The 66,728-nt window shown below is 37.3% G+C and overlaps 4 protein-coding genes across 9 annotated transcripts in view; all 4 read left to right on the forward strand.

Annotated features, from left to right (window-relative positions):
• The window catches only part of LOC131956275 (putative ferric-chelate reductase 1), a 16,204-nt gene extending 1,988 nt beyond the window's left edge, over positions 1 to 14,216 (forward strand). The window contains exons 2-17 of the mRNA XM_059320726.1: positions 1,695 to 1,907; positions 2,844 to 2,971; positions 3,225 to 3,316; positions 3,870 to 3,976; positions 5,652 to 5,816; positions 8,859 to 9,070; positions 9,441 to 9,542; positions 9,780 to 9,918; positions 10,429 to 10,551; positions 10,845 to 10,957; positions 11,161 to 11,247; positions 11,533 to 11,607; positions 11,962 to 12,061; positions 12,429 to 12,569; positions 12,767 to 12,840; positions 13,098 to 14,216. Coding sequence (XP_059176709.1) covers positions 1,695 to 1,907; positions 2,844 to 2,971; positions 3,225 to 3,316; positions 3,870 to 3,976; positions 5,652 to 5,816; positions 8,859 to 9,070; positions 9,441 to 9,542; positions 9,780 to 9,918; positions 10,429 to 10,551; positions 10,845 to 10,957; positions 11,161 to 11,247; positions 11,533 to 11,607; positions 11,962 to 12,061; positions 12,429 to 12,569; positions 12,767 to 12,840; positions 13,098 to 13,205 — 1,979 coding nt within the window. The 3' untranslated portion in view covers positions 13,206 to 14,216. The remainder of the gene's footprint in view (positions 1 to 1,694; positions 1,908 to 2,843; positions 2,972 to 3,224; positions 3,317 to 3,869; positions 3,977 to 5,651; positions 5,817 to 8,858; positions 9,071 to 9,440; positions 9,543 to 9,779; positions 9,919 to 10,428; positions 10,552 to 10,844; positions 10,958 to 11,160; positions 11,248 to 11,532; positions 11,608 to 11,961; positions 12,062 to 12,428; positions 12,570 to 12,766; positions 12,841 to 13,097) is intronic.
• A 1,251-nt stretch (positions 14,217 to 15,467) lies between these two features.
• LOC131956276 (putative ferric-chelate reductase 1) lies at positions 15,468 to 24,961 on the forward strand. The gene is made up of 17 exons (XM_059320727.1): positions 15,468 to 15,564; positions 15,876 to 15,917; positions 16,768 to 16,980; positions 17,764 to 17,891; positions 18,772 to 18,863; positions 19,597 to 19,709; positions 20,509 to 20,720; positions 21,035 to 21,136; positions 21,492 to 21,630; positions 21,894 to 22,016; positions 22,319 to 22,431; positions 22,715 to 22,801; positions 23,122 to 23,196; positions 23,593 to 23,692; positions 24,001 to 24,141; positions 24,367 to 24,440; positions 24,564 to 24,961. Exons 3-17 carry the CDS (start codon positions 16,782 to 16,784, stop codon positions 24,669 to 24,671), a joined length of 1,806 nt encoding a protein of 601 aa, XP_059176710.1. The 5' UTR covers positions 15,468 to 15,564; positions 15,876 to 15,917; positions 16,768 to 16,781; the 3' UTR covers positions 24,672 to 24,961.
• A 10,283-nt stretch (positions 24,962 to 35,244) lies between these two features.
• Positions 35,245 to 47,392, forward strand: LOC131956279 (putative ferric-chelate reductase 1). Of its 6 annotated transcripts, none has more exons than XM_059320733.1 (17): positions 35,245 to 35,382; positions 35,542 to 35,601; positions 37,569 to 37,781; positions 38,803 to 38,930; positions 39,813 to 39,904; positions 40,705 to 40,817; positions 41,418 to 41,629; positions 42,019 to 42,120; positions 42,468 to 42,606; positions 42,850 to 42,972; positions 43,287 to 43,399; positions 43,912 to 43,989; positions 44,302 to 44,376; positions 44,621 to 44,720; positions 46,299 to 46,439; positions 46,841 to 46,914; positions 47,044 to 47,392. In XM_059320733.1, the coding sequence occupies exons 3-17, from the start codon at positions 37,583 to 37,585 to the stop codon at positions 47,149 to 47,151; spliced, it is 1,797 nt and encodes a 598-aa protein (XP_059176716.1). In that variant the 5' UTR covers positions 35,245 to 35,382; positions 35,542 to 35,601; positions 37,569 to 37,582; the 3' UTR covers positions 47,152 to 47,392. The 6 variants fall into 6 exon arrangements, with proteins under 6 accessions (XP_059176716.1, XP_059176715.1, XP_059176714.1 ...); XM_059320732.1 differs by having other exon boundaries at positions 35,542 to 35,596; XM_059320734.1 differs by having other exon boundaries at positions 35,249 to 35,315; positions 35,542 to 35,596.
• An 18,414-nt stretch (positions 47,393 to 65,806) lies between these two features.
• LOC131956277 (mucin-2) overlaps positions 65,807 to 66,728 on the forward strand; it is a 20,845-nt gene continuing 19,923 nt past the window's right edge. The window contains exons 1-2 of the mRNA XM_059320729.1: positions 65,807 to 65,919; positions 66,146 to 66,245. Coding sequence (XP_059176712.1) covers positions 66,194 to 66,245 — 52 coding nt within the window. The 5' untranslated portion in view covers positions 65,807 to 65,919; positions 66,146 to 66,193. The remainder of the gene's footprint in view (positions 65,920 to 66,145; positions 66,246 to 66,728) is intronic.

The following is a 66,728-nucleotide window of genomic DNA, read 5'->3' on the forward strand; positions in this document are numbered from 1 at the left end:
GTGTTTCTGTTTGCTTGTGAAGGGTCTATCGTTTAATGTTCTTAACAGAAATAAAAAATATAAACATTATAGATTTAACTCTATGTCTGCTAGCTATTTTTTTAAAAGCTTTCAAACATCGATCTAAAGTCGTAAAACATTCCTGCGTGTTTAACAACGTAAAGATCTATTCATGTTTTTAACACTCCCTCACGGCTCGTGTTTCCTGGGTACGACATGGGGTTGGTTTAGTAAAGAGACATTTTATAATTATTTTTTTTAAAAGCATTAGAAAGCCACACATCTAATTCTATTTTATTAGCGGCAAAGCCTGTCAGATGACAGATATAAAACAATACAGCGTTTGTTCTGTTAGATTTTCAGTTGTCTAGTTCAGTTTCCAAGCATAAAATTTCATGCTAAGAACATGCAGTGACTAATTGAACTTATATTTAGTTGAATTTCAATATAACCAATTTGATCTGTTTTAGTAGCTAAAATATCGACATCGAATTATATTTATTAATTATTTTACCACAGTACCCTCCTCTTTAAATTGACCAGTCACCCTCTTTACCTTGATATCTCAACCTTCTTTTTACCTTGCCCCACCCTGTCCTTAAATTAACTGACTCATCATTGCTGGACCACTCGATACCCGGACCCATCACCATCTTATTTACCTTGACCCATCACCTTTTACCTTGGCCTTTACATTGCTCGACAACTCCATACCTAGATCCATTACCTTTTGCTTTGGATTTATGTACACAATACCGCCTATTATAAATACTGTAACAACGCGTATTTGTAGATGAGGCAATACGGTGCTATTGTGAGTTCTTCAATGCACACGAATAACAGTTCTTTCAACTTTCAACTTTAATAAAAATCGATCCACAAGATGGTAACTCCATAGTAGAATAACGACAATCCAAGTACAATCCAGAACAACAGATTAACGTGGTGACGGCTTACCGTGTTTCTTCCAGACTTTTTTCTCCGGGGGGCACTTGACATTCTTCGAGGGGGGGGGGGGGGAGAACTACAATGCTAAAAGTATTAAAAGTATATATTTTCTATATAAATGTTATTTCGTTCGGGGGAGCGGGACGGTAGACTTTCTTCGGGGGGGGGGGGGGGGGGGGCGGAGAAGAGATGCCTGGAAGAAACTCTGACGGCTTACATACAGGCACACTTAGTCCACCTTACACTCCCCTTTTATACACTTCATTCTCTCCCCTAACGTCAGTTAGCGATCTAACAAAAAGCATGGAAAAACATGATAAGTCACTCACAGTCCTTCTGTTGGCCAGGTACTCTACTTTCATACAAGTTCATTCTAAATAAACAATACAAGAAGTACAGTCTGTTACAAATACATTCGGTTATTTCTAAGTCATTATTTTTGTAGAAAACGCCCCTCGCTCAAATACAAAACAACTAGTATAAAATCGCTATGGGATGGCGTGGTGGTAGAGCGCTAGGCTGCTAACCCGAGAGTCTCGGTTCAAAGTCAGTAGAACCCAGTTCTGATGGGTACCTAACTTATGTTAAAGAAAGTAAAGGCGGTTTGACAAAGTGCTGATCACACCTTCCCTTCGCATTACGAGATCAAGAAACATATGAACTCTACTTCATCTGCCCGATGGATCGCTAGGTTTAAAGAGGATTCATTACTTTACTTTTATAGCATCACTAATTTTATTTCACAGCCAAGTATCACATGATGTCGGTTTTGGAGAAGACACTGTTGTTTATCGTTGCTCTCTGCTTCAAGACCGGCAACTGCTTCCCTAACGGCGCGAATGTTGATTCGTCCTGTTCAAATCTTGTACCTCAGCATGGGGCATCATCACAAACCTCGACACCGCCATACAAGATCACCTTCACACCTACGTCATATACAGCTGGTCAGACGGTGTCGGGTGAGTTTTTTTCACTGATTTATTTCTTCCTCTATAACTACTATAGATATGTACCCCAACTTTTCCCGTACACGTGTCCGAGTGATAGAATCAACCCGTGAAGGAAGACGATGGCCTCACGTCAGAGCTTGCAATGAGCAGCCATTTTGGTCAAACTTCAAGCAGAAAAGTGGCTGACAACTAGACTAAATCCGACCAAAAATTTCTTGAATACGGCTGCCGACTTCTGCTTTTGATACTGAACAGTCCTAGTTGCTATGCCTAGGTAATGGGATAAAGAGCAGTGACAAAGACGCGTTGTTATGTTACAAAAGCAAAAAAATAATAATAATAATAATATAAAGTCTTGAACTGGTATGCAAAATATGTTCGTTGAAGAAAACAATTCGTTTCGTCTCCCTTGCATCTCTCATCAAACAAATACATTCTTACCCAAATGTGTCTAGGATAATCATAACCCATATTGGTCTACACTTCATATTTGAGAATCGACCTTGTCAAACAATTTTAAAACTAATAAAGGAAATAAGTTTTATCGATTAGTTAGCGATACATTGCAAAGGTGACTTTGAAACGTGTTAGCGGAAACCCAATGTTTATAAAATAAAGTTTTATTTATTGATACAAATTTATAACTATATGCTTTAATTTTGAAGACCGTAGATCATTGCGAAAGTTTTCGTACATCCCCTATCACTAGCTAGCGCCTCCCCCAGGAAATCGAGATTCCCCCCCCCCCCCCAGAAACAACGGGGCTAGTTCCTGCCAGGATTGAATATTTTAGTACTGTGGCGCCATGGTGTGTAGCCATTAGATTTGAAACACATGAAAGAAGTGAAAATGTGATGTTTAAAAAAAATAAACAAACACATTCATTCATCTATGCATATATTATGTCAAAGCAAAAATGTGTATACGTGTAATTTTGTATTTCAGTAACAATTAGTGCAAACCCCAGTTCGTTCAAAGGTTTCATGATACAAGCCAGACGGGCAGACGGCTCGTCCAGTGAACGTTTGGGCTCTTTCACACCTGTAGCTAATACTCAACAAGCCTGCAGTGGGGTCAGTATATGAGAGCTGTAACTGTTGTCGAATGTGTTTATTTTTTAAAATTATCTTGCTGTCTAACTTTTTATTAGTTGTGATGTAAAATATGAACAATAGTTCCATAATATTTTCGATAATTAAAGATCACCATTGTGGTATTAAGTATGATGCCAGTTGTTGTTTTTTTTTTAATAAAATTTGTGTTGCAAATGTTTAAAATGCAGTTGCGATTTGACCCTCATTGTTGTTTTTTTTTTTTTAATCCTAGCAAGCTCTGGTACATACAAATAGTGATTCCAAGTCTCTTTTAACCTTCAATTGGACGCCTGCATCGACATATCTCGGTAATGTTGTCTTTAGGTAAGTAAAAACTATTTTTTTCATCATGATGTAGTATGACCACATAAGACCTAAAAAAAAAAACTGCTCAAAATGTAATATGTGACTTCTGTTGAAAACAGTTTTTAAACACATCATCTAGATATCTAGCACGTGTTAAACATTGGTTCAGTTTGAATGTGATTGTTGCGTTATTTGTTAGGCCTAGTTATTGTTACGTCCCCTGTATTACACCTACAGTGAGTGTGTAGTCGATGTGTAGACTTGCGGCAGTGACTGTACAAGGCATAGTGCTATGACGTGTGGTCAGAGACTGTTATCTGCACGCTAAATAAGGTGTTGAAGTGAACTTGATGGTGTGGTAACCAAAGGCGTAGCGACGGGGAAGGGGGTGGTACATATGGCCCCGGGCGCCGATCCTAGGGGCGCCAAAATAAGCTAATTTTAGCTGCTATTTTGAATTATAAATATAAAAAAAATATATGGGGGGGGGGGGAGGGGCAAATTGAAAGGGGTCACTACGCCTCTGGTGGTAACTACATTCTGTTGCATCATTTTTACTTCATTTCCACAGGGTTACCTATGTGCAGGCTGAGAGAACCTTCTGGGCGAATATCGCATCCAGTACATTAACTTTTGTTGGAAGTACTAGCGGCCCGGCCACACAAGCGCCCACATCTAGTAAGTTAACACTGGGTGACACGGGGCAAAACTAACATCCTAATTTTAAAACATGCATGATTATATATATATATATATATATATATATATATATATATATATATATATATATATATATATATATATATATATATATATATATATATATATATATATATATATATATATATATATATATATATATATATATATATATATATTTTAATATTAAATAGCATGTAAATGTATTTCTGACAAGGTATCAGGCAAAGAGAAACTTGTGGGCAAATATTGCATCAAATACGTTAACTTTTGTTAATGTACATCAAATCAATCCCCCCCCCCCCCCCCCCTCCCCATCAACCGAGCGAAAAAGACATTTTTAACAATTCAAATAGAAAATATATACTTCAATGCAAAATGTCAACATAAAAAGGTTGAAAGGTCCATCTAAAAGGGTTAGGAAATCGCTAAGTAAAAAGACCTCTTAGATTATGTTTACTCGACACTGTAAATGTCATTACATTTTGCTAAAACACAAATCGGGAGACATTGTAAGTCCCTCTTGTGCCCAGTTTTTTTCAGCTAGAGCTTGTAATCGAGTTTTTTCCCCTAGATTTTTTTATCGAGACACTTTTGTCTGCAGAACTATTCCCCCCCCCCTCCCTTGCTTTTTTTTTCTTTACAAAATGCAATGCTTTAATTTATATTTCTTTTAAATTAATTTTTAATCCACGTTTTCTTAAAACGTGAATCGTGCCGTTATGGTACACGGTTTTCATGCCATTTTTTTCCTCTTTGTACTGACATGGGGGTTTACAATTCAACTCTAGGAAAAGTGATACCTTTCATTCCCCTCACAGTAATGGTGGGAAGACGTATGCACGATAGCTTGTCAAGTTTCCGATGGCTTGTCAAGTTTTCTGATAGCTTGTCCAGTTTTCCGATAGCTTGTCCAGTTTTCCGATAGCTTGTCCAGTTTTCCGATAGCTTGTCCAGTTTTCCGATAGCTTGTCCAGTTTTCCGATAGCTTGTCCAGTTTTCCGATAGCTTGTCCAGTTTTCCGATAGCTTGTCCAGTTCTCCGATAGTTTGTCCAGTTCTCCGATAGCTTGTCCAGTTCTCAACACACGCAGGGTATACTTATACGTATAATTTAGAAATTGTCATTCTGGTAATAAAAAAAAATGTAAAAAATAAAAACCCTTATCAATATTGACAGTTTTGCGTGCGACGTCTATGCTTACTCGAAGCGCTAAAGAAATGGTCATTGAATAAAAGAAACAATTCTGTTGTATCGACTTAGGTTTTAAATTTTTTTTTTTTTTTGTTGGCGTCTACCCCAGATAGTCAGTTTAAATTTCTTTGTCTCCCCTTTTTGTTTATTCCCCTTTTTTTGTTAATCTCCATTTTTTTTTTGCTAGTCTCCCCTTTTTGTAAGTGTCTCGTTTTTTGTGACCTATTCATTTGATGCATCTTACAATATTGATTTAAAAAAAAAAATTCTTCCTTTGGTGCCCAAATCAAAGAACTAACCAACTACGACAAATATTTCAGAGCTTGTGGAAGAAAATGTAATGTTTTCATCAATTCTTTTGTTATTAATACAATCTTAAAGGTGGTTTATTTTTTCTATAAGTAGTAAGTAGGCTACAAATATTATCATATCAACAAACTTTTCATTTTCAACATCACAGCTTCTACAGCTCCTGTATATCTAACATCTACAGCTCCATCAATACCAACAGCAGTAACATCTACAGCTTCAGCAGCTGTAACAAATACAGCTGCTCCAGTATCTGTAACATCTACGGCTCCTGTAATAACTACCAGTACAGCATTTCTAACTGTTGCTACTACAGGTCTGTTTTTGTGTAATTCAGTAGAATTTCTTTGATGGTAGAATTTCTTTGATGGTAGAATTTCTTTGATGGTAGAATTTCTTTGATGGTAGAATTTCTTTGCTGCTAGAATTTCTTTGATGGTAGAATTTCTTTGATGGTAGAATTTCTTTGCTGCTAGAATTTCTTTGATGGTAGAATTTCTTTGCTGGTAGAATTTCTTTGATGGTAGAATTTCTTTGCTGATAGAATTTCTTTGCTGGTAGAATTTCTTTGCTGGTAGAATTTCTTTGATGGTAGAATTTCTTTGCTGGTAGAATTTCTTTGATGGAAGAATTTCTTTGCAGAGAAAATTTTGTTGCTGTGGCTAAAAGGGCTCTTATTTCTATGGTTTACTAATATTCTGGGCTAAAGATTTCAATATTACAGTTTTCTTAAAGGCAAATAAAAAGAATACACATCAAAACTAACAATTGTGCTAACATTTGTGAACTGTGTGTTATACTATGTTGTAACAATAAAAAAGAAACCTGAAAAATATTTGAATCAACGTTATTCAAACACTCAGAAAATCTTGAAATATTTGTTGTATTCAACATTCAACAAGAAAAATTATTTGGGTGCTGCTTTTCACAAATAATTGAGATTGTATAGTTTGATTATTAGTCTCTTATTAATATCAAAACTTATCTGAATATATAGTTTTTTTAATAATACATTTCATAATAATGTAATTGAATTTTTTATAGTGTACACAGACACATGCACAAATACACATCATCTTAAAGCATTCCTTCATAAGCCTAATAGCCTATAATGCCTAATCATAAAGCAAGCTTATAAGTGCATTCCATTTATAACAGCTATCTTTATTGCTGCCTTAATAAACTTCACAAGAGCCAGCAGTAAACACAGCACCTGTTTCTCACTAAACAGTTTAATATGATAGGCGTACTATTAGCTAGAGAAAACACCCCATAGTCGATCCAACATTCTAAGAAATTAATTATTACTAACGCTTTAGCTATTCTTTAACATCTGCCTTAACTCCTGTACAGCTTTTAACTAAAAACAAAACTCAGTTATACCCTAACCTTTTCCAAAATGATTCACCCCATGACTCATAACCCATAACTCTTGTATATAATTATACTTTACAAAAACAGAAAAGAATATTAATAAATGGTGATAGATTAAGCTACACTCAAAATCACACATTTTTAAAAACGTTATAAAATTCATATATAAAAAAATATCAATATCAATAAAATTATAAAAAAATTATGTTCTAAAATTCACCTAAATCTAACACCTACATTAAACTCTATTAGCAATTTTTAAAAACAATTTAAAATAAATTAATTTGGCCTAGCCACATTTATAAAAATGAGGTGTATATCATTAAAATTTTACAACAGCGTATTGATAACAGTTATTCTTGTTAATAGTTTACATATATGGTCTAACAGCTTCAACCACAAAAGCTGGCATCACAAATCCTACAGCTGCAACAGGTGGGGCTACCTCACCTCCCATAACTTCTACAGCTGCAAACGTTGCATCTTCTACAGGTCGGTCTGTCCAATGATATATTCACTGATTTTTTTTTAGTCTACAAACTTCCCCTAATTTTCAACAAGCTTCTTAACTTTTTTTTTGTTTTAATTTTCAATGAAAATAAATTGTAGAATAATTTTTCTAGAATGGCAAACAATGGCATTGATGTTGATCCCCCCCCCTTTACCTTCAAAACACAGCAATCTAATAATAGACTACAGCTATATGTGATGGTGTGCTCGTATCACACTAAGTCTACAATTTTAAAAATTATGAATTTCAAAAAACCACTATTGGACATTCTTTAAAATTATTATACAAATAAATATATTTATAGACAATATACATATATCTAGGGTTTTGAACACCCCCCCCCCCCCTGGCCTGTTACCATATGACATCCACATTAACATTTTTTCCATATAATTGTCTCTTTCTGCCATCACATTAACATTTTTCAAAATAAATATATCTTTCTGCCATTACATTAACATTTTTCAAAATAAATATATCTTTCTGCCATTACATTAATATTTTTCTATATAAATATATATTTATGCTATGACATTAACATTCTTCTATATAAATATATATTACTGTCATCACATTAACATTTTTCTATCTAGTTATATCTTTTTGCCATCACATTAACATTGGTCCACATAATTATATTTTTCAGGAAGATACAACTAAATATATATATATATATATATATATATATATATATATATATATATATATATATATATATATATATATATATATATATATATATATATATATATATATATATTGTCCGCAACTTTAGTTGCTTTATATTTTAAGTTTACTTTTGAGGCATTTGTGATTGTATGCTGTTGTTGAATGGTGGAGCCATTAACCATTAACATAGCCTCCCCTTTTGATGGTTATTATGACTAATAAAAAGTTTGTTGTTATGTTTTTATCACATATGCCTACAGACAGGTGACTTGCCTAAAAAAGGTCACATAAGTCTTTAAGTTAGCACACACATGGGGTTACAGTATAAATCTTTAGATTTCCAATTAATTAAAATGTTCTTCTGTGCTGATCCAAAACAAGCTAATACCCTAATTAAACACCCATACAAAACATACAAAGTATCTTATAGCAAAATGTATACACACAAACAAATTTGATAGAAAAAAAAATGCAAGAAGAAAAACTTATATTTTTAGTAGTCTAAATTTGAAACTTAACTCTATGCCTCATAAAAACAAAGCATGTAGGCTACTAATACTATAATAAATAATTTACTTAATTAGAATTTTAACTGAAGGTATAGTGTAGGCCTATCTATTTTAAGAATCAATTGCCTCTGCCTATAGGACCATGATAAAGCCAAGCAGTTCACACATTTTGTATGGCTAGAACGAAAACTAATACAAGAGATTACCTAGGAAAATTACAAGGGAAATCACTCTCCATAATTCTGATTTACATTACAACAACATAATTTTGTATTGACACTCATATTTGTTTCAGTTCCCACTGCCCAGAGTTTGGGAACTGTTTCTGCTGATCCTACCTGTGAAGGTTCAACTAAAGGATGTTTCACATCTTGTACTGGCAACACCTGCAAGTTTATTGTGAGCTGGAAGGAGGATGGAACTGATGTTGTCTACAATTTTACAGCTGCTGTTGAGTTTTCTGACGGCTCATATGTAGCTCTTGGACTTTCTAGTGACTCCAGCATGGCAAGTATTTTACCTGATTTTTTAAGCATCAATGATTATTTTCAGTGAAGTTAGTTCGTGATAACTTTTATTTTATTTAAATTGAATATAAGTATTGTTGATAAAACAATTTTTTTTTAAAGTTTAAAATAAACAATTTTTTTTAATAGTTTATTTTTTCAAACTTAGATCATTTATTTTGGAATCATTTGTAATAAAATTTTGTATCAAACAAAGCAAATTTTCTAATTATTTTATTTGCTGAAAACTTCTGAATAAAACTATCTGTAAGGGTTTTGTATAATATTGTGTTTGAGGATTTAATTGGTATAATTTTGGTAAAATTCATATCTCAGATTTATTAAAAACCAATTTTCTTTTATTTCTTTAGGGTAATGATAGTGTGATTGGTTGTGCCTTTGGTACAGATGGTCTTGTTGTGTCCTTCACTGCTGCAAATGTTGGTAAAAGTTCAGCTTCCTTCCCAGACAGTGTAAGTAATAAAAAAAATCTCAATTTTAAAACCAAATTGTCTGGTAGAAAATGTTGACATTGATTATAGTTTAAATAAATTTGATGACACTGTTATAATTTATTTTTAAATAATGAAAGTTATAGTAAATGGTCTTAGCTGAGATTGATTATTTTTTTAACAATCAGAAAATTGTATTTTTGAAGAATATTTTTCTAGCTTTATTTTAATCAGACCTACTGGTTTAAAATATTCTAGAGTGTGAGGCTATTATCTGGCAGTTATAAAAATGGTATCCTGACATGCTCAGTTCATCGACCTATTGCAGGACTAGGGAAGCGTTATGATGTCAGCAAACCATGGACACTGTTGTTTGCAAGCGGAGTAGCCTACGTAGGTAAGTAATCATTGTGTATTTTTTACTAGGATCCCCCTTGTTACTAAATATTACATCGAGATCAATCAAGTATAGAACTAAATATTATAGCTGTCATTAAAATATATGTCATTATAATGTAGTAAAATAAATCACTGTTGGGCCTGAAGTAGTTTCATTGTTTTCTTTATTGAATATTTTTTATGTAAACTTCTACTTTAAAAACTGATCCTAGCCAACATGCTAAATTTACATTATATAAAAAACACAATCCATAATTAATTAAAAATCAATTACTTTAGATTCTACTGCACAAGAAATTTAATTGTTGAGTGTTAAATTTTTCTTTTGAGTTAATTATCATAAAAAATAACTTTTTTCAAAGAGTATTCTTTAGCAGTACTAGAAATTCTAATTAAAATAAGAATGATTAAGATTTTATGTTGAAAAATAAAATAGATAGTTAAGTAGCCTATATATTTTTATTCATAATACATCTTAACTTAATAATTAAAAAAAATAATTCTACAGATTCGGTTGTTTCTTTAACAAACCATTACAGCAATAATTACATCTCGGCAATAGCTGTGACTTCTAAGTACGTAGGCAATGTTAATGTGCAGGAGCAGGATAACCCCATGTATAAAGCTCATGGTAAACAATTATTTTATACTTTGCAGTCATGTTAAGACTCATTTTTGAAGGGCTGCCATTAAGATAGAATAAATTATTTTTAACTAGGTAATGCAATATTTTTAAATAACTACACAGCTAGATCATTTCTGCATTGGTGATTTCAGATATAGTATGGAAATCAAGTTCATAATTTTTTTTTAAATTACTCAAAAATATTTTTTTTACATTTTAAATATTGTTTATTTATCAATAAAATCAATGTCTATATTTTTTAACTAACAGTACGAATCATTGTTGATTGTTTATTACAGGCTGTTTGATGGTAGCTGCATGGATGTTCTTTTCAAGTATTGGGATCATCACTGCCAGATTTTACAAGCCAGTGTGGAAAAACACAATTTTATCTCTCAAAGTTTGGTTCCAGGTTAGTAAATATCACTTAGACAATGACAACACAGCTACATATTTTCTTCTGTAAGTCATAAAAGAAAATATGGAACTACATTGTTTTTTTTTCAATATTTTGGAAATTTTCATCCATATTGCATGTTGTGATGAGTATATTTAATGTAAAATGTTACAATCTTGTATAGTTAAATGCTAAATAGAAGTTTTTATTATGTTCAGATTCACAGACTGTGTATGGTGCTTGTGTTCTGTTTAACTGCCATTGGATTCATCATTATCTTTGTTGAGGAGAAGGATTGGAGTAAAGTAAGTCGTTAACATAGAAATGTAAAAACATATTACTTGAATGTAAAGATTTTTATCAGGCAATTTATATCGTGTGACATACAGTCATCAGGTGCTAGAATGCTTGCTATATGTTTATTATTTTCTAAAAGCTAGCACAGCTTGTAAACATATGAGAGAGTTATGTTTGCCTACTTGTAAGTTTTGTGTAGTGTTTTTTTTCTTGTTGTCAATCCTAAATTAAATTAAAAGTCTTTTAATGTCAGATTTATGATAAAAACTCAAATGATTACTTTTATTTTTCAGGTAGAAAATGAGGCAGTGTATTTATCTGGTCACCCCATCATAGGTGTCATTGTCATGATCCTGACAGTCCTTAATGTGAGTCTTGTCATTTCTTTCACTTTCAAAATCAGTAGCAATAAGCTAATTATTTAAATGTAGTTTTTATTTTTTATATTTAATTATTTAAATATTCAAACGTAGCTTTTAAAATTTGGTGGCTCTTAAGATTAGTGTTTTATAAATAAAGTGATGTAACCAAATATGTAATATAAACATATTATAATATTTAAAAATTACTAATTTTTAAAACATATTCTAAAAATGATATTTTTTAAAGAAGATATTTCCTTCTGAATTTTATAATCAAACAAAAAGTGAGTACTTTTTCCTTTGTTTTCTTTAACACTTTAAACACCATTGTAAATAATCAACTGTTGAATGTGTTGACAGCCAGTCATGTCTTTGTTTCGTTGTGACCCTGGCACACCCAAGCGACCTCTCTTTAACTGGGCCCATTTCATTGTGGGAGTATCTGCTCATATTTTGGCTGGTAAGTTGACATTTAAAAAATTCACCTTTGTTTTATTGTGGCAGTATCTGCTCATATATTGGCTGGTAAGTTGATTCATCTAAGCTTCCCTGATGAGCTTAATAAAATATTCTAGCTAGTTCTTTAGAAAACTGTTAGTGTCTATTTTGTAGAGAAACAATAATAATAATAAAATAATGTCACCATCTTGATATCTGTTTATTTTAATTGAAATGTTAAATGTGTTTTCTTCGATGAGCTTAATAAAAAATTCTAGCTGATTGTTTAGAAATAAATATTAGTTTCTATTTAGTTGATAAGCTTACAAATGATAAAATATTGACCCACTATATTAATTGAAATGATAAATATATTTTGTCTATTTCAGTGATCGCCATTTTCTTTGGTGTGCGCCTCAAAGGTGCTGCCACACCTTACTACACTGTCTATATCTTAGGGGCATATGTGGCCTGGATCCTGTTTGTGGAGATTTTACTGGAGCTGATCAACTGCTGTGACAAAAGAATAGGTGAGAAAAACTTGACAATTTAGGTGTTAAAGGGATAGGTAGGAAAAATGTGACATTATACAAGAGAATAAAAAGGTAACAAAATATTTAACTGGCAAGTTATTGAATAAGCACAGATCTAACAGCTTTAAATTTCATGTTAAAATAAATAACATTGGCTGGTTGGCTTTAATTTTTTTTTTTGTTGCTTGACGCAGTTAAACAAGAAGTCTATGAAATGGGGAGCTCAGATAACCCTAAATTCAAACCACCAGGTACACAAAGTAAAAAGGTTGGTTCCATTTTTTTAAAAACTTTGATTGCGATCAAATGTTTTTGAATGTATAAATTATTTTATTATAATTAATATAATAATGTATATTTATATTAATATATGGGCACAGATTAAGGGAGCAGTCTAAAACTGAGTCTGCTGGAAATGTGTAGTTGTAGCCCTTTGCTCCCCAGGGGCCACAAAGGAATGATGATGATGATGATATTAATATAAATTAATTATTTCAAAATGTAAACAAATTCAACTTTTTCCAGACAATCTTGATCAAGCGCGTCATTCTTGTAGTCCACTGTGTTGTGGTGGCGTCTTTGGCTGCTGCTGTCATGGCCATCATTGGTGTTGGAGAGGGATCTGATTCATAAGGGGCCATCTATTCATGACACAGGAGAATCTAGACCACACAGTTAAAGACATTTGTTGTAATTCATCTATGTTAATGAGTTTTGGACCAGAATGAAATTTTTAAATTGTATGTTGTACGTTTGAATGAAAACTATTTGTTAGATTTGATATAAATTACATGTAAGTAAAATAGAGGTGTAACTATGTAATTGTACAAATTGTTTTACCAGTTATTGATGCTTTTCCTAATTGTTCTTGTAATTCATTTGAATAATTTTATGTATTTTTTCTTATAATTTATGTAAATATTTTTATGCTATTACTTTAAAATTTATTGTAATCAAATCTAGTTTTCTTGGCAACAGATAATTTCATACATTTTTTTCCTATTTAGATAAGTGTTTTATTCCTGGCACTTTCAATCCTGTTTATTATAAATCTGCACTATGTTCATTCCTATTTTTATATCACTCACACCTATAGTAACTTTTTAACTTCTCTAAATAATGCTGTGATTAAATTTGATTTTTTACAAATATTTATGTTGTATGTACTAAGCCTACAAAATATTTAATGATCATTGTAAATTTTTTCTTTCCTTTTTTAAAAAAAAATAAATGTAAAAGTTCATCTTGGCTGGCTGAAGATGTTCTTGCAAGAAGAGTTCTGTTTTAAGATCTCGAAAATTAGTTGTCCATCGTATTTGTTACAATCCCACACAGTAAATTTCTTGTCCATCATATTGTTATAAGCCTATACTACAGATTTCTTGTTCGTCATATTTGTTATAATTCCCCACACTACACATCTCTTGTCCATCATATTTGTTATAATCCCACATTACACATTTCTTTTCCAAGGTAATTGTTATAATCAAACACTACAGTTTTCTCAGTTCAACATTATAATAATAAAATATTGTTTTTATTTCACATCCTTTAATTAAGCTTTTCAAACTTACACCTAGATACCATTTATTGTAAAAGTGAATTGCTTTTTTGTTATGTTTTTAATGAATAAATCTAATATTCTATTTGACGCATTTAATTTATTTATAAGTCAATAAAATGGTAACAAGTCCAATGGAAAGTAATAGGAGATTAAATTTAATTAACTTAACGCTCTTCTTTAAATTTAAAGCGAAATTAAACGTGAATGTAGGCTACCTGTGCTTTAAATTTGTGGCAGTATTGTTTTAAAATAATATCACACAATTTTTTTAAAATTACCGAAGAAAAGTGCAAAACGGAAATTTCTGTCTGGGGTTGGGGGTCCCCGTGTTATGGCCCATATTGACAGTTGACTCTAATATCAGCCCTTTTTTCTGAGTTGTCTCTCTTAGATCTGACCGGGTTGCTGCCCCAAGCTAACGAGTCTTATGTCCCCTGATGTTGTGCTGTGTATGGAAGTATTGCTATCATAATCATTGATACTACATTTAAATAAATGCCACAAGAACAATGTACCTAAATAACCTTGCTATTTTTTGTCAAGTGAGGGGGGGGGAGCACCTTAGAATTTTACTTCCGGGTTGTCATTTACCGACTTATTTTTTCCCAATAAATGAAATAAAAGTTTCCAGCTACTTACTCAATGTTATCAAGCATCTGATGATCTAGGAAGCTACTTCGTTTCAATGTGATGGTGTGGTTGACAGTTTGAACACACGATTACTTGCCCGAGGGTTTCCATATCGGTTCACTCGCTCGAGTTTGTGGGACTAGAGTTGTCAGGCATCTCTTTGGGAAGGGGGAGGGGGGCAGTGTCACCCCGTAGCACGTCTACTCCCCCACCTCCGTTATTATTTTATAGAAAATATATAACCAGCGTCCGTAACCACCCCCCTTCCATCAAAAGTTTAAAGCCCCCCACCCCACCCCGGGATAAAACTGTCTGAAAGAAACCCTTTGTGTGACGTCTCTGAATACACAGCTCTGACGGGACCTGACCAGTGTTTCTATCAGTCCTCAGCCCCTCCCCACCCACCTGAAACACATCTAGTCAATACCAAGAACGACGAGTTTTCAAGTGTTAATTCACCACAGCGGATTATCCTATTTTACCGACTCGGATTTTTTAAATTTTTCCATTATAGTTCCAATGTCGCCTTTCCGGAATATATGTTTGAAAAACGACGATTCTTTCAACATTATTTCGCCACCGTGTGTAGATGGTGTTTTGGGTGACACAGATTTAAAATAAAAATAAAAACATCCGTAATAGGACACAGTTTCGAGCATTTACTCATCTAAAGAAAGTAGGATGTGTCTTGAGTGTGTGTTTTCCTGTGAGCGTCACAAGTGGTCTAACTCGGACAAGTCACTCAGTATCGTATTGACATTTGTTATTTTATCTGCTCACAGCTCGTACACTGGTGAGGTAAACATTTTAATTAATCTAAACTTTCCTCATTAATTTATCTTTATACAGCTCGTAAGCTGGTGAGGTAAACATACTAATTAATATAAACTTTCCTCATTAATTTATCTGGATACAGCTCGTAAGCTGGTGAGGTAAACATATTAATTAATCTAAACTTTCCTCATTAGTTTAATCTGCATAAAGATCGTACACCGGTGAGGTAGACATTTTAATTAACTTAATTAAACCTTACGCGTAATTTTATCTCGTGTTACACTAGCCTACATCATTTTGATCTAAGGACAGCCGTGTCTACTTTTCTTCCCCAGAATACTTTCCTAGTGTGTCACACTCGCTCCACACTCGACCAAGTAAGTTTTTTTAAGTAAGGTGGGTCAGTAGTTACTTCAACTACTGACAGTTTCTTCTAATTTACATAGCAGTAGCTAAGGTCACGGTTTTCAAATATTTTTATACATTTGTTTTATTTATGACATAATGGTTATTATATTCGTTTGTTAGAAGTGGCTTATTATTTAAATTACACAATCATTTGAGTCGTTTTTGGTCAAATCTTGTAACTATTCTAAAAAATAAAAGAAAAATGACGAAAACCAAAACAATTATTAATCAAGGTTCAATTGAATTAATTAGGCCTATAAGAATAATATATTTATGCTGTAATGTGTGCAAGTTACCACTGTGTTGTATAGTGACTTTGTTGGTATGTTCTACACATACATGACGCTCATGACACAAAGTTGTATACTGACTTTGTTGGTGTGTTCTACACATAGATGACGCATGTAACACAAGTGTGCTGTAATGTGTGCACGTGACCAGTAAGTTGCATAATGACTATACAAACTAGGCCGCCGTATGAATATGACGAGGAGCTCGTGGATACTATATTATATTCATGGTTTCTTTCAGACATTTGTATCGCGAGGGTGACACTTCGTTAAACAATGGTTAAAGTATATATTTTATTTATATTTTTTTCTATTTCTTACAGAGAGGGGTGGGGTTGATATGGTCCGCGAGGAGGAGGGGGGGATGACTGAAATAAACACTGGGAGTATAGTTTGCACATCCTGTAGAACGGCACACATGTTAGCTAACATAAATTTATTATATTGTATCCAGCATTGTTTTATTATGGTTTGTATGTTGCCCTTCTAAGCGTAGACCAAAGAATGTGTCACACAATTCATTTCGCAGCTGAGAATCGGACGATGGCCGTGATGTTGCAGACGCTTGGTTTGGTGCTGGTCCTCTGGGTGGGGACTGTGGTCTGTTTTCCCGACGGTACAAATGTCGACAACTCCTGCTCGGATATGGTACCACAGCACGGTGCTCCCGCCAAAACCTCGACACCTCCCTACACGATATCGTTAACACCTGCGTCATACACACCTGGCCAACAGGTGACTGGTGAGTTTTTGTTTTTGTTTTTTTGCTAGCGAAAAAAAAATGTAATAAAGAAAAAAAACCACTTGTTGGGTCTGAAAAAGTATCTTTACATGTTAAATTAACCCCAACCAACGTTCCCTCTTATGTGAAAAAATATGTGTAGCGTGTATTTTGTGTGCGTGTTGTTCTTAACATATGGATATATGTATTTTACAAAATAAATGCGCGGCAGTTGAAATCTACTGCCATTCCACCATAAACACAAACCGAAGACTAGAACTGCGAATGGGTAACTAGTAACGTATCTGCGAATTTTAGTTACGCTTTCTGACCTGACGATCTATTAGGCAGATGAATTAGAGATCAGTAGTTTGTGACCTCTACATATGACTAAGGAATAGTTACGTCAGCCTAGACGTCTTTACTTTCTTTAACAATAGTCAGGTACCCATTTAGGCTGGGTGGACTCAGGGACGTTCCACGGACTCAGGCCAGGGATACGAACTCAAAACTTTCGGCTTAGCACGCTCATCGTGCGACAATGCTAACCTGCGTGCTATGATGCATGTTCTACCCTAACAATCTGCATGGTTGAGGTTTAGCGGCAAAAAGTAGGAATCGTGTCAAGATTATAGTTGGAAGGTCTACTGTATAATCTACAAATGCGACCAGGATTTCTTTCAGACTATTTTTCTTCGGGGTTAGGGGGGGGGGGGGGGGGGGCTAAATTTTACGAGGTGATGGGCGTTAGTTTTTTAAAAAGAGCATAATTAATAAAAGTTACTTGGGACCGTCATTCCACAGTACACCTGAGAGGAAAGGGTAACACGTTCAAAGGTTTCATGATCCAAGCTAAACGGGCAGACGGCTCATCTAATGAGCTCTTGGGGTCGTTCACAGCTATAGCCGGTACTAGACAGGCTTGTAATGGGGTAAGTGAGTGTGATGTAATGGGGTGAGTAAACGTGATGTAATGGGTGGGTAAGAGTGATGTAATGGGGGGTGTAAATGTGATGTAATGGGATGGGGGTGTAAATGTGATGTAATGGGGTGGGTAAATGTGATGTTATGGGGGGGGAGTATATGTGATGTAATGGCTGGGTAAATGTGATGTAATGGGGAGGTTAAATGTGATGTAATAGGGTGGATAAATGTGATGTAATGATGTAATGGGGTGAGTAAATGTGATGTAATTGGGTGGGTAAATGCGATGTAATTGATCTACGATTTTAAAAATATAGGTTTTTCTCTATGACAATTCTTTTTTTAAACATAGGCCCTAATTATAATATATTTCGTTTACTCTTTCTATACTTCCATACTTCTATACTTATTCTATTTTGATGTTCCAGCATATACAATTCGGAAAACCCAATTGATTTAATTATGTGTTTACTTAAACATTCTAATGCGTTATGCTATCCTTTTAAAGATTTCAGTTACAGCTGAATGTATTATAAATAATCAGATGCATTTTTACAATTGGATGATTAATGCAAAATAATAACAACCTTTTAGATTGCTAACTATTATAAATAATAGGTTCTTCTTGTACTCGTAGTACAGCTCTTACCACTCATGTCATGTATTCTTTTAAATTCACCTGTATTTTTAATTTATCGATAATCACTTATCAAAATTATTTCAATAACTACTTTTTTTTCTAAGTGGTGAAATTCCGGAAATATTCACTTGAATCTCTTATTGTTTCATTATTTATTTCTGAATGAAATAAGAAAAAAATCCGATGTAAAAAAAAAAACAACTTTTTTTTTGCCTGTTACAATGAGATTTTGTTGTTTCAACTTCCAGCAAGCTCTTATCCATACAGAGAGCAGAGACAAGTCCACTAAAACTTTTATCTGGACACCTCCAGCCGAAGATGTGGGATATGTTGTCTTCAGGTGATACACAGTTTGGATCATGTCCAAATAACTATAAGCTCGTCAAAAAGTTAACCCACCGCCCAAAAACAATTATAATAATAGGATATGAAACTTGCACTTATATTTTTTAACCAAAACCCAACCCTAACCAAACCTTAGCCTACCCCTAACCGTAGCACTAGCCCTAAACCTAACCCTACAGGTCGATCGGGTGAGTTGTTTTAATTTATGGAGTAGGGGTCGGCGTGGTCGAGTCGGCAAAGCTAGGGACAGCCACTCTTCTAAGAGAGACAACTCCAAAATCAAACAACTGCTGCCTTGTAGTTTGTTTTTGGTTAGACAAAGGCTATGGGAGCAAATCCAAAAAGAAAAGCAGGCTGAAATCGGAGTCAATGGCCTCAATGGCGCATAACCAGTTGACACTTATACTTAATTATGTTGGAGGGTATCCCTTCTATACACTTAATTTTGTTGGAGGGAAACTCTTCTAACACAAACAATTAAGAACGCAGAAGAAGAAGAATCTTCGGAGTGCGTTAAAATATTCGAAGTTATAGGCATCAGAAATAGGTCAAGGTTACGTGCGCGTATTCAAATTTAAATTGGAGCTGGCAAAGAGTGGCGGAGCTTATCTGGACAAGATACCACAGTTGTAATGTTGGTTTTATTTTATTATTTTTATTATTGTTAATTTTTTTGTCATTCAACTGACCGCACTGTTTCATACATTGTTGTATTGTTTTATGGCCAGAGCTACGTTTGTGCAGAGTGAGCTCACATTTTGGACCAATGTGGCATCCCGTGCGTTTGTTTCTACAGCCAGTAACCATTCTACACTAGCCCCGAGTGGTGCCTCAACAGAAGGTAAGTTAACTTTAAAAACAAAACAAATGTTTTTTTTTCAAATTTACTTATTATATGAAAAATTCAATACATTGAATTAATTTTTGTAAGCATTTACGGTAAAATTACATTTTAGCGTATTTTATTCCCCACTACACGTTCACAGTAGCGTAGCGAGGGGTGGGGGCGGGGGGGGGGACATATGTCGACCTTAGGGGGCGCCAAAATGGGTTGGATAAATAAATTGAAAGGTTGAGGGGGGTGCAAATCGAAAGTTTGAGGGGGGGGGGGTGCAAATCGAAAACTCGAGGGGGGGGTGCAAACAAATCGAAAGTTTGAGGAGGGGGGTGCAAATCGAAAACTCGAGGGGGGTGCAAATCGTCCCGGGAAGGGTCGCTACGCCTCTGCACGTTCACCTCCTGTTTTAAAGATGTATCTTTTTATTGGATTGTTGCCCTTTATTAAAAGTTTTGGATAAACATAATGTATAATGGCATGAGATTGTAACATTTGAAAAGTTTTTAAAGTGCTTTTTAAATAAAATGTAAGTTTAGCGTATTTTAACTGTTTAAAAACAAAAGTATTAAAGTTAATTACATTATTTCGAATTGTTATAAATTGAACTCCTTTTTTTCTGGAGATTTTTTTTTAATGTAAACATTGAAGCAGTAGAAACAACTCTTCTCTATTTATTACACTTTATTTATAAAAAGTATTCAAGTTAATTGAACAAAGTTTTCTCAAACCGTATAGCAGATAACTGTATTTATTTATTTTCATCATCAATTCAATTGCAAAGTTTTAGTCTTTTAATTTTCAGTTCCCCCAGCCCAGAGTTTGGGAACTGTTCCTGCTGATCCTGAATGTGATAGTTCAACTAAAGGATGTTTCACATCTTGTACTGGCAACACCTGCAAGTTTATTGTGAGCTGGAAGGAGGATGGATCTGATGTTGTCTACAATTTTACAGCTGCTGTTGCGTTTTATGCTGGCTCCTATTTAGCTCTTGGCTTTTCTAGTGACTCCAGCATGGCAAGTTTTTTTGTACTGGTAGTTTGGATGTGCTGCTTGATTCAAATTGACGATAAATGGGATATGGACGTAGTTTTTTTAATTTTATTTTATGAAATGCTTTATCAAACTTTCCTGGGTTTAAAAAAATATGTTTTAAATATCAGAATTTAAAACTTCTGCATTGTAGATTTCCATCACTTTTAATGTATTTTTTTAATCTGCTAAAAGTTGTGGATAATATTTTGCTCTATTATTCTGTGTTTTGTTGATAGGATCCTAAGTTTAAAAACTTTATGATGAGCTGATACTAAAATTTTTTTTAAATTTTATAGGGTGGTGACAGTGTGATGGGTTGTGCCTTTGGTACAAATGGTACAGTTGTGTCCTTTACTGCTGAAAATGTGGGGAAAATTTCTTCTACCTTTGCTGATGGTGTGAGTCAAAGTTAATTTTTAATTTAGAATATTTTTAAAAATAAACATATTGCTATGTTGTTGTTTTTTTTTGTCTATTAATTTAGTTGATTAACTGATCAAGTTTACTGTAATTCACTCTACATAATGTAAAATGAACACAAAACTGCTACTACATTATTAAAAATGTCCTCTAATATTATTTAATTATTTTAAAATTTAAATAACTCAACTTTTTCAGTCAATTTAAATCCAGCCCATCAATCTTGCACTCCACTGTGTTAATGAGGCATCTATCTAATTAAGTTTGATCAAAACTTTTATTCTATAATTTTTAAAATTCTTTTTTTATATTTCAAATTGTATGAAATCTCAGAACGTCCAACTTATATCTCAATCTTATGCCGAAGATGTCCTGACGTGTTCACTCCGTCGACCTATAGCTGGTTCAGGAAAACGTTTTGATGTTAGCCAGCCCTGGATCCTGTTGTTTGCCAGAGGTAGAGCCTTTGTGGGTGAGTTAATAAATACCATGTATTGCAGGCTACTCACATATACATATTCATGTATATGGTATTAAAAAAATGATGAAATTCATATGATGTTTCACTCATGGGAACATGTTCATGTGCATACAAATATAATGTTATAAATATTGAATGCATATGTTTCATATTCACATCATTTACATACAAAAAGTATTTCCACTAAAAAGAATATTTGAACATCTTTATTTTAATTTACTTCTTTGACTAAGTACCTTTGATTTGTTTCGCAGGTTCACAAGTAATTTTAACCAACCATTTAAATGAAAACTACATCTCTGTAGCAGCTGTTACCTCAAAGTATTCAGGAAATGTTGATGTGCAACAGCAAGATAATCTTTTGTATAAAGTCCATGGTAAATTGTATTAACCTCAAATAGTTGGGGGTTTTTGGTTTTTTTTTAAATTAATTATTGGCAGGCAACTACAAAGTCAAAAATATATGTAATATGTTTATGATGTTCCCTTTTTTTTTTGCAATTTGTTTTCTTCTTTAGTGCCTCAACTAAAAGGAACTTTTCTTTATTAACTTATTTTCATTACTATTTCCATTCACCTAGAAAATTTAGAAGTAAATAATTAAGTAAATAATATAAATAATGTGTGTGTGTAGGCTATCTTTCTAAATGTTTTTAATTAATTAATCATTGCACTATAGCCTGTTTGATGGTTGCTGCTTGGTTGATCTTTTCAAGTATTGGGATCATCACTGCCAGATTTTACAAGCCAGTGTGGAAAAATACAATTTTATCTCTCAAAGTTTGGTTCCAGGTTGGTGTTTGTCATTGATTAAAGTTCTCAAAATTTTTAATTTTTAAACTTTTACTTTATGTTACTATATGACCTACTGAAATTTGGAAACCTACTGTTATACAATAGTTAATTAGTTAGTCCTAACTTAATATTGATCACACTAATGAAAGCAAAAACAAAATTCTTAATGCAAAACAGTTTTGAATCATTAGCTTTATCATATCATACAATTATTTTAGATTTCATATGCAAACTGTAGTATGTTCTTTAAATAGCAGCTTTGGTGTCTTTATGTTTGCAGATACACAGATTATGTATGGTGCTTGTGTTTTCTTTAACTGCCATTGCCTTCATTATTATCTTTGTTGAGGAAAAGGAATGGAGCAATGTAAGTCACCTACAAATGCTTTGAAAGTTTTTATTGCTTACCAAATTGAAGAATTCAACCTTGGGCTTAAAGGAATTTTAATCAAGAAATCAAGCAGATAAATTATGAGTCAACTTGTAAAGAGTTAGCTTCATTGGCTGGCCTATAACGTACTCAGCCAAAGAGTAAAAAACTGCTTAGAATTAAAAAGTGACTTTTCATGTTTAATTTTATTACTTTCTTGGTTAATAAAAGCTATGTTATTGTTTCCTTAATAAATTCAGTCATCAAATAAACTCAAATCTATCATCATAACTCGAATGAATACATTCATATTCCAGGTAGAAAATGAGGCAGAGTATATATCTGGTCACCCTATCATAGGTGTCATTGTTATGATCCTGACAGTCATTAATGTGAGTCTTTTCAATGGTTGGTCTACTCTTGTACAAAAACTACTCACACTTTTCATTCTTTTGTGTTTTTTTTTTACATTTGTGAACAGAGTTTCTTCCAGGCATCCAAAATTTTTTTACCCCCCCCCCCCCGAACGAAATGAAATTTATATTTTAACAGTGTCCGCCACCCCCTCCCGAAGAAAGTCTACCGCCCCCCCCCCCCCCCCCCCCGAATATTTCAAGCCCCCCCCCCCCCCTCCCCGAAGAAAAAAGTCTGGAAAAAACACTGTTTGTGAACAAATACAATTCTTGTATTTAAGTTGTAGTTGGAGAGTCTGAAAGCTGGATGTGCATTAAACTGTGTTTACATATTTTTTATTGTTGTAAATAATCAACTGTTGAATGTGTTGGCAGCCAGTCATGTCCTTGTTTCGTTGTGACCCTGGTACACCCAAGCGACCTCTCTTTAACTGGGCCCATTTCTTTGTGGGAGTATCTGCTCATATATTGGCTGGTAAGTTGATTCATCTAAACTTCCATGATGAGCTTAATAAAGTATTCTAGCTAGTTCTTTAGAAAACTGTTAGTGTCTATTTTGTAGATAAACAATAATAATAAATTTAAAAAATAGTGTCACCATCTTAACATCAGTTTATATTAATTTGAAATGTTAAATGTGTTTTCTTTCATGAGCTTAATAAAATATTATAGCTAATTGTTTAGAAATAAATGTTAGTCTCTATTTAGATGATAAGCATGCACATGATATAATAGTGACTCACTACATTAATTGAAATGTTAAATGTATTTTGTCTATTTCAGTGATCGCCATTTTCTTTGGTGTCCGCCTCAAAGGTGCTGCCACACCTTACTACACTGTCTATATCTTAGGGGCATATGTGGCCTGGATCTTGTTTGTGGAGATTTTACTGGAGCTGATCAACTGCTATGACAAGAAAATAGGTGAGAAAAACTTGACATTTTAGGTGATGGAAAGGTAAAATAAAAAACGTGACATTTTGGGTAGAAATGAGAGGTAGAAAAAACTTAACAATGGGAAGTAAAAATGTGAAATATTACAGGTCAGACTGCTTTTTTCCCCTTAGTTGCTTGGTTCATTTACGTATAAAGTCACCTGTTAAAACAAATCCTATTGCCGGTTAACTGCCAATGTTTTTCGATTATCAGTCACATATGAAGTCTATGAAATGGGCAACTCAGACAACACCAAACTCAACCCTCCAGGCACGGAGAGAAAAAAGGTTTGTTCCACTTTTTTTTCAAATTTTTATTGTGATCAAACTTTGTAACCTAGGTTTCGAGATATTATTTTGAACCAATAAAATCTTTTCAAAATCTAAATTAATGAATTTTATTGTTTCCAGACCATCTTAATCAAGCGCGTCATTCTTGTAGTCCACTGTGTTGTGGTGGCGTCTTTGGCTGCTGCTGTCATGGCCATCATTGGTGTTGGAGAGGGATCTGATTCATAAGGGGTCATCTATTCATGACACAGGAGAATCTAGACCACACAGATAAAGACATTTGTTGTAATTCATCTATGTTAATGAGTTTTGGACCAGAATGAAATTTTTTAAATGTATGTTGTAAGTTTAAATGAAAACTATTTGTTAGATTTGATATAAATTACATGTAAGTAAAATAGAGGTGTAACTATGTAATTGTACAAATTATTTTACCAGTTATTGATGCTTTTGCTAATTGTTCTTGTAATTCATTTGAATAATTTTATGTATTTATTCTTATTATTTATGTAAATATTTTTATAGTTTACTTTAGAACTTATTTAATCAAATCTAGTTTTCTTGGCATCAGATAATTTCATAATTTTTTTTCCTATTTAGATAAGTGTTTTATTCCTGGCACTTTCAATCCTGTTTATTATAAATCTGCACTATGTTCATTCCTATTTTTATATCACTCACACCTATATTAACTTTTAACTTCTCTAAATAATGCTGTGATCAAAATTGATTTTTTACAAATATCTATGTTGTAGGCCTATGTACTAAGCCTACAAAATATTTAATGATCATTGTAAAAATTTTCTTTCCTTTTAAAAAAAAATGTAAAAGTTCATCTTGGCTGGCTGAAGATGTTCTTCCAAGAAGAGTTCTATTTTAAGATCTTGAAAATTAGTTGCCCATCATATTTGTTACAATCCCACACAGTAAATTTCTTGTCCATCATATTTGTTATAATCCCCCACACTACACATCTTTTGTCCATCATTACACATTTCTTTTCCAACGTATTTGTTATAATCAAACACTACAGTTTTCTCAGTTCAACAATATAATAATAAAATGTTTTTATTTCACATTCTTTAAGCTTTTCAAACTTACACCTAGTTGTCATTTATTGTAAACATAATTTTTTTTTAATGTTTTTAATGAATAAATCTAATATTCTATTTGACACATTTTTTTTTTTGGTGATAGCGAAGGCTGAGTTGGAAAAAATTAAAATGGAGGATGAGAAGAAAAGAGTTAACATGGAGGCTGAGAAAGAAAACGTTGAAAGGGAGGCTGATAGGGAACTAGATCTAGCAGAAGTTAAAATGGAGGCCGAAGACAAAGACAAACAGAGACAGCATGAGTTAGAGTTAGAAAAAAGTAAAAGTAACCAATCTCTCTCAAGTACTATTCACAAACGGAGAGACTAAACATGAGTCAACAGGTTTTTCTCCTTTTGAACTGACATATGGGGTAAAGCCAAGAGACCCATTAACTTTATTGAAACACAAATTATTAAATAAACAAGAAGAGGAATTTGATCCTTATGAACTAGTAAACCAGACTAGAGAGAGAATAGTTTATGGTGTCCAGACAGCCCAAGAGAATGCACAAGTAGCCAGTGAAAGGAACAGAAATATAAAAAACAAACATAGATATTTAAGAACTTTTGAAAGAGGAGATTTAGTTTTTGTCAAACTGCCAGACAGAGAAAACATAGAAGCATTTCAAGGACCTTTTGAAGTAACCAAGAAACTATCTGATGTAAATTATGAAATAAACATAAAGGGAAATAACACTCCTATACACATAGACAGAATGAAGAAATTATATGTAGAGCCAGAGAAACTGATAGAAGAGGAACATATGGCCTGTACTATAATAAGTGAAAACTGTAATACACAAGAAATTAAGACTTATCATATCCCAGTGAATGAGAAAAACATAATGGACAAAATAATAAGTAAGTACAAAGATGTGATTACAATAGAAATGGGTTTTACTGAAACAATTCAACACAAAATAAAATTGACTGATTATAGTGCTATGAAAGGGAAGCATTACCAAGTACCAGTTGCTTATAGAGAAGCTGTTGAAGCAGAACTGGATTTTCTACTTGAGTCTTGCTTATAGAGAAGCTGTTGAAGCAGAACTGGATTTTCTACTTGAGTCTGGGCAAATAGAAAGAACAAAATCAGCATATTCATCACCCATGGTAATAGTAAGAAAAAAGAACAACAAAGTAAGGATATGTTTTGGCTATCGAGAGTTGAATAAAGGGACTAAGATAGATGCTGAACCCATGAATGATCCTAAAGACATTTTGGAAACTATCAGTAAATCCTCAATTTTCACCACTTGTGATTTGAACAGAGGCTTCTGGCAAATAGGACTGGAAAAGGAGTCAAGACAATACACTGCCTTTACATCAAGCAAGGGTCTATGTCAATGGAAGGTGATGCCATTCAGACTTGTGAACAGTACTGTCACATTCCAAAAATTCATGAATAAAATGACAGAGGGAATGAAAAACCTGGTCTTCTTTGTTGATGATATATGCATACACAATAACACATGGGCAGAACACATAGAAACACTAAAAGAAATACTAGAAAGACTTAGAAAACTTGTGTTTACCATAGCACCAGAGAAACTGCATGTGGGAGTGGATACAATGGAATTCTTAGGATTTAATTTTGGAAATAAAGAAAATAGACCTACTGAAGGAAATAAGGACAAAATACAAAATATCAAAACCCCTACTACGAAGAAAGAAGTGAAATCATTGTTGGGACTATGCAAATTTTATAATATTTTTGTGGATAAATATGCTGAACTTACTACTCCTTTAAGAGAATTGCTATCCAAAGACAAAGTTAAACTAGTGTGGACACAGGAATGTGAAAGTGCCTTGAATAAAATAAAGGCTGAATTCATGAGTGAAAAGGTACTAATGTCACCAGATTTTAGTAAGCATTTCACTCTTTTTACTGATGCATCAAATGTAGCATTAGGAGCCTGCTTAATGCAAGAAAAGGGTAATAAACTATACCCAGTACAATACCTCAGCAGGGCATTATCACCAACAGAACAAAGATATGCAGTGATTGAGAAAGAGTGCTTAGCAATTGTATGGGCATTGAGTAAATTACAGAAGTATTTATTGTGAAGACACTTTACTCTCAGAATAGATCACAAGCCATTGATCACAATCAATAAGAAAATGATAATGAATAGCAAAATAAATAGATGGGCACTGATTTTACTAGATTTCAAGTTTGAGATAAAAACAGTAAAGGGACAGCACAATACACTAGCTGATTTTTTATCAAGTCAGATTGAAGATGAAAAAACAAACATGGAACTGACTAAAGAAAATAATGACCTGAGACATATCAGCCAATTCTTATAAGGAAATTTTGAATAATGTAGTATGTGATGTGTACTTCCAGAGAACATTAACATTTTAAAAATGTGAGCAAGATAGGAATAAGTCATAAAATGACTTGTATAAATATGTTTTACCACTATTTTAATTTAGTAATGAAAATGAACATACATTTTGTTGTATTTTTATGATTTGTATGTATACTGTATATCTTGTTAAGTAATGAGCATGATTATGGCAGTATGACCTGACAGAAGTGGTAATTTACATATATTATGATGAGGAATTTACCTCAGCCAGTGAAGTAGGGAAATCAAGGATATGATTTACCCATGGTAGCTATTGCATAGCTATAATTTTGTTCTACTAAAATAGAGTTTTCCTCAGTTAGATTTATTTGAGATACACTAAGAGGCAATATTCCTTAGTGAGGTTGAATTATTTCTTTTTTTGTTACACTAAGAGGAGATGTTCCTTAGTTAGAGTCATTTGTTCTTACCAAACTAAGAAGGTTTACCTAAGTTACAATTTTTCTTAATGGCGATACTTATAAGATAAGTGACGCTTTACACTTTGCCATGTATTGACTATAAGTAATTTGTTACTTTGTTAGTGCTAGGTTTAGGAACTCTTTGGTTTATTGGATATGATGTCAATTGAGGATATATTTTCTGATTTGGTTGTTGGACCCAGTATTTTCCCTGTTTCCCTTGTAGAGTAGTTGTATTGTCGTAGTCACCCATTCATGCTGGATGCTGTCTGGTTGATACGTAACGTAGTTATTTGAGGGATATTGATTATGGTTATTTGGATCTCGATGGTTTGCCGAGATATTTTGTTTGTCCCGGGGTCATGGAAAATTGTCCTCCATTGGATATTATATTTGTATACTAATAGTTGGTTGGGCGTCGTCATGCACCATTAGTTGATATAGCAAGTGAAATATGTGATTAAGTTATATCGTTATATCTAATGTACAATGTGCTAAATTATTATACCCTAAGAGGTTTGATTTTCTTGGTTGGATAATGAACCCATTAGCTTAGTGTTGTTTTGGAGATAATTGATCTTCATCGCTAGATAGTTGATTTTGTTTTGCGAGACTGAGGATGCAGTCCGTTTTATTTTTTGGTATCTCGAGGTTGTACCGAGTACCTGGTTGTGGTTATAGGGGTTCATGGGAAATACTCCTCTATGGGACATAGTATTGGCTTATTGATAGTTCTGATTTAGTTCATTAGTGTACTCCATTGTATAGATTGACTATAATATCTTTGGGTAGTAATTGTTTTACTGACATTTACCTAGACTGTTGATTTCCTAATTGTTGGATAGTAGTTTTTTATGCTTAAGGATCAATTGATCTATATAATATATGGCCAAATCGTATTGATTTTAAATATTAGTTGTGATTTAATTTTTACATTTTAGAAGCCATGTATTTTATGAATATCATTGTTTTAATTCAAAAAGTGTACATATAAAATAATCTAGGATGTTCATAAGCAAGTTTCTTTTTCAACATGATTTTCATTTCACTGTTACATGTATAATGAAAATTTTATAGTGAATGTGATCTATATAACAAAAAAAATTAATTAATTAATTTTTTTAAACGGGAGAAAGGGCGTATAACAGTGAAATGTTGGTAGATTGTATCTTGGGAGTGTGTGAGATTGCATCAGGGAGACGGGGGCTGTGCGCATGCGCATAAGGAACAAGCGAGAGAGGAAGGCAAGAACATGGCGTAGCTTGGCTGAACACGCTGTCTATGTGAAGACAAAATAAATATGAAAAACTGTAAAAGTAGGCTTGTCTTGTGATTTCGTATGTGTAAGATAAAAGGTAGGAGGAAGGCCTGTCGCAAGTTTATATCGTGAACCCAGTCACACACAAAAAAGCCTGTGACAACTGTACTATAATATGATTGGTCAAGCGTATCAATGAATCTCTTCCCATTCATAAATTTTACGCGCATGCCCTTATATGGAGTTTGATATAAAATTTTACTTTGTAGAAAACAACTTCTATCCCACTTATTTTTAGAACAAAAGAAAAGGTCACTACACCAGCAGGTGCACGAGTGCTTGGCCCTTAGATTGCTGTAAAGTATATGGTGCCTCGCGGGCAATAAAGGATGTAATACCCGCTCGAAGATAGCCGCTGTCCGCGTAGTAGTGTGAAAACTTGCCGGGGGGTACCATGTTTCACATCACAATAAACGGATAATCGTAAGCTGTAGAAGTCCGAAATGTTCGGGTTAGATAGATAAAAGGTATTAGTATCGAATTAAGAAATAAAAATTTTGGGGAGCAAAATTAAAATTTTATCAAAAACATGGGTATCTTGTTCCCTTAATTTAAAAAAAATTACAATACAGACACAAATACAACTGATGTGGCACCTCTATTTAAATTTACTTATGGGCAAACTGCGTAGTGGTGAGGAAATTTTGACAAGGTCAACAACGTCATCACGATAAAGTAGTAGTATTACGACAGTTTGGGCGAAAGTGATTACGATTACAAATTATATGAAACAGTTACAACCCCTCCCCTCCCCCCATGGACCCCTCTGTAAAAACATAGTGTCATAATACCACTGCTACTTATTTAAATCTATTTCTCAATCAGTATAAATGTGTAATTGAATATGTATGTTTAGATCAGTCATCTAAAAACTGACGCTATGTTCACTCTGTTCACCACACACACACACAATTGTGTAGAGTGACATTAATGTCACACCTAGGTATACACTGGGTTGGATAATTGACCGGACAGTGGTGAACGAAGTTGCCCCCCCCCCTCCCAACCCACCCCGAACTGATCTGTTAAGTACCTTTGGGAAAACGCGTAATGCTTTACCAAAGTACCATGCTGCCAGAATCATAGCTTTTGAATCAGGTAAAACTCTGTGAATATTGTTTTTGCAATTACCAGTAAAAAGGTGTGTGATCAATACAGTAATCTAACCCATACCTGATCACTATGTTTAAAAATGATCTTTAAAGAACACAAAAAGCAGTAGTTAATTAAAAGATGTATGGTTTGAAATAAAAGACTGATAATTTAGTACAATGTAAGTTATTATTCCGGATGTTTTTCTACCAACTCTGATTTTAAAAACTTTCATTATGCTGTAATACTTTAGCATTTATGATGACGATATATTTAATTCTGATTGTAGACAAAAAAAATATTTGAAAACACGAATACTGTTCAGTCGAACGTGCCAACCAAGATGTTCAAAACATGATGATGACGTCCTCTATAATAGAAATGTATTTGTCTTTTGATCCATGTCGCCTTGCATATAGAATGCTATACAAACAAGTGCTAAACAATACCTTCCTTAAAATGAAACCGCACCCAGAATAATGAAAACGCGATCAAAACTTAGTCTAGATAGAACATTGGCCAGGACATCCCGGCCAGTGCGCGCATTGGCCGGCCAATGTACAAAATACGCTGTCAAGCTTAAGCGCTTCGGACCTTGGCCAAGATAGCCGGCCATTGTGCATTGGCCGGCCAATCCGCGCTTTGGCCGCACTTCGGGCTTTGACCGTAACATATATATATATATATATATATATATATATATATATATATATATATATATATATATATATATATATATATATATATATATATATATATATATATATACAACAACCAAAAACAATAAACGCAACACAATCTATTTTGTCATTCTTGTAAAAACAATTTTTTACAAAATAATTCCTGGGACATTAATTAAGACAAGCGAAATGGGGGAAATAATCACGATCTTTATTTAAATATGTATATATCTACATATTTAATTATAAATGTCAAAACAAAACAATAATTACTTAAGAATGTAATATAGTAGTTTAACAGTATTCGTGTTTTCAAGCTATTTCTGAACTAAAGAACATGTGGCCTGAACTTAAACTAGTTCACGGAAAACCAAGGCATAGCCAAAGCCAAGGTTCAGTCAAATACAAAATTTAAAGATGCTGAAGTGGGTAACAATGTACGCATCCGTGTTCAAGATGTTAACAGAGGTCGCGGTGATCCCCGAAGCGTGATTGCAATTGTCATGAGCGTCGAGGGCGGTTTCTACAAATTAGGAACGGAACATGCTGTTCTGAAACAACTGTATGCTAGAAGTGAGTTTTCAATTCTTCACGAAAAACTGCTCTTATTGTCGTCAGTTGGCACTTAGGAAAAAATCACTACGAACCATCGCATCTTCACAATCATTGACTGGGGGCCAAGGCTACACTCGCTGCAATTGCCCAACCAAGTGCACAACAAATCGCTGCAAGTGTAAAAATAACAAGCTACTATGTAATTCTAAATGCCATAAAAGTTCAACTTGTTGTAACAAATAATAATATTGATTGATTTTTTTGAATGTTTCTGTCATTTACTTTAATTAATAATCAATAAAAACTTAATTTCATGATCCTTACGGCATAAAAAAAAACAAAATCTGCTCATGATCTTCTAATTCGGACTTTGGCCGGTCGTCCCTAGCCAGATGATATTTTAATTAAGACTTTGGCCGGTCTATTATGGCCAGTCCGCGGATTGGCCGGCCAAAGGCCGAAATCAAGCAAAGTTTCGGACTTTGACCGGACAATGAGAAGCGATATTGGCCAATCCGCGCATTGGCCGCCTTCGGGCTTTGACCGTAACACACATATATATATATATATATATATATATATATATATATATATATATATATATATATATATATATATATATATATATATATATATATATATATATATATATATATATATATATATATGTTACGGTCAAAGCCCGAAGTGCGGCCAAACCCCGGATTGGCCGGCTCTCTTGGCCAAAGCCCGAAGAACTTAGAACTAAGATCGTATTTCGTACATTGGCCGGCCAATGCGCGCACTGACCGGGACGTACTGGCCAAAGTCCGAAGTGCTTAAACTTAACACCGTATTTTGTACATTGACCGGCCAATGCGCGCATTGGCCGGGATGTCCTGGCCAATGTTCTATCTAGACTAAGTTGTGATCGCGTTTTCATTATTCTGGGTGCGGTTTTATTGTGAGTAACGTATTGTTTAGCTCTTGTTTGTATAGCATTCTATATGCAAGGCGACATGGATCAAAATGGCCGTCAGACCATGAGACAGACATAGCAGATACAACAAGACGGAACGTTTAAAAGACTTTGCCGCGTTCCTTGTAAGTTGAACAATAGTGTCCAAGCTACTTGAGATGGCGTAGGCGTCAGAAACCATATTTCCCCAACATGAACTAAAGAACATGTGGCCTGAACTTAAACTAGTTTACGGAAAACCAAGGCATAGCCAAAGCTAAGGTTCAGTCGAACGTGCCACTAAGATGTTCAAAACATGATGATGACATGGATGCAAACAAATGAATCAGCTCATTGGGCCGAGAGTCTCAAATTCATTCAATTTATGAAAAGTCGTTCTTTTCATCAAGGAATCCAACAATCACCATACGAAGCCTTGTTTGGATGCAAAGCAAAAGTGGGACTTAGCACTTCAAATCTACCAAGAGAGGCTCTCAATAAAATAGTTACTGAGGAAGATCTTGAGAACATTGAACAAGAAATGGAGGTTGCCATAAATGCAACTACATCCTCAGCTAACACATCTGCTGCCGTGGCGGAACGTCCAGACCAGTTGCGTGACAATAATGTGGCCAACAGATTCTGTATAGTTTGTGAAAAACATTGTAGTGCAGCTCATTCTTGTGGATCCTGTGGCAAAGATGTCCATGCTATTTGTGGAGTACCCAATGAAGCAGACGAAGGGTACGGAGGGAACATTACCTGCAGATTGTGTCACAACAAACAAGACATCATGGAGCATAGGTCAGCAGCTCATACCAGCTTGCAAAATCAAGGTGCTAAGATGCTTAAAACATCAAATACAAAATTTAAAGATGGTGAAGTGGGTGACAATGTACGCATCCGTGTTCCAGATGTTTACAGAGGTCGCGGTGATCCCCAAAGCGTGATTGCAGTTGTCATGAGCGTCGATGGCGGTTTCTACAAATTAGGAACGGAACATGGTGTTCTAAAACAACTGTATGCTAGAAATGAGTTTTCAATTCTTCACGAAAAACTGCTCTTATTGTCGTCAGGTGGCACTGACGAAAAATCACTACGAACCATCGCATCTTCACAATCATTGACTGGGGGCCAAGGCTACACTCGCTGCAATTGCACAACCAAGTGCACAACAAATCGCTGCAAGTGTAAAAATAACAAGCTGCTATGTAATTCTAAATGCCATAAAAGTTCAACTTGTTGTAACAAATGATAATATTGATTGATTGAGACTATAGCACAATAAAACATTTGAATGTTTCTGTCATTTACTTTAATTAATAATCAATAAAGACTTAATTTCATGATCCTCACGGCAATAAAAAAAACCAAAATCTGCTCTGATGATCTTCTAATTAAGACTTTGGCCGGTCCACCATGGCCAGTCCGCGGACTGGCCAGCCAAAGGCCGAAATCAAGCAAAGTTTCGGACTTTGACCGGACAATGAGAAGCGATATTGGACAATGCGCGGATTGGCCGACTTCGGGCTTTGACTGTAACATATATATATATATATATATATATATATATATATATATATATATATATAGTACATGTTAAAAATTTGGCCCCTTTTTTGCTCATTTCGCTCCCCCTACTGAAAAAACCTGGATACGCCTCTGCTAAATAACCTTGCTATTTTTTGTCAAGTGAGGGGGGGGGCACCTTAGAATTTTACTTCCGGGTTGTCATTTACCGACTTATTTTTGCCCAATAAATGAAATAAAAGTTTCCAGCTACTTACTCAATGTTATGAAGCATCTGATGTTCGAATATGTTTCAACACGATGGTGTGGTTGACAGTTTGAACATACGATTACTTGCCTGAGGGCTTCCATATCGGTTCACTCGCTCGAGTTTGTGGGACTAGAGTTGTCAGGCATCTCTTTCTTCGACAGTGTTTCTTCCACACTTTTTTCTCCGAGGGGGGGGGGGCACTTGAAATACTTGAAATTTTCGGGGGGTGGGGGGCTAAAATTTCCGGGAGGTGGGCGGACACTGTTAAAACTATATATTTTCTATATAAATCCATTTCGTTCGGGGGAAGAAATACTGCTCTTCGGGAAATGGAGGATGGCGGGCAATGTCACCCCGGAGCACGTCTACTCTCCCACTCCCGGTATTGTTTTATAGAAAATATCTAACCAGCGTCCGACCTCCCTACTCCCCCCCCCCCCCCCGTCCACCAAAATTTTAAAGCCCCCCCCCCCCCTCTACACACACACATAGTTTCAAACATTTACTCATCTAAAGAAAGTAGGATGTGTCTTGAGTGTGTGTTTTCCTGTGAGCGTCACAAGAGGTCTAACTCGGACAAGTCACTCAGTATCGTATTGCCATTTGTTATTTTATCTGCTCACAGCTCGTACATTGGTGAGGTAAAGATTTTAATTAGTCTAAACTTTCCTCAATAATTTATCTGGATACTGCTCGTACACTGGTGAGGTAAACATTTTAATTAATCTAAACTTTCCTAATGATCATACACTGGTGAGGTAGACATTTTAATTAACTTAATTCAACTTTACACGTAATTTTATCTCGTGTTACACTAGCCTACATCATTTAGATCTAAGGACAGCCGTGTCTAATTTTCCTCCCCAGAACACTTTCCTAGTGTGTCACACTCGCTCCACAATCGACCAAGTAATCTTCTAAAGTAAGGTGGGTCAGCAGTTACTTCAACTACTGACATTTTCTTCTAATTTACAGAGCAGTAGCTGAAGACACAGAATTCAAATGTGTTTTATACATATGTTTATTTATGAAATTATGGTTATGGTATTCGTTTGTTAGAAGTGGCTTATTATTTAAGACACACAATCATTTGGGTCGTTTTTGGTCAAATCTTGTAATTTTTCCAAAAAAATAAAAGAAAAATGACGAAAACCAAATCAATTATTAATCAACGTTAAATTGAATTTAATAGGCATATAACAAAAATATTTTACGGATATAAATAAAAAGAAATTGATAAAGTATGAATTTTGAAAAACTGCGATAGTATGGAATGAAGTTACAGCAATAACCCTACTCCGATGAAGTACAATAATTTGGTGAACAAAAACTTAACATGTTTTTGCAACATCCCCTTCTGGTGGTGCTAAGACGAGGCTATGGGTGAGACAAATGTGTCCAAGGTCAAGGAGCGTGTGGTGACAACTGAGTTGTATACTGACTTAGTTGGTGTCTTCTACACATACATGACGCACATGACACGAAGTTGTATATTGACTTAGTTTTTGGTGTCTTCTACACATACATGACGCACGTGACACGAAGTTGTATATTGACTTAGTTTTTGGTGTCTTCTACACATACATGACGCACGTGACACGAAGTTGTATATTGACGTAGTTGTTGGTGTGTTCTACACATACATGACGCACATGACACGAAGTTGTATATTGACTTAGTTTTTGGTGTCTTCTACACATACATGACGCACGTGACACGAAGTTGTATATTGACTTAGTTTTTGGTGTCTTCTACACATACATGACGCACGTGACACGAAGTTGTATATTGACGTAGTTGTTGGTGTGTTCTACACATACATGACGCACATGACACGAAGTTGTATACTGACTTAGTTGGTGTCTTCTACACATACATGACGCACATGACACGAAGTTGTATATTGACTTAGTTGGTGTGTTCTACACATACTTGACGCACATGACACGAAGTTGTATATTGACTTAGTTGGTGTGTTCTACACATACTTGACGCACATGACACGAAGTTGTATATTGACTTAGTTGGTGTGTTCTACACATACTTGACGCACGTGACACGAAGTTGTATATTGACTTAGTTGGTGTCTTCTACACATACATCACGCACATGACACGAAGTTGTATATTGACGTAGTTGGTGTGTTCTACACATACTTGACGCACGTGACACGAAGTTGTATATTGACTTAGTTGGTGTGTTCTACACATACATGACGCACATGACACGAAGTTGTATATTGACGTAGTTGGTGTGTTCTACACATACTTGACGCACGTGACACGAAGTTGTATATTGACTTAGTTGGTGTGTTCTAAACATACTTGACGCACGTGACACGAAGTTGTATATTGACTTAGTTGGTGTGTTCTACACATACTTGACGCACGTGACACGAAGTTGTATATCGACTTAGTTGGTGTGTTCTACACATACTTGACGCACGTGACACGAAGTTGTATATTGACTTAGTTGGTGTGTTCTACTCATACTTGACGCACGTGACACAAGTGCACTGTAATGTGTGCACGTGACCACTGTGTTGTATACTGACTATACGAACTAGGCCGCCGTGTTGAATATGACGAGGTGCTCCTGGATATTAAGGGTTTCTTTCACACATTTTTTATTGGGAGGGTGACGCTTCGTTAAATAATGGTTAAAGTATATATTTTATTTATACATTTTTTTTCTATTTCGTCCAAGAGGGGCGGGGAGGAGGTGGGAGATACCTGAAATAAACACTGAGAGTGTTATTCGCCCATCCTGTAGAACGGCACACATGTTAGCTAACATAAATTTACAAATATTGTATCCAGCATTGTTTTATTATTATTTTTATGTTGCCATACTAGGCATAAACCAAAGAATGTATCACACAATTCATTTCGCAGCTGAGAATCGGACGATGGCCGTGATGTTGCAGGCGATTGGTTTGGTGCTGGTTCTCTGGGTGGGGACTGTGGTCTGTTTTCCCGACGGTGCAAACGTAGACAACTCCTGCTCGGATATGGTACCACAGCACGGTGCTCCCGCCAAAACCTCGACACCTCCCTACACGATATCGTTCACACCTACGTCATACACACCTGGCCAACAGGTGACTGGTGAGTTGTTGTTTTTTGTTAGCAAAAATAAATTTAATAAAGAAAAACACCACTAGTTGGGTCTGAAAAAGTATCTTTACATGTTAAATTAGCCCTATCCAACGTTCCCTCTTAGGAGGAAAAATATTAAGTTAAAAGTGTATTTTGTGTGCGTGTTGTTCTGAACATATGGATATAGGTATTCTGCAAAATAAATGCGCGGCAGTTGAAACCTAATGCCATTCCACCATCAGTGTTTCTTCCAGACTTTTTTCTCCGGGAGAGGGGGGGGGGCTCTTAAAATTTTCTGGGGGGGGGGGGGGGGCGGACTAAAATTTTCGATGGGAGGGAGGTCACTGTTAAAAGTATATATTTTCTGTAAAAATTCCATTTCGTTCGGGGGGGGGGGGGGGGGGAGGGGGGGGGGGGCGGTAAATGTTTTTCGACCCCCATTCCCCATTCCCTACCCCGAAGAGATGCCTGGAAGAAACTCTGGTTTATGGTGGTCCACCATAAACATAAAGCGAAGACAAGAACTGCGAATGGGTAACTAGTAACGTACCTGCAAATTTTAGTTACGCTTTCTGACCTGACGATCCATTAGGCAGATGATTTAGAAATCATCGGTTTTTGTGACCTCTACATATGACTAAGGAATAGTTAGGTCAACCTAGACCTCTTTACTTTCCCTAACTTTAGCTATGTACCCATTTAGGCTGGGTGGACTCAGTGACGTTCCACGGACTCAGGTCAGGGATACGAACTCAAAACTTTCGGCTTAGCACGCTAACCTGCGTGCTATGGTGCATATTCTACCCTAACGATGTGCATGGTTGAGGTTTAGCGGCAAAAATTAGCAACCGTGTCTAGATTATAGATGGAAGGTCTAACTTTAGTCTGTATAATCTACAAATGCGACCAGTATTTCTTTCAGACAGTTTTTCTTCGGGGTTAGGGGGAGGGGACTAAATTTTACGGGGTTATGAGGGTTAAATTTAAAAAAGAACAAAATTATAAGTTACTTGGGACCGTCATTCCACAGTACATCTGAGAGGAAATGGTAACACGTTCAAAGGTTTCATGATCCAAGCTAAACGGGCAGACGGCTCATCTAATGAGCTCTTGGGGTCGTTCACAGCTATAGCCGGTACTAGACAGGCGTGTAATGGGGTGAGTAAATGTGATGTAATGGGGTGTGCAAATGTGATGTAATGGGGTGATGTATTGGGGTGTGTAAATGTGATGTAATGGGGTGATGTATTGGGGTGTGTAAATGTGATGTAATGGGGTGATGTAATGGGATGAGTAAATGTGATGTAATGGGGTGATGTATTGGGGTGTGTAAATGTGATGTAATGGGGTGATGTAATGGGATGAGTAAATGTGATGTAATGGGGTGTGCAAATGTGATGTAATGTTTGGGTAATAGTGATGTAATGGGGTGTGTAAATGTGATTAATGGGATGGGGGGTGTAAATGTGATGTAATGGGGTGGGTAAATGTGATGTAATGGGGTGGGTAAATGTGATGTAATGGGGTGAGTAAATGTGTGATGTAATGGGGTGGATAAATGTGATGTAATGGGGTGAGTAAATGTGATATAATGGGGGGTGTAAATTTTATGTAATGGGGTGAGTAAATGTGTGATGTAATGAGGTGAGTAAATGTGATGTAATGGGGTGAGTAAATGTGTGATGTAATGGGGTGTGTAAATGTGTGATGTAATGGGGTAAGTAAATGTGATGTAATGGGGTGGGTAAACGTGATATAATGGGGGTGTAAATTTTATGTAATGGGGTGATGTAATGTGGTGAGTAAATGTGATGTAATGGGGTGATGTAATGTGGTGAGTAAATGTGATGTAATGGGGTGATGTAATGGGGTGAGTAAATGTGTAAAACTATTCTTTTTTTTTTAAGTGGTAAGTGACATTTCGGAAATATTCACTTGATTCTCTTTTTGTTTTCTGAATAAGATAAAGAAAAATCCGATGTAAAAAAAAAACTTTTTTTTTTGCCTGTTACAATGAGATTTCGTTGTTTCAACTTCCAGCAAGCTCTGATCCATACAGAGAGCAGAGACAAGTCCAGTAAAACTTTTATCTGGTCACCTCCAGCAGAAGATGTGGGATATGTTGTCTTCAGGTAACAAACAATTTGGATCATGGCCAAATAACTATAAGATCGCCAAAAAGTTAACCCACCGCCCAAAAACAATTATAATAGTAGGATATGAAACTTGCACTTATATTTTTTAACCAAAACCCAACCCTAACCAAACCGTATCCATAACCTTAGCCTACCCCTAACCGTAGCACTAGCCCTAAACCTAACCCTACAGGTCGATCGGGTGAGTTGTTTTAATTTATGGAGTAGGGGTCGGCGTGGTCGAGTCGGTAAAGCTAGGGACAGCCACTCTTCTAAGAGAGACAACTCCATAATCAAACAACTGCTGCCTTGTAGTTTGTTCTTGGTTGGACAAATGCCATGGAAGCAAATCCAAAAAGAAAAGCAGGCTGAAATCGGAGTCAATGGCCTCAATGGCGCATAACCAGTTGACACTTATACTTAATTATGTTGGAGGGTATCCCTTCTATACACTTAATTTGGTTGGAGAGAAACTCTTCTAACACAAACAGTTAAGAACGCAGAAGAAGACGAATTTACGGAGTGAGTTAAAACATTCGACTGTCTATGCTTAAAAAATAGGTCAAGGTTGCGTGCGCGCATTAAAATTTAAATTAGAGCTGAAAAAAAGTGGCGAGGCTTATCTTTTCGCCCGAGCGCGTTTTGCTTTAGTGGCGGGGGGGGGGGGGGGGGGCTTATCTGGACAAGATACCACAGTTGTAATGTTGGTTTTATTTTATTATTTTTATTATTGTTAATTTTTTTGTCATTCAGCTGACCGCACTGTTTCCTACATTGTTGTATTGTTTTATGGCCAGAGCTACGTTTGTGCAGAGTGAGCTCACATTTTGGACCAATGTGGCATCCCGTGCGTTTGTTTCTACAGCCAGTAACCATTCTACACTAGCCCCGAGTGGTGCCTCAACAGAAGGTAAGTTAACTTTAAAAAAAAATAAAAGCTTGTAACAAAACAAAACAAAACGTTGTTTTTTTTTCAAATTATTATTGTCATAAAAATTCAATATGTTGAATTAAGTTTTGTAAGAGATACCTGGAAGAAACTCTTAACACAACTAGTTTTAGAATAATTTAGATTTAAAGATAAAAATAATAAAATATATATCTTTTATTGGATTGTTGCCCTTTATTACAAGTTTTGGATAAACATAAGGTATAACAGTATGAAATTGTTACATTTTAAATGTTTTTTAAGTGTTATTTAAATAAAATGTAAATTTAGCGTATTTTAAATGTTAAAAACTAATGTATTAAAGTGAATTACTTTATTTCGAAATTACAAATTCAAATCCATTGTTTCTGGAGATGTTTTTCATGTGAACATTTTTGTCTGATTTGCAATATTTAAAACCCCGAAGCAGGAGAAACAACTCTTCTCTATTTATTATACTTTATTTATAAAAAAAATATTCAAGCTAATTGAACAAAGTTTTCACAAACTCTATAGCAGATTAGTGTATTATTTTTTTTCACCATCAATTCATTTGCAAAGTTATAATCTTTTAATTTTCAGTTCCCCCAGCCCAGAGTTTGGGAACTGTTCCTGCTGATCCTAAATGTGATGGTAAAACTAAAGGATGTTTCACATCTTGTACTGGCAACACTTGCAAGTTTATTGTGAGCTGGAAGGAGGATGGAACTGATGTTGTCTACAATTTTACAGCTGCTGTTGGGTTTTTTGATGGCTCCTATGTAGCTCTTGGCTTTTCTAGTGGCTCCAGCATGGCAAGTATTTTTGTGCTGGTAGTTTGGATATGCCGCTTGATTTACACTGACGATAAATGGGATATGGCCCAAGTTTTTTTTATTTTATTTTATGTAATGCTCTATAAACCTTTCGTGAGTTTAAAAAAAAATGTTTTAAATATCACAATTTAAAAACTTCTGTATTTTAGATTTTCATAACTTTTAAAGTATTTTTTAATTTGCTAAAAGTTGTGCATAATATTATGCTGTATTATTCTGTTTTGTTGATAAGCCCCTAACTTTAAAAACTTTATGTTAAGCTGATACTAACATTTTTTTAAAAATTTCTATTATTCTGTGTTTTGTTGATAAGCTTCTAAGTTTAAAAACTTAATGATGAAGTGATACTAACATTAAAATTTCTATAGGGTGGTGACAGTGTGATGGGTTGTGCCTTTGGTACAAATGGTACAGTTGTGTCCTTCACTGCTGAAAATCTGGGGAAAACTTCTTCTACCTTTGCTGATGATGTGAGTTAATTTTTTATTAAAAATATTTTTAAAAATAAACATATTGCTATGTTGTTGTTTTTTTTTTTTGTTCATTAATTTAGTAGATTAACTGATCTGGTTTACTGTAATTCACTCTACATAATGTAAAATTAACACAAAACTGCTACTGCTTTATAAAAAATGTCCTCTAATATTATTTAATATTTTAAAATTTAAATTACTCAACTTTTTCCAGACAATTTTAATCAAGCCCAGCGTTCTTGCACTCCACTGTGTTAATGTGGCATCTATCTTATAAAAATGTAATCAAAATTTTTATTCTTCAAGTTAAAATTATTTTTATATATTTCAAATTGAAATCTCAGAATGTCAAACTGATATCTCAATCTTATGACGATGATGTCCTGACGTGTTCGACCCGTCGACCTATAGCTGGTTCAGGAAAACGTTTTGATGTTAGCCAGAACTGGACCCTGTTGTTTGCCAGGGGTAGAGCCTTTGTGGGTGAGTTAATGAATACCATGTATTGTAGGCTACTCACCTATACGTATTCATGTATACAGTATTTAAAAATGATGAAATTCATGTTTCACTCACGGGACCATGATCATGTGCATACAAACATAATGTTATAAATATTGAATGCCAATGTTTCATACTCACATCATGTATATGCAAAAATTATTTCCATTTGAAATAATATTTTTCAAAATCTTATTTAATTTACTTCTTTGATTTGTTTTGCAGGTTCACAAGTTATTTTAACCAACCATTTAAATGAAAAATACATCTCTATAGCAGCTGTTACCTCAAAGTATTCAGAAAATGTTGATGCGAAACAACAAAATAATGATATTTATAAATTCCATGGTAATCAATAAATTGTATAGTTTGCCTTTTTATAATTTGGATTGTTTTTTAATTAATTTTTTGTAGGCAGCTACAAAGCCAAAAATATATGTAGTGTAGTCTTTGGCTTATGATGTTCACTACTTTTTTCTGGAATTTGTTTTCTGCTTTAATGACTCAAATAAAAGGAAATGTTTTATTGCCTTTTTCTCATTACTTTTTTCCAGTGCCCTCAAACATTTTGCAGTAAATTATTAAGTTCAAAGTTACAAATGTTAAAAATATTTGCATTGTCTTTCTAAATATTTTAAATTAATCATTGCATTGCACTATAGGCTGTTTGATGGTAGCCTCTTGGTTGATCTTTTCAAGTATTGGGATCATCACTGCCAGATTTTACACGCCAGGGAGGAAAAATACAATTTTATCTCTCAAAGTTTGGTTCCTGGTTGGTGTTTTCTCATTGATTAAAGTTCTTTTTAATGTTTTAAACTTTTACTTAATGTTACTATATTGCCTACTGAAATTTGGAAACCTACAGTTGTACATTAGTTAATTAGTTAGTCCTAACTTAATATTGATCACACTAATGAAAGCAAAAATGAATTTCTTAATGCTAAACAGTTTTGAATCATTAGCTTCATCATATCTTAAAATTATTTTAGATTTCACATGCAAACTGTAAAATACAATTTTACCTCTCGGTGTTTGGGACACGGTTGGTGTTTCTCATTGATAGAAGTTCTCAAACTTTTTAATGTTTTAAACTTGTAGTTTATGTTACTATATGACCTACTGAAACTTGAAAACCTACAATATTTAATTAGTTAGTCCTAACTTAATAACGATCACACTAATGAAAGCAAAACAGCTTTGAATTATTAGCTTCATCATATCTTAAAATTATTTTAGATTTCATATGCAAACTGCAGTATGTTCTTGGTATCTTCATGTTTGCAGATAATATCTTCTTGTTTCCTTGCGGTGTGTATTTTAACTGCCGTTTTCTCCATTGTTCTGAAAAAAGCATGGAGCAATGTAAGTCACCTACAAATGCTTTGAAATTTTTTATTGCTTACCAAATTTAAAAATTTAATCTCGGACGTAAAGGTATTTTAACCAAGAAATCAAGCAGACAAAATAATGAGTCAACTTGTAAAGAGTTGGCCTATAACCTATTCAGCCAAATGTTAAAAAACTGCTTAATTATAATTAAAAAGGGACTTTTCATGTTTAGTTTTATTACTTTCTTGATTAATAATAGCTATGCTATTGTTTCCTTAATGAATTCAGGCATCAAATAAATTCAAATCTATCATCATAATTTGAATGAATACATTCATATTCCAGCTAGAAAATGAGGCAGAGTATGTGTCAAGCCACCCTATAATAGGCGCCATTGTCATGATCCTGACAGTCATTACTGTGAGTCTTTTCGGTGGTTGATCTATTTTTGTACAAAAACTACTCACACTTTTGATTCATTTGTGTTATCTTACATTTGTGAACAAACACAATTCTTGCATTTAAGTTGTAGTTGGAGAGTCTGGAAGCAGGATGTGTCATGCCATTAAAAAATATTAAATTAAAATAACTATTTTGTCAACCTGTGTTTAAACAGGTTAATTTTTAATTGTTATAAATAATCAACTGTTGAATGTGTTGACAGCTAGTCATGTTCATGTTTCGTGATTACAATGACACACCCAAGCGACCTCTCGTTAACCGGGCCCATTTCATTGTGGGAGTATCTGCTCATATATTGGCTGGTAAGTTGATTCATCTAAGCTTCCCTGATGAGCTTAATAAAATATTCTAGCTAGTTCTTTAGAAAACTGTTAGTGTCTATTTTGTAGATAAACAATCATCATGTCATGTTTGCCTGTCGTCCCTACTGGGACATAGGCCGCTGACAAGAGCTTTCCAGACGTCTCTGTCCAGGGCTAGTCTCTCCAACTGTCCCCAGGTGTATCCAATCTTCTTGGTGTCTTCTTCCAGGTCACGTCTCCAGGTCTTTCTTGGTCTGCCTCTCTTCCTTCTGCCTTGTGGATTCCAGGTGAGGGCCTGTCTTGTTATGCTGGATACAGGCTTCCTGAGTGTGTGGCCAATCCATTTCCATTTTCTCTGGAGGATCTCTACTTCCACTGGCAGTTGATTTGTCCGTTGCCATAGAACATCATTTCTGATGGTTTTAGGCCAGCGAATTCGCAGGATCTTTCTGAGACATGCGTTTATAAATGATTGTATCTTCTTCTTATTTATAGCAGTTATTCTCCATGTCTCGGCTCCATAGAGTAAAACAGGTTTTACTAGTGTGTTGAAGATCCGGATTTTTATTCTAAGGGTTAAATCTCCCGAACCCCAAACATTTTTTAGTTGGTTGAAGACTGCTCTTGCCTTACCCATCCTTATTTTTATGACTGCTTCTGTCCCACCCTGCTTATCAACAATACTTCCAAGGTAGGTGAATCTATCCACTTCTTCTAGGGCTTCTTCTGCCAATGTTATAGGGTTGTTGTTTGATGCATTGACTTTGAGAACTTTACTTTTCCCTCTGTGGATGTTCAGACCCAGGCTTGTAGAAAAATTTGCAACCCTGTTGGTTTTATCCTGCATTTGCTGTTGTGTGTGAGAAAGGAGGGCCAGGTCGTCAGCAAAGTCCAGGTCATCCAACTGGCTCCACAATGTCCACTGTATACCGTTTCGCGTTTTCTCTGTTGACATCTTCATAACCCAGTCTATGGCCAGTAGGAACAGGAATGGTGAAAGTAGGCAACCCTGCCTTACTCCGGTCCGTACTGGGAAGGCCTCTGTAGTCTGTTGGCCATGCACTACTCTACATTTGAGACCTTCATATGAAGACATGATAATGTTGACTATTTTCTGTGGCACCCCGTAGTGTCTCAACAATTTCCACATTGACTGCCTATCCAGGCTATCAAAGGCCTTCTCATAGTCTATGAAATTAATATAGTGAGATGAGTTCCACTCTTGGGTCTGTTCAATGATGATGCGCAGGGTAGCAATTTGGTCTATGCATGACCTTTCCTTCCTAAAGCCCGCCTGTTGATCTCGAAGCTGGGGATCTATGGCTTCCTTCATTCTGTTTAATAATATTCTGTTGAAGACTTTGAGATAAACAATAATAATAATAAAAAAAAATAATGTCACCATCTTGATATCAGTTTACAATAATTGAAATGTGAAATGTGTTTTCTTTGATGAGCTTAATAAAATATTTTAGCTAATTGTTTAGAAATAAATGTTAGTCTCTATTTAGCATTCACATGATAACATATTAACTCACTACATTAATTGAAATGTTAAATGTGTTTTGTCTATTTCAGTGATCGCCATTTTCTTTGGTGTGCGTCTTAGAGGTGCTGCCACACCTTACTACACTGTCTATATCTTAGGGGCATATGTGGCCTGGATCCTGTTTGTGGAGATTTTACTGGAGCTGATCACTTTCTGTGACAAGAGGATAGGTGAGGAAAACTTGACACTTTAGGTGACTAAGGGAAAGGTAAAAAAAAAAAAAAAGGATACGTAGACGAAACTTAATGGTAGGTGACAGTGTTTCTTTCAGACTTTTTTCTCCGGGGGGGGGGGGGCTACACTGGTAAGAGTATATATTTTAATATAAATACCATTTCTTTCGGGGGGGGGGGTAGAATTTCTTCGGGAGGGCTCCCCCCCCCCCCCCAGAGAAAAAAGTCTGAAAGAAACTCTGGTGACAAAATCAATGTGATATATTGGCTAACAACTGAATAGGCACAAGTTAAACTACTTTTTTCTTAGTTTATTGGTTCATTTACGTATAAAGTAACCTGTTAAAATAAATCCTATTGGCTGGTTACCTGCCAAACCATGTTTTTGTTTAACACAGTCACGTATGAAGTCTATGAAATGAGTAGCTCAGACAACTCCAAACTCAACCCGCCTGGCACAGAGATTGAAAAGGTTGACTCCATTTTTGTTTTTAATTTTTATCGTGAGCAAAATTTGTAACCTTGGTTTTTATTTTTAGTTATTTTTTTGCACCAATAACATCTTTTCCAAATTTAAATTAATTAATTTGATTGTTTCCAGACCATCTTAATCAAGCGCGTCATTCTTGTAGTCCACTGTGTTGTGGTGGTATCTTTGGCTGTTGCTGTCATAGCCATCATTGGTGTTGGAGAGGGATCTGATTCATAAGGGGTCATCTATTCATGACAAACACGCACAAAAACCCTTTCTCTTAGAACCCAAATCCTCCTCTCCCCACCCCCGTCAACATGTGTCCACTTTAGGGCAGACCCCCACCCCTCTAAGCTAACTTACTTTAAACTTACTCAGTAAAAGATATGGTATGTGAGTGTACAATCATTGTATGCGTATGTGTGTGTGTGTTTATGTGTGTATATGTAAGCCCTGCTAGGGGGGGATACCTTAAAATCTACCCTTCTAGGCTTAACTAACTAATCTGTCCGGTCAGTGCAACCATGGTAGAACCCACAGTGGTTGAACCCTAACCTTAGTCTAAATAATAAGCTACTAAAATAAAACAAAAACTTTCACAGTTAATAAAATTTATTGCATGGAACCAAAAGTTATAAAATAAGAATAGATATAAACTGACACAAAACAGAACCAAACGAAACAAACTTTTTACATCAAACACAACACCCAATTTCGGACTACGTCCTAGAAAAAGGAAAACAAATAAATTAATTACTTTACAAAGAAAAGTTATATACAAAGCATTAACCACAGGCTGGCTGGATGGTGCGAATTTGCTATTCTTTTCACCCGATGACCAGAGAGACTGCCTGCTCCCTTCACCGCAGCTTTACACACAAAAGACAGAGTTCAACAAGCCGGAACCCGACTTCCACACACCTCACACGCTACACGTAAACAAATAGTCCCTAATTCACGGATAACAAACCAAACACGACGAAACATGCAACAGAATATTATAAAAAGACACTTACTATAAACAATGACAACAATATAAACGAAATATATATAAACTAGCTATAACCAGGGACATAAACAGTGAGACAGCGGCGCCATAATACGGGACTACACAACTAAAAAAATACGAACAATTTACGACATGAAACGAAACGATACATTCGCCTTCTAAGTTACAAATAATAAAAATACACTCCAGCCGCTCACATACACGCCCCCTAAAGCTTGCGGTCACCGCAAGCTAACAAACTTGAAAAAAAACAGCCCACAGGGCATAATCATAAATGTTACAAAAAACTTTGCAGGAAGAACTTGCAAAAAAATCAGCCCACAGGGCATAATCATACATGTTACAAAAAACAAAACTTTGCAAAAGAACTTGCAAAAAAATCAGCCCACAGGGCACGATCATAAATTTTATAAAAAAACATTGTCAAAAAAATCAGCCCACAGGGCACAATCACAAGTCTAGCCTACTAGGGACTCTGCGCTCCCTGACCGACCTACGCAGAGGTATGTCAGGTACTGTGGGGTTACCGGCTGCTCTGGTCCCCGGCAATTGGACCTTATAAATTATGTGGCTGTAGCCTGGAGTAGCCGGCGGTATCACTTTGACCGGCCTTGGGGAGGGTGGTTGAGCCCGGGGAGGCACATATCTCCTGATCTGGGTGCTGGCCACCCGGCGGGTGCCAGAAGGGCCATCTTTCTTCTTAATGGCGTAACACCCGCCGGTGATCGGAGGTACTTCGACCACGACGTAAACTGTCGGGCCGTACAGATCCGCCATTTTGTGCCTGCCCAGGGGGTGCTGCCTTAACAGGACCAGGTCGCCTATGGCCAGTTCAGCGGCTGGCCTGTTATTGGCCTGTCTGTCCCTCTTGGTGGCCTCTATTTGCAGCCTCTCCTGGGCTAGTTTGTGCAGGCTGGCCAGTCGTGTTAGGTGGCCCTGGAGGTAATCTCCAGCACCACCACTGTTTGCCGGAGGGGCTTGGTTTAAAAATAGGTCCAAGGGGATGGCTGCCTCCCGCCCAAACAACAGCTGGAACGGGGAGAAACCTGTTGACGAGTGCGGGGTTGTATTGTACAGGAAGACCAGCTCGGTCAGGTACCGAGGCCAGTCCTTCTTCTTGTCAACAGGTAGGGTCCGAAGCAGATCGTGTAGGGTCCGGTTGAACCTCTCTGCTTGGCCGTTTCCTTGGGGGTGGTATGCCGTTGTTCGGGACCTCTGTATCCCATAATGGTCGCACAGTTCGTGTATTACGGCTGCCCCAAAGCATTTGCCCTGGTCCGAGTGTAGTCGCCTGGGGACACCGTAGTGAACTATCCAGTTCTGCACCAGGGCCTTCGCCACGGTTTTGGCAGTCTGGTCCTTCGTCGGAACAGCAACTGTCCACTTGGTGAAAACATCGGTGAGAATCAATACATCCTCCGTACCGTCTGCCGCTTTGTCCATCAGGGTGAAGTCGACTGCCACAACCTCTAGGGGCATGGTGGCCAAAAGATGACCTTTAGGCTGGTGCACCTTCAGACTGGTCATTTTTGCGTGCTGGCAGCGGTCACATGCCTGGCAGTACTGGCGTATATCTGCCTCCATCCCCGGCCAGTAGCATCGTTGCCGTAACAGCTGCAGGCAGCGGTCTGGTCCTTGGTGGCCGTTGTCGTTGTGACTTAGACGGAGTACCTCTGGTCGTAGTTGATTGGGGATAACGCATTGTGCGATTTCCCCTTGACCTGGCAGTTTCACTGTGCGCTGTAGGATACCGTCCTTCAACCTGAGTCTCGACTTTTGTCTCAGGAGAATCTGGGCTGGGAGTGATAAAGTCGAGGAATGTAATCTGTGGCCGGGCGTCAGGAAGGGTAGGATCTCCTGGATGGTTGAGTCTACCTGTTGGGCATTCTTCACATCGGCCGGTAAGGCCGAAGACAAGAAATTGCAGTGGGCCTCCAGAGGGACAGGTTGAGGTGTTGATATTGCCACCTCTGGTGGGACCCGTGTGGTGACCTGGTACACTCCGGAGTACTGGACTTCTGGATCTCTGGCTGCAGGCTTGTCCACAGGAAACCTGGACAGGGCATCCGCATTGGCATTGGATTTGCCGGACCTGTATTTTACTTCGAAGTCGAAGACATCTAGGTCAGCAATCCAGCGGTGCTCAGTTGCACCAGTCTTAGATGATTTAATGTAGCTAAGCGGATTGTTGTCTGTCAGTACCAATGTCTTGCTGCCCAGCAAATACCCTCTGAATTTTTCGGCCATGGCCCACTTCAAAGCCAAAAGTTCTAACTTGAGGGCACTATAGTTTTTCATGTTTTTTTCATTTACTCGGAGTGACCGGCTGGCGAAGGCTATTACCTTCACCCCATCCGCTTGTTTCTGGCTTAGGACTGCACCCAAACCGTAGCTGCTGGCATCTGTCTCTAGAATAAAGGGTAGGGTAAAGTCAGGGTAACCCAGAACAGGCGTGGTGGTCAAGGCCGTCTTAAGCCGGTTAAAGGCTGACTGTTGTTCTGGGCCCCACAGGTTGGTTATGTCCTGCCGTTTGTTTCGCTTGCCGAATTGTTCATGAGTATTGGTGACCACTTGGTGAAGGGGCTGTGCTATGTTGGCAAAACCTTTAACAAATCTTCGGTAGTAGCTGGCAAGGCCCAAGAAAGAACGGAGTTCTTTTAGGGTCTTTGGGGGCTGCCACTCGCTGATGGCTGTAATTTTCCCTGGGTCAGTCTTCACACCATCCTTGGACACCACATGTCCCAGGTAGTGCACGCTCTCCGCCCCAAACACACATTTCTCAGGGTTAAGTTTGAGACCGATATCTCTCAGTCGTGCGAGTATTGTGCGCAGGTTGGCCAGGTGTGAGGTGAAGTCTGGGGCATATATCAGGATGTCATCCAGATAGGCCAGCATGATTCTCATGATGTGCTCACTCATTACCCCCTGCATTAATCTGGAAAAAGTCTGGACGGCGCCACATAGGCCAAATGGCATTCTGGTCCACTGGTACAGACCAAAGGGAGTAACGAAGGCAGTCTTTTCTTGGTCTTCTTTAGCCATGGCAACCTGGTGGTAGCCACTGGCTAAGTCCAGCGTGGAGAAGAAGGTTGACCCCGCCAGGGCATCCAAAGTTTCATCAATTCGGGGCAGCGGGAACGCATCCTTCCGGGTTATGCCATTCAGCCTCCTGTAATCGCAGCATAACCGGATCTCGCCATTCTTTTTCTTCACGATGACCATTGGAGCTGCATAAGGGCTGGTGCTGGGTTGGATAATGCCCCTGGTAGTCAACCTTTCAATGTGTTCTTTAACCGCAGCGAACTCTGTAGGCGGAAGCCGGCGGTAGGGTAGCGCTACTGGTATGTCACTGGTTAGTGGGATGCTGTGTTTAATTTTGTCCGTGAAACCCAACTGGTCGTCTGTCCAAGCAAAAACGTCTGTGAATTCCTGGAGTAATTTCTCCAGAGCCGCCCGCTGTGGTGGGTCTAGGGTTTCTGCCATCATGCTGGAAAACGAGGGCTCTGGCATGGAATCGTGGGTCTCGCTGGACAGGGATGAGTCTATGACCACCTCAGCAGCCAGAGAGTTGACCCTGAACTGCAGGTTTGGGGGGACCAGCTCGAACGGGTGGATTGTTGCTAGACAGGTCCTACTGGAGATGTAGACGGGCTCCTCAGACAGGTTAGCCACCTGTACCGAGAAGAATCCCTCACGGCAGGAAGTTAGGCCTGGCACCACGAGCAGGTCCGGGTGAAATGGCTGTTCCAATGGCTGTACCAGCATGTCATCCACCATTCTGGGGTCTCCTCCCGTCGCTCGAATGGTTGATATGCTCTTGGCAGGCACCAGAGTTCTCTCGCGGGGGCTGAGGGCTTTGCCCTCTCGCCATACCTTCGGTGTCGCAGCAGGTGGCTTGACCAGATGGGCCAATGTGGTCAGGTCTTGGAGAATGTTCATGCCCAGCAGGCAAGGTGGAGCTGGGCCGCCTACTGGGTCTCTGATGACCAGGAACCCCTTGTCACAAAGTTTTTCTTTGTTGACTTCAATGTCAGTAATAAAATAGCCATTGTATGGGATGGCCAACCCATTTGCTGCTCTCAGGGATAGATGGGTGCCTGTTTCTAGCACAATGTTTTTTAGGCTGCAGTTGAAAAATGTTTCTGTGACTGTGCTAACCTGGGAGCCACTGTCTATAACAGCAGTCACCGGTACACCTTCTATGTAGATAGTCAGAGTGGGACAGTGTCCAACCAGTTTGTGTATGGTGGAGCCTGGGCCTGGCCCCCCAGCAGTGGGACTCCGATCTACTGAGGGCCCCCGTTTTTTGCAAGCCGGCAATGACGGGCTAAGTGGCCTTGTTGGTGGCAATTGTAACATGTTCTTGTTTCCGCCTCTGGACGTCGGCGGAGTACCCTTCGACCAGCTGGCACTTGGGGAAAGGCAGCAGGGGGGTTCTGGGCCAAATGGGTCAACAGGGCTGACAGCTGCTCTGCTAGCCTGTCTACCTTGTCTTCTAGCTTGGATCTGGGCAAGGCTGGTTCTTCCTTGGGGCGGGCCTGTAGAGCTGCTACATAGGCAGGTTCTGCCCCTGGATCCTCATCTCCGGACCACCTGATGGCTGCGTCTCGTAGAGCCATAAAGGGGGTTTTGGGGTCGTGGAACACAAGTTCTTGGAGCTGACGTCGGACCGAGGACTGGCTCAGGTTTTCAAGGAACTGGTCCCGAAGAAATTCCGTGTCGGTCTGTGGGACCTGCAGGGTGCCCTGCCTTGCAACAAGGGTCTTGAATGCCCGGTGTAGGCGGTGTGAGTAGGCCCTCACTGACTCATGTGGGCCCTGTTGCACCGTTTGGAATTGAGCCATGAGCTGCGAGACGCTCCTCTTCTCGCCATACACCTCCCGGAGGAGCCTGATGGTGGCTTCCGGGTCGCGGTTCAGGTCGTCACCCCTGCAACTCAGCTCCTCCCGCACTGCCTCGCCCAGGTACTGCCAGAGGAGGTCCTTCTGCTCATCGGCCGTGAGATCCTTCCTGACCTTCCAGGCAGCCCGGACTTCTTCAATGAAGCGATCCACCTCAGAGGCATGGCTGTCTCCATGAAACCTCCTAATGTGGACCTCCCTGGGTGGGACGATGATTATGTTGGTCGATGCAGCCTCCGCCATCTCGTCCTAATTGGGTGTTGAGACTACAAACAATTCCTACACTAAACAAAAACTAAACACATATGGTTCCAAAAAGGGCCTATCAAAACAAAAAATTTATCTAAGCTACACTAGCCCTAACAAAAAAAACAAAAATTTAACTAGACTAAAGCACTGACCCCACTCGTGCTACCAATTTGTAAGCCCTGCTAGGGGGGGATACCTTAAAATCTACCCTTCTAGGCTTAACTAACTAATCTGTCCGGTCAGTGCAACCATGGTAGAACCCACAGTGGTTGAACCCTAACCTTAGTCTAAATAATAAGCTACTAAAATAAAACAAAAACTTTCACAGTTAATAAAATTTATTGCATGGAACCAAAAGTTATAAAATAAGAATAGATATAAACTGACACAAAACAGAACCAAACGAAACAAACTTTTTACATCAAACACAACACCCAATTTCGGACTACGTCCTAGAAAAAGGAAAACAAATAAATTAATTACTTTACAAAGAAAAGTTATATACAAAGCATTAACCACAGGCTGGCTGGATGGTGCGAATTTGCTATTCTTTTCACCCGATGACCAGAGAGACTGCCTGCTCCCTTCACCGCAGCTTTACACACAAAAGACAGAGTTCAACAAGCCGGAACCCGACTTCCACACACCTCACACGCTACACGTAAACAAATAGTCCCTAATTCACGGATAACAAACCAAACACGACGAAACATGCAACAGAATATTATAAAAAGACACTTACTATAAACAATGACAACAATATAAACGAAATATATATAAACTAGCTATAACCAGGGACATAAACAGTGAGACAGCGGCGCCATAATACGGGACTACACAACTAAAAAAATACGAACAATTTACGACATGAAACGAAACGATACATTCGCCTTCTAAGTTACAAATAATAAAAATACACTCCAGCCGCTCACATATATGCATAAAGCGATGCTATTAATTTAGAACCCAAATCCTCCCCACCCCCGGTCAACATTTGTCCACTTTGGGCAGACCCCCACCCCTCTAAGCTAACTTACTTTAAACTAACTCAGTAAAAGACATGGTGTGTGAGTGTACAATCATTGTATGCGTATTTGTGTGTGTGTCTGTATGCATACAGCGATGCTATTAATTTAGTGATTTTTTTTCTATCACCATTTTTTTCCCGTTTATGCCAAAGACACATGGGGCAGAAGAAGTAGAGTTCATCTGCTTCAAAGACCTTGGCAAATGAAAGAATAGTGTGGTCAGCCGCCTTTTTTCCCTAACTTAAGTTAGGTACCCATCAGAAATCTCTTATTAAATAATGGTACTTAGTGTTGAATGTAGAATGTGCTGAGAATAATAAATTATTATTGCCTTAATAGTCTTGTTTTATTTTAGTGAATTGTTTCTATATATGAACCAAAAACTATATGAGCTCAATAAATGTGTGGGCTTTTTTTTTTTAACACAGAAAAAAAGTTTTAAAATTATTGTTTGTTGTCGTCAGACTCTTCATTATGATAAGTCGTAAGGCTACATTTAGTTCAGGACCTCTAGGCGTATATGTTTTCTTCATCATTTGCTTACCACAAAGGGATGAATATAATAAACATTGATATGATGATTTCACTACATTGTTGTTGTTTTGTTTTATTAAACCTCGGTAGACGAGGGTATAGTGTAGTTATCACTACGACCATCCGCTTTTGTTACCCCAATATGAGTCAGGTACTCATCAGAGCTGGGTAGACTCGGGGGACGTCATACATACTCGAGCCACGTATCCGAACTCACGACCTTTGGGTTTGCAATGGTAAGCTCTATCGTTCAATCACGCCATCCCATCAACTAGATCGTCTACTAAAAAAAATCACCACATACAGCGTGTGTAAACACCACCGTTTGCTAAAATATCACCAGAACACCATGTTTTACCTAAACTTACGTTGACGTATTTGTATAATAAATAAACCACTAAGTCAGGGGATGTAACTGAATTAAACAACGCTTTGTTTTCCTAGTGTAATAAATGGAAACGTTGAACTGGATACTAGAGAGATGATCAGCAGGTACTCGATAACAGGAAGACTATTGCAACACCCCACACCACCTGACTTGACAATGGATTCACTTCATGTAAGGAGCATGGTCACATTGGAAGAACAAGAAGACAGGACTGACAACCTTCAATAAACATCAGATCAAGCATATAGATCCTCCGTTTTAACCTTTATTCAAGACATCTGTCTACTGACAGATAGATATGAAATTGGTTGGCATAAAAGAAGGGCCTCTTTCTGACATTACTCCCGGGCCAATAGGGGGGGGGAGGAGGGCACTTGAAACTTCTGAGGAGAGAATAACACTCAACCAACTAAAGTATACGAGCCGACCCGCGGCGTATCATACGCCGCTACTTAGTGGTTTTATTTTCTACTTCTCAGTAATTCATAATTTGTGAATTCGACAGTACCAATACTGTCAATGAAAATATTTGCTTTAAAACACTACCCCCCCCCCCCCTTTCCCTCAACCCCCTACCCTATACCCCCCCCCCCCCCCCGTGAAAGCAGCCTCCTCTTAGTTACCTCCTCTAAGTTTACAATAGTTTCAAACTAAATTATCTGCCCCTAATAGCCGTCACTAAACCCGGCTATACGAATGTAAGCATTTAGAGTGAACACCGCTCACCAGACCATGTGGGGGGGGGGGGGGAGTGGGGGTGGTAGTGATAGAGAGGAAGAGAGGGGACTGCAAGGCGCAGTATGCATCTTGTTTTCTAACGTCTCCCAGAAGAAAATTATATATATACGAGCCGGCCCGCGGCATATCATACGCCGCTATTTAGTTGTTTTTTTTTTCTACTTTTCAGTAATTCATAATTTGTGAATTCGACAGTACCAATACTGTCACTGAAAATATTTCTTTAAAACACTATAAGTAGCTCGTTAAGGACGATAACCCTCCCCCCTCCCTCCGTTAAAGTAAACTCCACTTAGTCCCCCCCCCCCCCCCCACGTTTAAAATCGTTTCAAACTAAATTATCTGCCCCTAATAGACGTCACTTAACCCGGATCTGTTTGTAAACATTTAGCGTGAACCACAGCTCACAAGACCATGTAAGGGTGGAGGTGGTAGGGAGCGCGTTTACAGCTTGTTTTCTAACGTCTCCCAGAAGAGAATTATATATATATAGATAGATATTTTTATGTTTTTTCTTGTTTCGTCCTGACCGTTTTTTTTTCCGAATTGCAGCACCTTTTCTCATGAAGTAAGTCTAATTTTATACAAGCAGCTATACAAGAATACAGGTCGCTGCCCAACGTGTAGTCTGTTATAACACTACTTACTTACTACCAGGAGACTGGCGTTTTAATTATTACCACGTGTCTTATTATACAACTCTGTACAGGTGAAACTGATTGAGTCTTAAGACCTATCTCTATCATTACTACAGCCAAAAGCTATTTCTAATTTTAAGATGGCAAATGCTTTAAAACCTGGCCAAGCCTTAATGTTTAGGTTTTTACTTTCTCGTATACAAAGTATAGAAGAAGTATTGCAACCGTGCAAAAAATCATAATCGAGATTTTCACAAATCGCGACGTTTTACACATCCCTGTGTTTTGCAATTTCGTCCGTGTGTGTATGTTTGTGTGTGTGTATGTTTGTGTGTGTATGTTTGTGTGTGTATGTTTGGGGAACAGGGCATTTCCCCCCTGTCAATTACCCCCGGACATTCCCCCCCCCCCCGACATTACCCCCCAGAGTAATTAACCCCCCCCTGTCAATTACCCCCCTGTCAATTACCCGCCGCCCAGTAGGACATTACCCCCCCCCGGAAGGGTTAGAGTTAGGGTTAGGGTTAGGGTTAGGGTTAGGGTTAGGGTTAGGGTTAGGGTTAGGGTTAGGGTAAGGGTTAGGGTTAGGGTTAGGGTTAGGGCTAGGGTTAGGGCTAGGGTTAGGGCTAGGGCTAGGGCTAGGGCTAAGGTTAGGGCTAGGGCTAGGGCTAGGGCTTGGGTTAGGGTTAGGGTTAGGGTTAGGGTTAGGGTTAGGGTTAGGGTTAGGGTTAGGGTTAGGGTTAGGGTTAGGGTTAGGGTTAGGGTTAGGGTTAGGGTTGTGTCTAGCGTTGGTTTTGGTTTTGTGTGAAGTTTTAGGCTAAGGTGGACGCTTAGGTTTTGGTCTTTTTCTTAAGGTTTGGATTAAAGTAGTATATAGGTATAGAATTCTAGTTAGAGTTAGGATTCTAACTTTAGAGGGGGGGGGGGGGTAATTTCCCCCGGGGGGGGTAATTGACAAGGCGGTAATTGCTACGGGGGTAAATAGGGGGGTAAATGTCCGGGGGGGGGGGGGGTAATTTCCAGGGGGGTAATGTCCTGTAGCCCCATGTTTGTGTGTGTATGTTTGTGTGTGTATGTTTGTGTATGTATGTTTGTGTGTGTATGTTTGTGTGTGTATGTCTAACTGTGAACACGATAACTTGAGTACCATTACAGCTAGGTTGATGAAAGTTGTAATTCTGTTTAAAAACTTTGCAGCGATTCCCGGTAACCGGAAGTGGAACTTATTCTACTTTTGGTTTTCCAAAAGCCTATAACTTGAGTAGGCTACTGTTTCGGATAGATAGAAAAAAAATTAACAAATAAGTAAAAGATCTAATTAGCTGTTTGCTGTCAAATTTTGAGTAATTTCCGGTGACCGGAAGTAGTCATTTACGCTATCAGCGACTTCTCAAAAAACGCCTATGAATTTATATCGTACTAACGTTCTGCACTATTATAAACACATTGTTTGCTGTTCACTTGGTGCGCATTTTTTGTCTGGGTGATTCTAGTCTATTTTCAAAAAGTTTAAGTATTAAAACTACCCTAGGCGTAGCATACATCGTTATTATGTTTTTTTTTCTACTTTCATATTCAAAATTATTCATAATTTGTTAATTCAACACTACCCTTTTTTTTTTAGTGTTTCAGTTAACCTGCTCACCCTAAAAGTCTAGTAGATAGCTTCCTTGTCATTTTAGATGTTTTCAGATCCTGCCCGAAAATGTTGTCATTGTTGTCATGAGAATAAATGTAGGAAATAGATATTGTCTTATCAGCGTTTCTTGGAAGCGTTGCGCCGCTTCCTACATTGGCTAATGTAGGTTACGCTCATATCCTGAGTTCCTCTCACACTCACCCTTCTTCCCTCATTCTCTCGCACACACACACACACACACACACACACACAGACACACACACACTCTCTCTCTCTCTCTCTCTACGAATCTGCAATGACGGAACTACACTTTGCGTGACCCATATTCTTACTACGGTATCTTTTCTTAAATTTTGTTATGGTAAATATTTACAATGATGCTCATTTAGCACGTTTGAAGTAATCTACATAGGTTATATTTGGCAAAACTAGGCGGTGTAAATAACATGTTATATTGGCAGGTGAAGGTCGTGTAAACAGCTCACGATATATTAACAGACGAAGGTCATGTAAATAGCATATGTTTTCTCTCTTATGGACTCTGAAATGTGACGAAATTTATTCAGATTTATTAACGAACACATTGTCGGTTCCTACCCACGCTGTTATGTGGAGTGGGATGGAGTGGTCTAGCGGTAAAGAGATAGACTTCTAACCCGAAAGTATCGAGTTCGAATTCAGGTTCAAGTTAGTAGACCGTCCCTGAGTCCACCCAACGCTGATGGGTATCTAACTCACGTTAGGGAAAGTAAAGACGGCTGGGCATAGTGCTGACCACACTATCTCTTCATATGCCGAGGTTACAGAAACAAGTGACCTCTACTTCATTTGCCCTATAGACCGTCAGGTTTGAAAAGGGAACTTTTTTTACTTTTTAAAGCTCACGATGTGATAGATTCAGTGGTGTTACCCGGTGCGGCACGTAATGGTGTCACCCCCCCCCCCTTTCGAAAAAATTATATATATATATATATATATATATATATATATATATATATATATATATATATATATATATATATATATATATATATATATATATATATATATATATATATATATATATATATATATATATATATATATATATATATATATATATATATATATATATATATATATATATATATATATACAGGTCTACATAGGATTATATATAGTTGTAATTGGTGTCACATCACTCCCTTTTGCCTAATAGCGTCAATTTGTACGAATTTTTGGTTAATCCAACTATTAATTCAAGTGGGAAAATCATCGTTTTCATCGTAAATTATAAGATTTTGGTGTCTCCCCATTCTCGGTCGTTGATTGATTTAGCCTTTATTTGCAAATACTTAACAAAACCTTCAATCCTCTGTAAATTTTGCAGTTGGTGTCACCTCCCCGAGTGATAGTTTTAAAGTTTTTTATCTATCGTCAGTTATTATTACAGTGGATTAACTCTAATTAACCCTTCTTCTCTTCTTCTTCTTCGTTCTTAATTTTTGAATATGGTGGAGGAATTAGACAACAAGTCCAACTTCATGGACAAACCGGACTGTGGTTTCCAGTTTGTCAGGTGTCCCATATAATTTTTCCCTGAGTGGGGTGGGCTGGGGCCAGTGTCTGCCTCTTGCCTGGCTATACAGAGTACAATCCTGGAGTACGTGCTCCGTGTTTTCCGGGGCCTTGCCACAAGGGCACATTTCGCTACACCCAACCTTCAGTTTTTTGTGCATGTGTTGATTTAGTCTGTTGTGGCCTGTTCTAAGTCGAAAGATTATGTATTGTTGTTTTCGTGTTAAATTGTAATAGCCGTCGTCTTTAATGTAGTGAGGGTGTGTGACAGACCACATTTGCGTTTGTTTGTGTTTAATTATTCTTTTTATTTCTTTTGGGTGTAGCGAAATTTCCGGTTGTGGTTTCTTTCCCCCAATTTTTGCCAGCTGGTCTGCGATCTCGTTACCCTGGATCTGGCAGTGGCCCGGGATCCACTGCAGCACAATTCTGCTGCAGGTATTTTTTAGCCTCTCTAGTGCTGTCATGAGTGTTTGAATATAGGACTCCGGATTTTGTAGGGATTGCAGGACTGATTTGGCATCTGTAAGAAATACAATCTGACTATTCGGTGATTCAGGGTGTTCTGACAGGAGGTTTGCTGCGTGTTCTAAAGCTTCTTTTTCTGCCCTAAAATTGTCGGATAGGCTGCCTGTGGCTATTGCCTTTTCCAGGCTTTTTCCGCTTGGCCATTCAATAAGGATGCCAGCCCCGCCGTTTTTTGTGGCATCTTCAGCTGAGCCATCTGTGAAAACTCTAATCCAGGTATTGCTGGGGTACTGATCCTTAATGTGTTTATTTGTTATTTTCTTAAGTTCTTCTAGATCATAGTCAGATTTTTTTCCTATGGTGTCTATTGAGTCAATAATGGTTAAGTGACAGTGGGAGATCCAAGGCGGGGAGAGGTTTTGAGTTTTTATTGCTTCAGGAATGATATTTCGATTTCATATTTCTTTTTCAGATTCTTTGCTTCTTTGATGAAACTTGTTCTTTGTAGTCTGGTTGATGGACTGGGTTTCTGGAGTTTTTGTTTTAGGTTATGGTTTTCCAGTGCCTCTAGCTTTGTGTAATGAGTGAGGATTTTTGATTCTCTTCTTTCTTCTATTGAGCTAAGAGCGGCTATTTCCTCCATAGCATTTATGGGTGTTGTTTTCATGGCTCCTGTCATTATTCTCAAACCAATGTTCTGAACTTTGTCATATTTGCTAATATTTGTTTTTGCTGCTGAGCCCCAAGCCGAAGCACCATATTCTAACGTAGGTCTCACATAGCTGGTGTAGGTTTTTTTCAGGATGTGGTGATTTGCTCCCCAGTCTGTTCCTGCCAGTTTCCTCATTAGATTAAGTCTTTTGATCCCATTACTTTGTGTGTTTTCTATTTGTTTTCTCCAGGTAAGTCGAGTGTCAAAAGTGACTCCTAGGTATTTGGGGTGGTCATTTTTTTCTAGCTCTTGGTTTTCTAGGGTAAGTTTCATTTTTTGATGTTTAGTTGATAAGGTGAAGATTGAATGAGTTGTTTTCTTGGTATTGATGGATAAGCCCCAGTTTTTGGTCCATTTGCCGAGCTTGTCAAGTGTTTCTTGAAGACGAAATTTTGAGGTACCAATATATTCCTCTGTGCTGATTAGTGAAAGGTCGTCTGCAAACATGCTTCTTTTTACTCTCCTTGGGATGTTTTCATTTAAGTCATTTATATAAATGAGGAAGAGAGTAGGAGACAAGACTCCTCCTTGAGGGACTCCATTTTTTATAGTTACTGTGTGACTTCTTTTTCCTTGCATGGAGACTGATGCTTTTCGGTTGCTTAGGTAACCTTTTATCCAGTTTAGCATGTTATGAGATACTTGATGGTTTATTAGCTTTAGAATTAAGCCTTGCTCCCAAACCTTGTCAAAGGCTTTTTCAAAGTCGACCCACACTATTGAGGTTGGTTTTTTTTCTTGAAAGCCATCTTCTATTTCCTGAGAAATGAAGGTGATTTGGTCTTCAGTAGATCTGCACTTCCTGAAGCCTGCCTGTTCGTCTGCTAGTAGATTGTTCGATTCTAGAAACCAGGTCAGTCTGTTGTTTACTACTCTTTCCATCAGTTTACAAACGCAGCTTGTTAAACTTATTGGGCGATAGCTATCGACTTTGTTCCTGGGTTTTCCTATTTTTAGAACAGGTATCATGATTGCTTTTTTCCGAATATTTGGGATTTTCCCAGATTTCCAGCTTGCATTAAATATTTGGAGCAGTTTTTTCTTAGCATTGGGGCCCAAGTGCATGAGCATATCATTTGAGATTTTGTCAGGGCCTGGAGCTTGCTTAAGTTTGAGGAGCTTCATTGCTTCTCCGAGCTCCTTCTTGCTAATTCGAGCTACCATTCCAGTGGAGGAGGGGGGAGAGACTTTCTGTAGTTTTTCTTTAACTTCAGTTTGATTTTTAACCTCTTCTACTCTGGCAGATATTTATTTGTCCCACTTTGCTGAAGTGGGTTATAAATTCTTTTGCTGCATCCTTTTCTGTTTTGATCGTGTTTTCAATGTCGATGACTATGGGAGTAGCTCTGTTTTCTTCTTGGTTTAGCCTTTTTGCAATACTCCATAGTTTATGACCATCTCTATCTACATTGAGGTGTTCTGTTTTTTCTTGCCAGCTTTTCCTCAATGCAGTTAGATACTTTTTTCTAAAGACTGCGTTTGCTGATTTTAATTTTATGTTATTTTCTACAGTGGGATTTTCTTCAACAATGTTTCTAGCATCAATTGTCTCGTCATGGAGTATCTGGAGGTCTGGAGTCCAGTTTGGGATATAATTTTTTCTTGCTCCCCTTGGAATAGATTTTTTGGCTGCTAACAGAACTGCTTTTGAGAAGGCTGTGTATGACTTGTTCACCTGTTTGGTTTTACAGTTGATTGGTCTTGTGTAGGAGTCTGTGAGGGAAGAGAAGAGCTCCCAATTAGCTTTTTTGTAGTTCCATCTAGGGCGGGGGTAGGCTTCAATTGGCCTGTTTGATGTTTCTATCTGGATCAGGATTGGTCGGTGGTCGCTAGTGGCTAGTTGATCTGCAACTTCTCTTTTGCATTTTTTGGATATGCCATTAGTAGCAAAAGCTAGGTCGGGGGTAGTCGTGGTGTCACAATGTTTTTGTGTGACTGGGTTCACGCTATAAATTTGCCACAGGCCTTTTCCCTACCTTTCATCTATCACATGCGAAATTACAAGACGAGCCTTCTTTTACATTATACACATATTTATTTTGTCTCCACATAGACAGCGTGTACAGCCAACTTACGCCATGTTCTCGTTCTCTCCTTTCTTCCTTTCTTCCCGCGCATGCGCACACACCACAGTCTTTCTGATGCAATCCCAAAACACACTCCCAAAATACGATACAACAATGTTTCACTGTTATACGTGGTTAACCAAGACCTTGAGTAAAAAAATTGGTTTGTCATCAGGTTTATTTAGAAGGATGAGCCTATTTTCTGCTTGCCATTCTTCAATTTCCTCTCCTTTAGCATTGAGGTCAGGGTAACCCCAGCTCTGGGAGTGGCTGTTCATGTCTCCCACAACCAGGCACTCTTCGCTGTTTGGCAGGGAGATGCGGTCCAGTTCCAGGTCCTTATCAGGAGGACAGTAGCAATTGAAGATATTTAGTTTACCTTCTGCAAGTATGAGTTTGGTGCCCATTATCTCAGATGCTGTTGAGTTTGGTATAACGATATCTGTTGTTGGAATGTCATTTTTTATGAGAATGAGGATACCTCCTTTAGGTCTGTTTTCCCTGTCCTGCCTTATGCAGGTGTATCCTCTAATAGAGAAGCGAAGATTGTTGTTGAGGTGAGTTTCTTGAATACAAGCAACGTCTACTTTATTTTCATGTAGGAATATTTTTAAGGCTTCCTTTTTTTTATGAACTCCCTCTGCATTCCACTGCAGGATAACAAGTAATTTGTTGTTTTCCTCACTATTTTGGCCAGTAGAATTTACCTTCTGATCCTTGCCCCTGGCTGGCCAGGCAAGAATAGAGGAACCACCAGCTCGCTTTTGTGGGCTCCTTCGAGGCGGAGAGCCCGGCCCCCTACCTGCGCAGCGGGATTCCACAGGCAGGACGCCACTTCTGTTAGTCCTATTTCTTTCCTCCATCATAAAATTAAGCAGTGCGTGCCAGCATGTTATGCGCCATACTGGATGGCCCGTTGACTCCGACTTCAGCCTGCTTTTCTTTCTGGATTTGCTTCCATAGCCTTTGATCACCCAAGAACAAACTACAAGGCAGTAGCTGTTTGATTTTGGAGTTGTCTTTCCTAGATGGGTTGCTGTCCCCTGCTCACGAGCCCCATCTGCCCGGGTTTGGAGTTATAGCGCCCCATGCTCGCCGTTGAAGTCATTTCCTTGGATTTATGAGATGTTTTTTATTGGATATCCTAACCAATGGATATCCCACCTCATCCTCCATGACCACAAACCAGTTGGTCCACGGCTGTTTATTTGGTATTCACAGCTAACCCTCATATCTAAGGGCCTCTCCCCTATCCGCCACCTGGGGACGCGCTCGGTAGGAGATGGTAGCTCCCCCAAGTAATTAACCCTTAATTGAACCGATAAAAAGCATAATTCTTCTATATATTTTGCAGGTTTTCACCATGTTGTCACCCCCCCCCCCCCCCCCTAAATGGTGTCACCCGGAGCGGTCCGCCACCCCCCCCCCCCTCCCACGCATCGTGACACCTCTTGAAAGATTGTTATAAAAAATACTTAAAAAAAAACTTTTTAAACAACCACGTTTTTCTTGCGGACTAAAAAGTAGAAAATAAATACGTTCACCATCAAATTTCCCGACCGATCTGCCCGACCCACGTTTTTTGTCATCAAATGTATGAACAGTCATCACAAGAACCTGCACAGCTCGAGGAAGCACAAAATCTACGAGCAGTCATTGGTAGATCCCCTAGGGTCGGAAGAAAAATTTATTTTCTACTTTTTAGTCCGAAAGAAAAACGTGGTTGTTTAAAAATTATTTTTTTTTTAAAGTATTTTATTTTCTCCTTTTTAGTCCGTTGCTACACATGAAAAACGTGGTTTTTTTTAAGTTTTTTATATAGTTTATTTTCTACTTTATCTAATGACTTGATTAAGTATGACTTGACTAAGTGTTTTTAAAACAAAAAAATTTAGAGGATTTTTTATCAAAATAAATTCTATGTGGGTGTGTTTTGAAGTTAAAACTCGTAACTTAAACTTCACTGATTTCTAATAGCGTCTTTCAAGATAAACGCCTTCCTAATGATGTCGCAAATTTGCTTGGCAGTGCGAGACCCACAGCAGCCTACATGCCGTGACCAGGATTCGAACCTGCGCTCACATTTATTGGGGCCGAAGTAACTGTGTCAATAGGCCTCCAGTCTTGTCGGTATCTTTAGAAATCATGTCCTCAATTTTAGGGTCCTTGGGGCGTAATTTAATTAAGCTAATTTAGGTCTCTAATTGCTAGTTTTTATAATTGCATCTGAAATTGTTAGGCGAAAATAGCCTGCATGCCGAATTTCAGATGTCTAGAGCAATCAGAAGTGGGCTAATTTTCGTTGTCAATTTTAACAACAAACCCACAAACAAACAAACAAACGCGAAGCTGAGTTAAGAAAAACGTGTTAAAATTGTCTGTAACGGTTCACATTAAGTACTGTCTTGATATCCAGCACACATGCATAACACACACAAACACACACATAAACACATTTTTTAGTTTACTTTCACACCACAACTCATACCACACAACACGCCCACGTGACCCCCTCTACCCCACCACCCCGGTCAGATCCGTCGATCATATCAATCTGCTAATATGGTGTGGATGGAAAAGCAGTTACATAACTTGCTATCATCGTAACTATCATATACTTAATCTAACGAGGTTAGATGAAATAAAAAAGTTAGAAACATTTTGTTAAAAAACAACAAAGTAGCCTATGTTCATGTCAATCACGTCCAATGTTTATACACGTAGACACCCGGATACCAGTTAGCCTAGTTGGAACACTGACTCGACCCGTGCCAGAATTTTGCGAGTAATGTCATACGCCGAGCCGATAACAACTGGAGCTGTGGGAGAGGGCGGGGGGTGGGGGGTGGGGGGAACCCGGATTTCCCTAGAATTTGTAAAAAAAAAAAATCTGAAGTTTCTAAGAATGCTGAAAAACAAGGCAAGATTTTATCAACAATTGGCTCCGTTTTCCAGACCGTGGTAGTATAAATCTGAGGAGGGTGAGCTGTTGCGTCGCATACTCCAAGCAGACGCCAACCAGCGCTTGCGATAGCTTTTATGACATAACCATATAGTCTTGTTAGCTAAAGTTTCAAGGTAATGCGTTACACTTTGTTATGGTACTAAGACGTTTCCCATCGGGATCGCTGCACGATTCTTTGGAGTTCAATAAACCATCCTTTTGTTCCTGAAGATGTCTGTCGTTGCTCATAAGGAGCATTGGTTATCGAGCATTATTTTAAAAAAAATGAACATTATTATCTTTATCGATTTGCGATTAAATAAACTCTCAAAAACCACAAATATTATGTTTTCTCTACAGATAAGACTCTACACTTGAGCTGCGTATCGCGAGGCTCTAGTCAACAACATGAAGACATACGTTCTGGTCACGCTGATGCTATGGGCTGTACTCACCATTGGTAGGTTCTACACTTGGCGCTTACTGTTTAAAACAATTAGCACCAGGCTATTTTTTAACATTGGAGACCAGCTTCGATTTAAAAAAATTAGCACCAAATTGTATTGAAAAGATTTCACTGGCAATTTTTCACACATTATTCGCTGACGTATTTTCATTTTTACTTTCTCGTATAGTAGAGTACAGAGTATAGTAGAGGAAGTATTGTAATTGTGCACAAAAATCACATGAAATTATGACAGTTTACACCGTTTTTAGGGACAAGCTTTTATATAATTATGCAATAAAAGGAGAAAATAAATAATTTTCTTTAAATATAATATGAACCACTACTTAAATAACTAAAAAATAAACCGGGAGTGATCTCCCCTTAACTTTCTCGAATATTCTTATATAAAACAACTGAGGATAGAAACTCGGGCTACAGACATGATCTTTTAATCCATTTTAAATACTTAAACTTTTTAAAATATAATAGAATCTC

This window comes from Physella acuta, unplaced genomic scaffold, assembly GCF_028476545.2.
Source record: "Physella acuta isolate Inbredline_101_S28 unplaced genomic scaffold, ASM2847654v3 ptg001144l, whole genome shotgun sequence".
Lineage (NCBI taxonomy): Eukaryota > Metazoa > Mollusca > Gastropoda > Physidae > Physella > Physella acuta.

Coding starts and splice junctions, on each gene's coding strand:
- LOC131956276 (XM_059320727.1), top strand. CDS start 16,782: ATGGCCGTGATGTTGCAGACGCTTGGTTTGGTGCTGGTCCTCTGGGTG. Junction 21,137..21,491: donor CTTCTACCTTTGCTGATGGT/GTGAGTCAAAGT, acceptor ATGAAATCTCAG/AACGTCCAACTTATATCTCA. Junction 24,142..24,366: donor CTGCTATGACAAGAAAATAG/GTGAGAAAAACT, acceptor TTCGATTATCAG/TCACATATGAAGTCTATGAA.
- LOC131956279 (XM_059320733.1), top strand. CDS start 37,583: ATGGCCGTGATGTTGCAGGCGATTGGTTTGGTGCTGGTTCTCTGGGTG. Junction 40,818..41,417: donor GAGTGGTGCCTCAACAGAAG/GTAAGTTAACTT, acceptor TTTAATTTTCAG/TTCCCCCAGCCCAGAGTTTG. Junction 44,377..44,620: donor TGATCCTGACAGTCATTACT/GTGAGTCTTTTC, acceptor ATGTGTTGACAG/CTAGTCATGTTCATGTTTCG.